The sequence below is a fragment of the Rhamphochromis longiceps genome, linkage group LG9 (genome assembly GCF_057381845.1).
Source record: "Rhamphochromis longiceps isolate RC_006_pf linkage group LG9, R_longiceps_female_GT1.1, whole genome shotgun sequence".
In the NCBI taxonomy this organism is placed as follows: Eukaryota; Metazoa; Chordata; class Actinopteri; order Cichliformes; family Cichlidae; genus Rhamphochromis; species Rhamphochromis longiceps.
Genome location: NC_140565.1, coordinates 20,821,538 through 20,893,626, shown reverse-complemented (window position 1 = coordinate 20,893,626; position 72,089 = coordinate 20,821,538). Strand labels below are relative to the sequence as shown.

Below are 72,089 nucleotides of genomic sequence, written 5' to 3'. Positions count from 1 at the left end.
GTTCTTCTCTTGTTGTTGGTGTCTGAATCTTAACATTTGGTCCAGAACATATTCAGCCTTTGATGCCAGGCTCTGCAGAGATGGGAATGATGCTAAAGTAGTTTCATTGAAATGTGCATTGGTCTTTAAAGATCTTTAGCCTAAAACTATATCAAGTGTCTATTTAATATCTGAGAGTTGAACCCATAAAAGTATCCTACAACTCTGACAGATTGTCTCTGTTTCCACTAATTCAAAAGCACTGACATATTTGTGTTATCTCTGTAAAGCACAGTCTTTTAAGTGTTTATCAGTGTTCTCGCATCAAATAAAGAAAGAAATATTTGAAGTTGCAACCTAGAAAGGAGCTCACATATAATCCTGCAGTGCCACATTGCATCTAAATTAAACAATGAGTGTCAGATGTTATCCTCATTAGCAGAGATTAACCCCTTTTATCCTAATTGGCGGGGGCTACTGCTGTCGAGAAGCTCTCTTTCCCCTAACAAATAGACGTAACAGCTGGGTGGTCTTGTTGAAGTGTTTATGGCTCACATTTCTTTTGCACTTCTCCTCCTACATGTTTACAGAACAGCAGCACTGTTTGCCTTATCCGCTTTGGGTGATAAACAAGTTTACAGAGTAAAAAAGGCAAGCTGTGGTTTGAAGAAGGTACTGCTGCTGCACGGTGTATGTTTGCATATCCCAGGAGCACTTGTTCACAGGGTACTTAAAAATCCTTATTGTTATATAAATGGAATTACATTTTAAAAATCTGAATGTTAATTGGTTTAACACATGTGTTGAGAGAGTGCATGTAAAATGTGAGCCACAAGTGGAGCGTTCCAAATAAGTTGGAACAACCATGGCTTGTGAAACCTTTGCACAGGTACCTAAAGCGCAGAAGTATTCACTAAAAACATTCCTTCTGATGTGTGTGCTAGTTCCATTATTAGGTTAGTTTTTTGGATAAAAGACAGGTAAGTTTGGGGGTGTTAGTGGTTTGATCGACAATAGACTCGTTTCAGTTTATTCAGTAGGCTACCATATTTTTGGGATTATAAGGCACACTTATCGACAGTGCGCCTTATGTACGAATTCTGGTTGTGCTTACTGACCTCGAACCGATTTTATGTGGTACACGGTGCTCAAAAATCTGTCAAAAAATGTTTTAGTACGACTTTGGTAAGCTACGGAGCCGCACCGCTCGATGGATTGTTGTAGCATTATGGCCACTGTAGTCAGGAGCCTCACGGAGTAATCTGGGTCCAAAACTCTGTCCGCTTCAGGTCCCAAAGTCAAACGAGCACTGCGGCATCACTGAGAGTTACAAACTGTCTAAATTATTTTGTCTTTAGTAAAATGATCAGCGTTGCTGCTTTACCAGGTGTAACAATTAAGTTTAACATCCATGCATCCATGAAAACAGAATTTATTAAATTTAACGGAGTTAGAAGTTAGCAGAAAGTTAGCTCGCTAGTTTCCACCTAAACATGATATAGCATGTTCTGACTGAGAGATTTCTGAAAATAAAACCTACAGCTCTGCTATCACTTCCAATATAAATGAAGACAGAAAACTGCACAGCAGTGACTTTTATAGGGTTACTGAAGTTGGACTAGCTGGTATATAATGATGTGCTATGTGATCACTAGAGACACAGGTACGTTAGCATAACATTAGCACAGTGAAGCTGAAGGATGAACGCTAACTTTTTTTCACTCTATAAAAGTTAACATGAGGATTCCCGATGGTTAGGGACAAATGCAATCGCATGGCAGGATGCTGTAAACGGACCAAACTTCAGTCAGGAGAACAACTGAGATAATCCATCCACAATATGAGGTTAGTCATTAATATACTGCAACAATATGGGAATAGAGCAGCTGCGAGAGAATTCAACATTAATGAATCAATGTTACGGGAGTGGAGGAAGCAAGAAGAATGAGTTGAGTTGTTTGACTTATCTGACTGTTTTCTTTTGCTTAATGCGCCTTATAATCCAGTGTGCCTTATGTATGAAAACAGACCCGTTCATCGACAGTGCACCTTATTATCTGAAAAATACGGTAAGTAAATATTAAACTAATGTTTTCTATTCTTTATTTGCATGTCTAGTGTTTGGTAGGTTTCCCACTTGTCCTGTTTCCCACATACAGTGGGGAAAATAAGTACAAAACATATAAACATTTTTTCAGTAAATGTATCTCTAAGGAAGCTATTGAGTTGTTTTTTTCACCAGATGTTGGTAACAAGAGTAATCCACACATGCAAAGAAATCAAAACAAATAATTCTATAAATTAAGTTATGTGCGATAAAGTGGAGTGATACAGTGAATTAGTATTGAACATGTGAAGAAAAGCATGTGCAAAAGGGCAATTCAAGAAACCAGCTGAAATCTTTCTATGTTTAGAAAGCAATCCTGCCCTCTATCAGTGCAAATTAATAACTGCCTTTTTCTATGTCATCAATTAGGTTCACCAGCTTCTGCTGAAAATTTCATGTCAGTAGCTCCATTAGAAATATATATACACCAAGAAAAATGTTTTTTCCCCACTGTGTGAAAGATGGGTATATCAGAAGCTATCTCTTGGCCTCATTTAGGCTCCATTGCAAATGACAGGGGTAATCATGCTACGTGCTTTTCTGTATTTTGACTGTCCTATGCCTTCAGTAGTAGGCCTGCCCTTTGTTTTCTCCTGCAGGTTCTAATTAGCAGCTCTCCCATCTAATAAAGGAAATGACTTCACCTGATTGGGAGCATATGCAAGCTGATTTCCTTCAGAAATGTGTCTCTCTCTTCCTGGAACACTTGTTTTTTATTTGCTTTGGCTTGACTGTGTTGTAGTTATTCCAAGTTTAAGCCACATGTAGCTTTAGATTCGTTTTTGTCACGGCTGCCGAGGCGAGCCGTGTGGTATTGAAGGGAGAAAGGACCCAAAACGCAGGCAGTAGATGATAATGCTGGTGATGTTTTATTTACACAGTGGTGAGAAGGCAAAACAGGCAAGAGGGAAGACAAAACTAAAGATCTAAACTGGAAAAGCTAAATGACAAACCCAAGAGGGTACCAGAATGGGGTGAGAGGCAGCGCGCCACAGACGAGGGACAGGACACCGTGGACCACAGAGTAACACAGACAAACCGGCAACAGGCAGGAGAACACACAGGGCTTAAATACACACACCAGTAATCAGGGGATGAGAGACAGGAGGGCAACACAGCTGGGAGGAATCAGAGCTGACGGGACAGGGGAAACGTAAACTGAACACACTCACATCAGACAGAGGCCTTCATAATAAAACAGGAAACTCAGACACGGGGAACCAAACAAGACACAGAACTAAACAGACAGATTCACAAACAGACGGGGTGACACCATAGACAGACAGAGACACAGACGCAGACTCAGAGGCAGACCGAATATACCACATAGAACTCAAACAATAATAATCATCAATCTAATAAACTAGAAAATGATAATAAACTAAAAGCGCTGGGTCACCGACCCAGGACCATGACAGTTTTCTTTTGTTCACCATTTTTGAATTATGATCAATACATTTTTGCTCTGTAACTCTACTTTTGTTGTTACATCCTAAATAAGCCAGGCATAACAAATGGGGGCTTGTCCAGGATTCAAACCATAATCGCATATACTGAACAAGTATAAGTAAAGGGCAATAGATACAAGTTTGAAAACCCAAAATTCAAATAAATAATAGAAGATTAGTAAAAACGCATAACTTTTCAGGACAATGTGGATACAGTGTTGAAGTAAGCTGTCTCAGTATTGTGAAGGTAATGTATATACACTCAACAAAAATATAAACGCAACACCTTTGTTACTGCTCCCATTCCCCATGGGATGGACGTAGAGACCTAAAATTCATTCCAGATACACAATATAACCATCCCTCCCAAACAGTGGTCACAAATCAGTCCAAATGTGTGGTAGTGGGCACATCTGCCATATTGAGATAATCCATCCCACCTCACAGGTGGGATCACATCAGGATGCTGATCTGATATCATGAGTAGTGCACAGGTGTACCTCAGACTGCCCACAACAAAAGGCCACCCTGGAATGTGCAGTTTTTTGCGCTATTGGGGGTCTGGGGACCCAGAACCGGTCAGTATCTGGTGTGACCACCATTTGCCTCATGCAGTGCAACACATCGTCGCATGGAGTCTATCAGATTGTCAATTGTGGCCTGTGGAATGTTGGTCCACTCCACTTCAATGGCTGTGCGAGGTTGTTGGATATTTGTGGGAACTGGTACACGCTGTCGTATACGCCGGTCAAGCACATCCCGAACATGCTCAATGGGTGACATGTCCGGTGAGTATGCTGGCCATGCAAGAACTGGGACATTCTCAGCTGCCATCTGCCCTGAACAATGTGAACCATGATTCATCCGTGAAGCGCACACCTCTCCAACGTGCCAGACGCCATCGAATGTGAGCATTTGCCCACACAAGTCTGTTACGGCGACGAGCTGGAGTCAGGTCAAGACCCCGATGAGGACGACGGGCATGCAGTTGAGCGTCCCTGAGGCGGTTTCTGACAGTTTGTGCAGAAATTGTTTGGTTGTGCAAACCAATTGTTCCAGCAGCTGTCTGGGTGGCTGGTCTCAGACGATCTTGGAGGTGAACCTGCTGGATGTGGAGGTCCTGGGCTGGTGTGGTTACACGAGGTCTGCGGTTGTGAGGCCGGTTGGATGTGCTGCCATATTCTCTGAAACGCCTGTGGAGACGGCTTATGGTTAAGAAATGAACATTCAATGCACGGGCGACAGATCTGGTTGACATTCCTGCTGTCAGCATGCCAATTGCACGCTCCCTCATTGCTTGTGGCATCTGTGGCATTTTGCTGTGAGACAAAACTGCACATTCCAGGGTGGCCTTTTGTTGTGGGCAGTCTGAGGTACACCTGTGCACTACTCATGATGTCAGATCAGCATCCTGATGTGGCACACCTGTGAGGTGGGATGGATTATCTCAATATGGCAGATGTGCCCACTACCACACATTTGGACTGATTTGTGACCACTGTTTGGGAGGGATGGTTATATTGTGTATCTGGAATGAATTTTAGGTCTCTACGTCCATCCCATGGGGAATGGGAGCAGTAACAAAGGTGTTGCGTTTATATTTTTGTTGAGTGTATTTTAAAATAGGAAGAATAATGATAGAGCAATGAAATAGCTCACACAGAAAACCCAAAAGTAGTAGATACATTCATCTATCCTCGTATCCATTTCAGAGTCGTAGGGGGCTGGAATCTATCCCAGCTGTCATGGAGGGAAATGCAGGCTACTGCGGACGGGTCACCTGTTTGTCACAGAGAGACAGATCACCATTCATACCTATGGGCAATCTGGAATTATCATTTAACCTAACCCCACTAACTCCATTTCTTTGAACTGTGGGAGTACTTAAGTGTCAGAAATCGCAAGCAGAGAAAGGAAGAAGGTACATAATGGATAATTGTTTTCCCCTTATAGATAATTATTTGAAATAAATTATTGACTAAATTATTTAAGCTGAAAAAATGTATGTGTTCTTAGGTATAGATAAAAAAAAAAAGGTTTGAGTACCAAGTATTGATCAAACTGCTGAAAATAGGTGAATCATAAGTTGAAACTGATCAATTCTAAACATACAAGTAAAACATAAGTAAGTAAAATCTGACTTCCCCTAAAACCTGGCCAAACCCACCTTAACATCAGCAGTGGGATTGGAAACATTACTTAGAGAGGTTCTGATTGTGATTTACACTTTTATAATGACGTCCATTTAAATACATTCAAAGGTGTATTATTGACATGATTTGGTTAAATTTAGTTTTTCAGTCCGAGAGGGTTAACATGACTGTGACCGCAGAAACTCACCAAAAAAAAAACGTTATTCAGAAGTGTCCTGTTTAATGCGATTGCAGGGTCCGGTCTTCTGAAGTAGGACTATATGAAATTACTCTCAGATTTAATCAAGGTGAGTCACCCTGGCAGCCATTTCTATCCTTTTAATCTTTGTCTCAGGTTCACTGCTCAGCTGACAGCCTACACTTTGGCCTTTCCCATTAATTTCAGACGCATCATTCATCTTTCATTCCAGGTGCCATGAGTGTTACAGTCTCCCTGTGGAGGCCTTCAATATCAAAAGTGTAAAAAAATATGATGAACTTTTCTCCTTCTCTCTTTATTTTATTAGCTGTGGGCAGCAATGAACTTCACCTTTAAAGCTTACATTTTCCTTATTGTATTTGTGACTACAGTGCAGGTTTTTAAATTAACAGATTTCTTGGTTGCTTAGGGGCATATCAACACACAAAATCATCTAAATCCTCCATGATACACTGTCGAATTCAAACCCTATGTCTTTAGATTTTGGAGTCTCTGTAAGGAAGCACTTATTATTTTCATCCAGACACCTTTTCAGTTTTGCAGTCTGCACTCTTTAGATGTCTACTGTTGCAAAAAATAATGGCTAAGGTTTTACATTCTCATCATGTTCCAGCTGTGATGTGGTGAATCTAAGTCTGGGACTCCAAACCTTAAGGCAAAACCACATTTTCCTCATGCTTATCATACGTTCAACAATTCAGAAGCCCTGAGTCTTTGATGTTCCTTGCTCAGGGATCCAGCTTGGCCATTTCTACACAGAATAATATAGACATACAAGTTTATTTTTATGCCACTTGGATTTGAAGCCTATCAGACAGAGTTGACTAAGGATCCATGTCTGCCATGGATTGATATTATAACTCATGAAGCTGACAAATATTCAGTTTTTTTTAAGGACTTTAAGATGTTCTCTGTAAAGCTGAGCCTCAAAGTTCATTCTTGACTTTTTAGAAACAGCGGATGAGAACCAGTTTCACCACAAAGTCAAATTATCTGTTGCTGGAGCAATCAGAATGGTGATTGAGTTTAGTGAATTGAAATCGTAATTTGCTTGTTCAATTAATTGTTCCCTGATGAGTTTGTGAATTTTTGGGACAGGGGCTACAAAAGGCTGGAAAACTAAGTGGTGCTAAAATGAAACAGCCAGAGGGTTTCTCAGAAGTAAAGATAGAATAGAATAATCTTTTAATTGTCCCACAAGGGGAAATTTGGTTGTAACAGCAGCCAAAAAGACACATATACAAACAAACAGTACACAGGACACAGAACAGAAACATACAAAATTTCTTACATATTTACATTAAGGACAATGGTTACTATAGAGTACTGTACAGTTATTAAATTAAATAAAAATAACTACAGGTAAGAGGCAAACCAGGTTGTGGTGCGAATTGGTTAATTAACTTATTGCAGTTACAGCATTGATGTAAACATCTATGTTTGTTGGGAGCAGTTCTGGTTGTACAGTCTGACAGCTGCAGGGAGGAAGGACCTGCGGAAACGCTCCTTCATGCATCGAGGATGCAGCAGTCTGTCACTGAAGGAGCTCTGCAGTTCAGCAACATTTACATACATGGGGTGGGAGACTCTGTCCATCAGAGATGTTATTTTGGCCAGAGTCCTTCTATCTCCCACCACCTGCACTGGGTGCAGGGTGCATCCCAGAACAGAGCTGGCCTTCCTGATGAGTTTATCCAACCTCTTCCTCTCAGCTGTCGATAAACTGCTGCTCCAACATACCACACTGTAAAAAAATGACAGATGCCACCACAGAGTCATAGAAGGTCTTTAAAAGCGCTCCCTGTACTCCAAATGACCTCAGCCGCCTCAGCAGGTAGAGTCTGCTCTGACCCTTCCTGTAAAGATCATCAGTGTTGTGGCTCCAGTCCAGTTTATTATTCAGGTGAACACCCAGGTACCTATAAGAGTCCACTATCTCAATGTCCACTCCCTGGATGTTCACCGGTGTCAGTGTGGTGGGTCTGCGTCTCCGGAAGTCCACCACCAACTCAAATTCAAATTCAAATTCAAATTTTATTTGTCACACACACACAACCATACACAGTATGACATGGGGGTGAAATGCTTGTAGCTGTACAATGCCCGACCATTAAATGACAGAAGAAAAGTTTTACAATATTTACAATTTACTACAAAAATTTACAAATTAACTTAGGAATTTACAGTAAAGAATGTGCAAATAGCAGAAGAGATTATAAAGATAAGGATTATAAATTATAGGAATTATAGGATTATAGGAAATGTGTGGTGGTGCGTGTGGTGACGTGTGTGAGAGTCCAGTCTTATAGTGACGTGTTTGGGAGAGTCCTGTCCTACACCTGGTTCAGGGCCCGAATAGCCTGGGGGAAGAAGCTCCTCCTCATTCTCTCTGTTTTGGCCTTAAGGGAGCGGAAGCGCTTCCCAGACCTCAACAGTGAGAAGAGTCCATTGTTGGGATGGGAGAGGTCCATCATAATCTTCCTAGCTTTGGACTTGCACCGCTTGGTGTAGATGGACAGCAGGTCAGGGAGCTCTGATTGAATGATGCGTTCTGCCGAGCGCACCACCCTTTGCAGATCTCGTCTGTCCTGCTTGGTGCTGTTCCCAAACCAGGTGCAGATGTTTGACGTCAGGACGCTCTCGATGGTGCAGGAGTAGAAGTTCTTGAGCACCTTCAGTGGCAGATGGAAGTCTCTAAGTCTTCTGAGGAAGAAGAGACGCTGACGGGCTTTCTTAACCAGGGTGTTGATGTGACAGGACCATGACAGGTCCTGAGTGATGTGGACACCCAGGTATCGGAAACTGTCCACTCTCTCCACTGGCGTGCCACTGATGATGAGGGGTTTGTAATTCCTCGCCTGCTTTGTAGTGAAGTCCACAATCAGCTCCTTAGTCTTGCTGATGTTTAGGAGGAGGTTATTCTCCTGGCACCAGGTCTCCAGGTTCCTAATCTCCTCCAGGTAGGCCGTCTCGATGTTGTCGGAGATCAGGCCCACAACAGCAGTGTCGTCAGCAAACTTGACAATGGAGGTGGTGTTGGATGTGGCTACACAGTCATAAGTGTACAGTGAGTACAGCAGGGGGCTTAAAACACAGCCCTGAGGCACTCCAGTGCTGAGTGAGATGGAGGGGGAGACTTGTTTTCCTACCCTCACTGATTGGGGTCTGTCTGTGAGGAAGTTGAGGATCCACTGACACAGTGATGAGCTGAGTCCTAGATCCGTCAACTTGGTGAAAAGCTTAGAGGGAATTATTGTGTTGAATGCTGAACTGTAGTCCACGAACAGCATCCTAACATAATTCCCTCTGCCAGTGTCCAGGTGACTCAGGGATGTGTGGAGCAGGTGAGATATGGCATCGTCTGTGGAACGATTAGTCCGGTAAGCAAACTGAAGTGAGTCGATGGTGGGAGGAAGTGAAGAAGTGATGTGATCTCTCATCAGTCTTTCAAAACACTTCATCACAATTGAAGTCAGTGCTACTGGACGGTAGTCATTGTGGCAAGCGGGCTGTTGTTTCTTTGGAACAGGGACAATAATGGACTGTTTGAAGCACGTGGGAACCACAGCTTGGGCCAGGGAGAGGTTGAAGATCTCCGTGATCAGCGCAGGCTCTAAGGACCCGGCCAGGGATTGCATCTGGTCCTGCTGCCTTCCTGGTGTTCACCCTCCTGAAGGTGTTCCTCACGGCATGCTCTGTGATGACGAATGCATTTTCTTCACTGGTGCACTCCAAGCGCGCGCAGCCGTTTGTTGTTTTAATTGCTGCGGCGTCGAAGCGAGCATAAAACGTGTTCAGCTCATCAGCCAGTGAAGCATCGGCATTCATCATTGAAGAAGCTGGTCGTTTATAGTCCGTTATAGTCCGCAGTCCTTTCCACAGGCTCCTAGAGTTGCACTGTCGTAGCTGTGACTCTAGTTTTTCCCCGTAGCTCCGCTTTGCCTTTCGGACCGCGCTGCGCACGTTGTAGGACGCAGCCTTGTATAGGTCCATATTACCGGAGACAAGCCCTTCATTGTAGGCAGCGGTGCCTCAGAGCGTCGCGGATGTTTTTATCCACCCACGGCTTCTGGTTGGGAAACGTTCGGATGATAGTTCTTTCGGCTGTGTCGTCCGCTAGTTTCCCGATAAATCCCACAACCGCTTCCGTAAACATGTTGATGTCATCAGAGCTGCGCCGAAACATGTCCCAGTCTGCGTCATCCAGTGCGTCCTGCAGCGCGGCCACCGATTGGTCCGTCCAGCGAGCGACCTCCCTCCTGATTGGTGGTTGCTGCTTTAGCCTTTGTTTGTAAGCAGGTATGAGGAAGATGGCGGAATGGTCCGATTTTCCAAATGCCGGCAGGGGTTGAGCCTTGTAACAGTTCTTGAACGGGGTGTAGCAGTGGTCTAATGTCCTCGTGCCCCGGGTGGGGCAGTTGATGTGCTGGTGAAGGTTGTGAAATGTCCGTTTGAGATTCACTCTGTTAAAATCTCCCATAACAATGAGTGCGGCATCTCGGTGAAGTGTTTGTTGATGTGTGAGAGCCTCATGTAGCTCACATAAGGCAGTGTCCGAGTCCGCGTGAGGCGGAATGTAAACAGTGCAGGCAATGACCGCAGTGAATTCCCGAGGGAGATAGAAAGGGCGACACTTAACGATCAAAAGCTCCAGATTGGGCGAGCAAGAGCGTGTGAGTGGGGAGATGTTTGTGCTGTCGCACCATCTGTTGTTCACCATCAAACACACTCCACCACCTCTTTTCTTCCCCGACTCCATTGTCCTGTCCATGCGGTAAACTGAAAAGAACCCCGTCGGCTGCACGGCGTGGTCTGGTATCGCTGGGTTCAGCCAAATCTCGGTGAAGCAGAGGAGGTTGCAGTCCCGAATGTCTCTCTGGAACTTGATTCTGGCTCTGAGGTCATCAAGCTTGTTCTCGATGGATTGAACATTGGCTAGCAGGATACTGGGCATGGGTGCGCGGTGTGCGCGAGCCCGTAGCCTGTTCCTGATGCCGGCTCTTTTACCTCGAGGCCGTCGCTTAGGGTCGCGTCCTTTGTTCTCTCTCAGGATCTCCTTTGGCCAGGTTGGGTCCGGAGTTAAACATGATGAAATGTTCGTATACTGCAAAAAGTGGAGAAGTTAGGGCAGAGCATCCAGCACGGCAGCCGACCTCACCGGCGCCATTTTGTCAATCAAACTCCTTGGTTTTCCCGGCGTTGATCAGCAGGTGGTTCTGCTGACACCAGTCAACAAAGTCCAGAGTCCACTGTCTGTACTCTGAGTCGTCCTCACCTGTGATGAGGCTGACTATGGCAGAGTCGTCAGAGAACTTCTGTAGGTGGCAGCGTGGGGAGTTGATGATCAGAGGAAGTTCAAGATGAACAGAGGTTCAGCAATCTGCAAAAAGAACAAAAGCAACACACAAAAAACAACAATGAAAGTGTCTACAAATTGTGGAACTATTTCAGAATAATAAAAAAAAAAAATTATGAAGACTTAAAATCTCTCGTTATCCACAGCACATAACATCTTTGAAAGATTCAGAAATCTGGAGAAATCTCTGTGCGCAAGGTTGAAAATAATATTGGAAGCCCATTATTATGAGGCCCTGAGATAGCACTGCATTAAAAGCAGGAATGATTCTGTCATTGAAATCACTTTGTAGTAAGGAGAAGGACCATCACTTGTCATTAGCACTCAATTCAAAAGCCTGCATGACTGATATGTATAGTGTGGGTACGTTTCATCAAACTGGCAGCTTCTAAATCTGGAAAGGCACCATCAGTGCTGAAGGTATACTCAAGTTTTGGAGCAACAATTGCTCCCACCCAGCAGTGTTATGTGACGGCTGTGTGCAGGCAGGAGAAGGACCCAAAGTGCAGACTCCGGAGATAGAAAGTAACTCAAAACAGCTTTAATGCTGAACTCAAAAGGGTAACAAAACTAAGCCTACAAAATACACCTACGCAGACAGAACACACAGCAAGATAAGGGTAGATCGCAACACGGACACAGAGAAACACAGGGCTTAAATACACAGAGGGAGCAATCAGGGAATTGGTAACAGGAGGGAAACACAGCTGGGGCAAATCAGGCCTAACGAGACAAGGGGAAGCAAAACCAGATACATTAACATCAGACATGGACCTTAAAAATAAAACAGAAAACATAACACAGACTGAACTAAAGACACAGACTCACATGCAGGCACTGCAACAGAGGGAACAGACCAGGGCAGACAGACACTGACTGGACACGGGGATATAGCAACTAAGGATTACACAGCGACATAAACCATAAGACATAACTCTAACGAAGACACCAAAGAATAGAAATGATAAATAATATAATAAACTCAAAACCCTGGGTCAACGACCCAGGCATCCTAACAAGCAGAAGGCCCTGCATATTTCATAGTGGTAAACTTAGTCTTGTCCCAACTTTCTTGAGATGTGTTATTGCCATCAAATTCAAAATGAAGTAATATTTTTCTTAAAATGCAGCATTTTCTCAGTTTAAACATTTGATATGATTTCTATGTTCTGCTGTGAATAAAACTTGGGTTGCGTTCCATTTTATTCACATTTTTCTCAGCATACTGATGGTTTTGAGCCTCTGAAAACGGGGGGCTGCGAATAAAAACGGCTGTAAAGCCTAAACGGTTATTACAATACTTTTGCTACAGCGTTTGAATTAAAGCTGAACGTCTGCACTTTTCTAAACATCTTTTCATGCATGTAAAGAGCACGCGTTGAGCTCTGTGTGTTTCATTTGCCCTTTTCTGGTGTTGAAGTAAAGCCTTTTAAAAAAATACCCCCCATAATCCCATTACTTTACTCTTTTTGCTTTCATCCACCTCCTGTCCTTTTATAAGAACACAGAGATAGACAGAAATTGGCTCTTCTATCAGTCCCACACTAACCGCTCCTGTGTGAGCTATCTACAAAGCTGCTGCAAATGAACATTAGAAAAGCAATCAGATGAAAAGTCATTATTTCAAAACACAGTCTGCTTTTTAAACAGGTGTTTTAGTTTTTTCTTTAGTTTCTTTTTTTTAATTTGAAGTTGGACGTTTGGTGGATTCACGACATTGCTGCAGGGCTTTTAAATCTAAATCTGATAATGCAAGAAAAACCTATTTTTGGATACAGTTGTGCGTTAAGAGTTAATTAAATTGATTTAGCTGCAAAGAAATTCCACATGAAGGCACAAGAACTTTCAAACAATACAAATACTTGACCCAGACAAGACTTTAAATGCTATGTGAGTAATAATTTCCATTGATGAATTGTGCATTCATTTCATACGTGAGATCAAGCTTCCCGTGATTGTATAAATGTGTGGTGTAATTTCCCAAGCTTGTTTACACCCTGCCTGGTTAGGCATGATTCATGCCCAACCAGGCAAATGTGCTGGTGGTGATAAATCACTGTATGTATACTGAATATGAGCACATGTGTTTCATTCTAATTAACTGGGGTGTGATTTAATCATAGCTGAGCATTTATTTTTTTAAAAGCAAGATGAAAGAGCAGCTCGGCAGCCATAGAGATCAAAAGGAAAAATGACATCCTATACCTCACATTACAGGTGTCAGAGGTTGCAAACTGAACTTTGACCTCAGTGATCGATCTGCTTGTTTCTGTTACTCTATGTTATAGAGCCTGGTTTCAAAATGTAGATGAAAAGAGTCCCTTCATGTGCTGCAACTTGTTTTGACCGACCACTTAGTATCCCACATGATGATATAAGTTTACACAAAATGCACTTTTAGCATTAAATCAGCATTTTGACATCACACTGGTGGAGGTTTACTTTAAACCAGGGGTCTCGAACTCCAGGCCTCGAGGGCCGGTGTCCTGCAGGTTTTAGATGTGTCCTTGATCCAACACAGCTGATTTAAAGGCTAAATTGCCTCCTCAACATGTCTTGAAGTTCTCCAGAGGCCTGCTAATGAACTAATCATTTGAATCAGGTGTGTTGACCCAGAGTGAGATCTAAAATCTGCAGGACACCGGCCCGGCCTGGAGTTCGAGACCCCTGCTTTAAACTAATATATATCCCATTATTATAATGTTAGTGCAACAGTGCTGGAAAAAAAATAAGATATTTTAGCACTGAACATCTCCTTACGAATTTCAGGTGGATATCTTCTGTGTTTCTAAAGTGACAAGGACTCAAAGATACTCAAAAAATGCAAAATTTTGACCCATATGTGCTGTAAGTTTTCATGGTTTATTTAAAGATGCCAAAGTTATTTTACATTAATTAAATAAATAAATAGTGAATCAGCTGGTTGTGAGGGGGTCAGGCGGTGGCACTGATTGAGTTTTCAAAAGAGTGACCTAATGGCCTTTATTTATGATGTAAGGGCAGTTATGCAACATAAGTAATTTACCTGTAACTGATTTATTAGACTACCTGTCATAAAAATAAGAAAACACTATTTTTTTATGTCTGTCAAAAAGTTGTTTAAAAGTAATACTATACAGTTATTTATTAGGCGATTTACCTGAAAAAAATGACAATAAAGTTTCGTGTTTGTGACCAAAGGACCTGTCATGTATACAATATTGAAGGGTTGGTGACATTTTATTTACAGTGATTTCTCTCTCATCAGTGACCTCCTGATATAGGGAGAGGCTGATTACCAGATCAGCCCCAGCCAGCCTCCCCAGCACTGGCCCCTGAACCCACTGCACCACCCCTCCTCTGCATCGGAGACCCAGACCACACTCCACGCAACCATGTAAATAAAAATAAATCTATTCAAATTCATGGATTTGTCCACAGTGGCTTTGTTGCTGTGTGTGCACATGGCAGTCTTCTCAGTCCTGCCTCAAGTGTGTGGAGGTGGCTGCTTGAGGGAAACTACTGGGGAGTTTACGTGGCAGAATATCTTTGGGGGTCATTGAGCCGGGTCAGTTCAGGGCCACTGTGTTCTTTAAAATCACCATGCATTGGTTGGAAGTCATGGTTGGCATGCTAATGTGTGAAATGGTCATAAAGTTCAAGGTGAGAAATCAAAGTTTATTGTAACACTCTCTGTTATATGCAAATCACTGCTATTGCTCCTCATATGACATAGAAAGTCTAACATTTGTCATCAGTTAGTGGGTATATTTTTGTGAATTACAGCCAGTTACTGGAGCCATCCCATACACGGGGTACAATAACTCAGTCCTAGATTTGCACTACCTGTGGAAAGTAGGCAAACCTTCAGTATTTATTACTGACTCTCAGCCACAGATCAGGTTGGATTTGGCAGACAATGTCTCTTTTAATCAGCAGATGTGATCAAAACAGCCTCACAGAGCTCACTTGTTTGCTCAGTCGTTCACCTTTCCAAGCTTCTCCTTATTTGTCACATGAATATTTAACCAGTGCTATGAATACTGAATGATGCTCAAAGGCAAGACACCTGTCTCGCATTTTAAGAGTCACAGGGAATCTGAAAATAACTTCATCCGTCTTCTGTCTTGTCTGCATCCCACACTGTCTTCATGAAATCTCACAGCTGTGACCTTACATTGACAAATTTCGAAGTCTAGACCAAAAGCAGTCCAAACATTTCATCTGACTGCACGATATTCAACAGCAGAGCATAAACATAAACGTACAAAGATGATCACACACAAGCCTCAAGGTTCTTCTTTTTATTTTCTGCATTGAATTTCATGCGGAATCCTCCAAACCGGTTAATCCATTTATTTACATTTGCTACCTTTCCAGTGCATTGGTAATCACATTATATGCAAGCTCAATTTGCCTTCATGGACAGAGCTAATGAAAAATGAGACCCAAAAGCAGCTGATCAGAGGAACAGGGCATGAAGCAGTGTAGTTGTTAATCTTTTATGGCACACAGAGCCTTGTCTTTGTTGAATTTGTTTTTCTTTATGTTGCTGAACTCCGCACGAGGTGCCCCACACTCAAGTCAGTGAATTGTAGAAATTAAAATGAGGGACAACATAAGGATGAACTTTAATAGCTGAAGTTTTATACACAAAAGCAAACTCTGAGGGTCAGTCATATCTATCAAATACTGAAAATCAGTTTGAGGTGCACGAATCTTTACTTTCATTCATATATGTATATTTTTACTTAAAGAAAAATATCTCTGAGGGCCAAATTGTAGTGATTTTTTTAATGCAGCATTTTATTTCATTGATGTTGCAACACAATGTAACAAACACAAAATCAGACACAGTAGCCAATCAGCTGTTTTAATTCGATTAAGAAAATCAAAATCCATAAGACAAACCTCTGCAAAATTCCTGTATTTTTCACGTTTTTGTCATCTTTAATAGGTGTAAATGTTTGTGAGGTGCAGAAATGTACTACTAACCCGGGTATCCAAATTGAGCAACAACATCTTACAAACATAATGAATACATTTTCTACATGAAACGCTAAAAATGAATTTTAAAGCCATTTTCCCACCAGCAATAATTAACTGTTTGTTCTGCTTAGCTCCTAACGCATGGGACCATTACTGTCATCTTTAAGGCAGTGGAAAGATGACGCAGATGTCAAACAACTGAACTCTTCAAGTCTTTACAAATCTTATTGGCATAAATGATTATTTTATGTCAAGAAGTTTATATTGTCAGGATTGTTCAAGATTTGTGAGATTTCAGTGAGTTCTTCCATTGTAAACCACTGGCCCGCCCTTGGTGGAAGATACTCTCTAAATATATGTATAAATATATGTCGCCCACTTATGTAAATCTGATTATTCTTTCTTTGCTTAACTGAATAGCTGAAGCCCCGGGAGGGGAAAAAAGTGTATTGTGTAAGTTTTAAGATATTTTGTTCTTCTCAGGGCACTGTGACCTGTAACGGCACATAATGAAGGGAAAAACTACAGCCATTTAATGGGATAATACTTTTGTGTGGGGTGCAGAGAGGGAGTGTTTTCAACCCATTGGGTTGTCTGCTACAAACACGCTGTTGCCACAAGAATCGAATGTACTCCCTTGTGATGATATTACGCACTCATATTAGCTGAAATTTGTCCTGAAATAGACACATTTTTATTTGCTAAACATGATCAGAATTGCTGGTCAAAGAGGAAATGGGTGTAAAATGTGAATATTTAAATATACAAGGAAAGGAGGGCAGATTTTTGTTCTTATTGCAGGCATTAGCATATTTGCATGAAAAACTTGCTTTAAGTGAGTCTTCCTCAGAGTTATATAAAGAAATAAGTGACTTAACCGCCTAATTTCTCTTTGATATTTGGGCATATTGGTTCCGATGAATGTTAAAAAAAAGAATGACCAAATTTTTTTTTTATACATTATTTATGTTTTTAAGAAAAATGAGGATATTGGTTTAAAATTTTGATAGAACAGTAGCAGTATAATGTCCTCGTAAGTGGATATCAGGCCCATGTAGAGCAAAATTGAGTATTTTAGTCTAAATAACCCAAAACGTGATGTCCACATATGTGGACGCCAGGTCCTAGGAGGTTAAAGCCGAGCCTTTGTTGAGTAGCCAAAAGCCCTTGTGAAAATAAGCCTTACTTTGGTAACAAAAGCATGGTATAGGATATCTTTCACAAAAAAAGCTCATTTTACGTTAAAGGTATAGGAATTTAAAACAATACTGAAGCACAGAGGAACTTTACAAAGGGATACTAGACTTCCACTTTCTCGTGTGTTTCTGAATAATTTATTTCATACAATACACGAGGAGAAAGGTTTTTTGGTAAAGTACGTTTTTTGCTAATATAACACCTTTAAAGTTACACATTAAAATGGCAAAATTAATTAGCACATTGAGCCGTTTTTAAAAGGAAAGCATGGCTTTATGTGTACACAGATGTGACCAAATTGTACAACTGCAGATTTACAATGTAATGCTTTACACCAGTCTTACACAAACCGCACAACAGCAAACCAAACAAATGATCTTAAACCCAGATATGCACAACACATTATCCAGTTAACAAAAAATCAGATTTACATTGCACATAGTTACTCTAAGTGCACTCTTATATATATATATATTATCCCTTTTTAATGTTTGGTAACCAAAACAATCAACCCAAGAGACATATGTGACTGAATTTGAGAAACACTGTCTAATATAATTGCTTTCCCACTTTGTACACATCTATTTACATTCACCATTTTAAGAGGTATACTGGAAAATTCACAAAATTACACTAAAGTTACTGACGACAAAAGACAGACGCAAAAAATGTAGGAGTATTTAAGCACACACTTATAAGCAACGTGAAAAATGACATTTTAATCTCTGATTCTCTTCCGCAATGTGCCTTTTGTCCTAGCTGGCCCTCCCCAAGTGTGGTTCTGTCGGAGGTTTCTTCCTGTTAAAAGGGTTTTTTTCTTCCCACTGTCGCCAAATGGTCACTCGTAGGCAGTCGCTTGATTGTTGGGGATTTCTCTGCATGGTCTATAAGTTGCAATATCAGGCAACTTGAGGTGACTGTTGTTGTGATTTGGTGCTTTTTGGCAAATGTGTCTATTTGCCTTAATCCTGCGACTTAAATTGACTCATGTGTGCACACTAAATATGAAGCTAGAGTCAGTAATGTTTGTGAACTATTTGGAATTCCTAGGGTTCATGCATTATGTGATCTGGTCATCATGTAACTCAGAACTAAAAACGCAGTCTAACTAAATTACACTGTTACACTGAAATGTTGAGGAGCTAATTTAGCCATTTAAATCAGCTGTGTTGGTTCGAGGACACATCTAAAACCTGCAGAGACACCGGCCCTCATGGACTGAGATTGCCCACCCCTGGTCTAGAAGAAGACTGAAAATGTCACCCTTAGATGAGAGCAAATTGGTTAGATGTTCAGGAACAAGGCAGGAACCGCCAAGGATTAAGTGTCACTGTCCACAGTGAAGTGCTGATCAAGAAAGAAGTCGCTGCAAAATTAGCATGTCATTCACCTGCATGATGAGTGTATGTAAACTTCTGACCACAATATGAAAGTGGTTCCAATCTTTTTCCTTTTCTCTAAATGTATAATTATTACTTTCAGCAATCTGAAGGCGATATATTGATATTCAATATTTCCTTGACACATATTACCACATTAGAATTTTTTTATTATTCTTAAACTTAATGATGATCTAAACCTTTAAATCACTGGTGGGTTGAGATGATTTCCTTCCTCCCGTGTAAAGCTGGATCCCCCCGTTGTTCCCTCTAGTATGAACAAGCCTTACTTTCAAACCTACGCGAGGTCAAAAGCACAAAGACAGCATCGTTGTGACAGGGCCAGTCATCCTTGTCACTTTGCTTTGCATACAGGATCTAATATTCTCTGCTGACTTGTCAAGTTCAGACTCCTCCGATGGAGAAGTAAGTCTGAACCTGAAGAATTCAAAAAATATTATGCATAATGGAGATTCAGAAGATTCTGAATCCTGTCATGCTTTAATTTGAAAAAACGACACTTAGTGATTCATTACTATTATTATAACCACAATGTGATGTGTATGGCACAAGCATTCCAAGTTTATTTACACTGCACACTTGACTGTGCATCATTTTTTACAACTCTTCCCAAGTAAATGTAAACATTCAAGGAATGAGCTGCATATGGACATCTCCTCTTCAGAGCTGCTGTACTGCCCAACAGCCAGCAAAGACTAGACCGCAGAAGTCGGTTCAACACACCAAACCCAGGCACTCGTCAGTGATCGACACAAAACCGCCACAGTGCCCTAAATAATGAAAAATATCTACCTAATCATAGGCTCAGAATCGCACACGCCAAGAGGGAAGGCTGTGTTGATAAAAGAAGGCAAAGGGCAACCGGTCTCTCATGAGCATGATAGTGCAGAGAAGGGCATCATTGTGAATCAGCATCACTTGGTCTGAAGCCTAATCTGTTTGGCATTTATGGAAATAAAGTTTCCTGCTCTGTAAGCCTGTCTTTTTTTCTGTCTTCCTACACAGCAAAGGGGGGGAAGTGTAGTATTATGCTTATTTTGGATACTCTAAAGTATGTTTTAAAGCAAATTTTCCAGCACTATTTACATTCAGCACTCAAACACACCCTCACAGTCCAGTTCTGGTATAGTACCTTTGTTAGCCTGTGATGCTGCTGTTAGAAAAATACATCACCTCAATTTCTTCCAAAGCTTTAGCACAAAACTTGACTATTTGGAGCTGCAGGAGTGCACAAGGCTCAGAGTTACACCAGCCCACTCACCTAAGCACACAGGATATTTAAAAAATAAGAGCTGTAGTGATATGACTTGAATTCACCTGTACAGGTGACCTGCGCAAAAATGACTCTCTCCGCAAATGCTTTGTTTGTTAAGCAATGTGCAACTTACCTTCTCATTTAAATGTATTTTTTGGAACAGTTACAAACTGCTTCAAAGCTGATTATGGTCACATCGTGTCCTTATATCTCTTTTTCCAATCCTTTCATCACTTTCCATCTTCTGCACCACACACATGACCCAAGAGTACTTATGGTAAAGCTTATATATGCTGCGATGTTCTGCCTAATGTTTGGCATGAGAGCATTTTGTACAGCATTTTGTGTGTCTGTGTCACTGTGACTCAGATGCTAGACAAGTCATCGTGACAGGATAATGAAGCCCGGCGAGTTTTCGGGCTGCACCGTGTCAACATGGTGATCTGGGTGTTGAAGTTGTTGCTGCTGCCAATAGACGGGTGCTGGTATTTGGTGTCTGAGCCCATGTATCTCTGCAGGTGCCACCTCCTCCACTTCCTCTTGATCTCTCCTTGGACCTGAAACCGATTAGAGCAAAAGGGACAATTACATGTTTATTCAGTAAGTAGAGCTACATGTTCTTTACCAACATAAAACATTACTGGGAATTCACTGATAATGTTTTTGACACCTCTGACCAAAAACAGAGTTTATATGTTAACAAAAGGACAAAATGCTGCCAAATGCTTTCCAAAATACCCGTGTACATGTGGACAGGCCCTGCTGTTACTCCCTACACACCTCTGTCATTCTCCAAGTGTTTTACTTGAATTTATTTCATACAACAAATTTGGACAATTTAGAAGATTTTGAATAATCGACTATAAAAACTGCAGCTCTCTTAAAAGCGGGTGACCTGCATTTTAATTAAACAGAAAAACAAATTGGTTGGCGTGATTTTCAGCAGCAGACGAAGCTCAAGGACGGAGGGGAAAAAATGAAAAGCACCCAGAGAAAATCCACAGAATTAAACGCCGCCAGCGCTGAGGTGGCGCGCCATTAAAAGCAGTACCCGACACTGACATTAGTTTTCATTTAGACCATGTCAGAGGGAGGAAAGTGAACCAAACCTTCTGCTGGAGGATTGAATATTTTTAAATGTGCCTTTTTTGTTGTTTTTTTGCAGATATTTGCTTATGTTGGAACATTATCTACAGTCAGTTGCAGGTTTTGGAAATTTGTTGCTTTTTTGTGTCATGTATTACAGGTTAAGGGGCTGTGCCAGGTGTTTGTGTTATTCTGCACACTGTACACTTCTATTACTGGATTAGACTACATTCATTTTTTCCCCCAAATAGTGCGTGCATCTCCAAGGTCTCCCTTCACTCTCTGAGTATGTGCGTGTGCATATGTTTCCCTGTTTATGCGGCACTGCTCCAGCTCCCACTGGACTCTGGCTGGCACACCTGACACTCATCGACTAATCAACCCGCCCCTCCCACACACAGTCATCCACACACACACTCGCCATCATGTGCTTTCATCGGCAGCAGCAATAAGAACACTTAGGCTTCACATTTATTTCTCTAGGACCTAGAGTCTAGGTCCTTCCTTGTGCTCTACCAGCTTGCGTCTCTTTGTTCGGCCAACTCCTTGTTAAGTAAACCTGGCTGCACACTCTCCACCGGCTTCTCCAGAAAATCCTCAACCCCTCATTTGGACCCACGTATCTTCTTTTTTAAAGACAGTCCTGCCTCGCAATCGAGTCCAGCAGTTTTTTCTTTTGCATGAATTTTACGAGAGTATGACACTTTAAAAACTGTTTTGCATTATTTAGGCAAAAAGAAAATCAATATAGCTTTTTCTTCAGTCATTTTCTTCCACTTCTACCTTGTCAATATTTGTTTTCTTGCTATCGACATGTCTGCCATTCCTTAAGCACCGAGAATTCAACAACTAAACCTAACATATCTTACCAGCAGTGCACAAATCTTCCACACTTAGTAAAGGACACCTGGAAGTTGCATGAGATTAAAATTCAGGCAGCATAGTGTGAAGCCTCGCCATCTAGCCCAGATTCAATCTGGCCCAGCACTGAGAACATAAATAATCTGCCCACAGAGAGCCTGTGCAGACATCACTGAATAGCTCCCTGCCAAAAAGACTGTGTGCTTTTTACAGCCCTCCCACCCTGCAGGCAAAGTGCAGAAAATATGCTGTGGGGAGGTCCAAGAGAGGAGCTGGAACGACAAGCGCCGGTGACTCATACCCGCCGCTCCATCTACCTGTCAGGACTGTGTGTGAATGTAAATGGTGCGCACAGGGAGCGACGGAGAAACTACAGATAAACTACATTTTCTGAGAATGAGAGCACGACTGCAGGCTATCTCTGTGTGGAAGTACTGTGGTGTGTTTATATCAGCAGTGTTTACATCACCTACCTCTCCGTTCAGGAAGCAGTAAAGGACTGCGACCACAAAGCCCTAAAAGGAAAGAAAAACACTGATAAGAAAGCAGGAGCAGAGGATGTAATGGTTAAATTTCTTCTTTGATCATCTCGTCTTATCAATTATTTGTTATTTTTACAGTTTTTCTCAGTTCCAGAGGCATCCTTTTTAAGATCTTAGCACTAAGGATGGTTTCCCCGTGTTTTTAGCAAATCTGAATACCTACTCTGTGGAACTGTTAATATTATCTGAGAGATTCAACAAGACATGATTTTAACTTGTATGATTCACTGGACTTCCCTCGCTCTCCCTATTCTCATGCACCTCACGGTTAATGCTCTCCCTTGCAGTGTAAGAAGCGAGAAACCCCTGTATAATCCACAAACTTTCACTACACTTTTTTTTTTACGTCATCTTTCCCTCCCACCTCCTTACTCCTTTCTCTCTTCAATGTCCAGTCCGATTCCTCGGTGTATCTGAGTGGGCTCTTCCTTGTTTTCAAACTGGTGACACGTTGGTGCGCTAAAGCTCAGTAAATGTGTTTTACAACACTCCTACTAATGGCCCTCAGCTGTTAGCTAACTGGACAGTATGTGACATTAGCTGATCCAAGTCCCGAGAAATTCCACACTCCTTTGTGATGTGCATGCAGTCTGACAATGTCACATTTTAGCACATGCTCGGATCGCTTGGAAACCCGGGCAAGCAGGTACTAAGAAAGTACCTGTACCAGGTACTATGACCTAATGGGAAATGGGTTTGATGATCTGACTACTAGTAGTAGGTACTAATGGAAAAGGGGCTTAAAGGTACAACACACTGAACCTTGTAACAGCTGGGCTTCAACAGCACAAGACCACATTATGTGCCACTCGTGTCAGCTAAGACAAGGAGGCAACAATTCTCACGGGCTCAGGGAAATTGGACAACAGAAGATTGGAAAAACGTGGTAGGCTGGTGTTACCAAAATGAAAGCATGAATCTGGATTACCTTGTATCGAGAGACCAGACTGCTGGTGATGGTGGTGTAATGGTGTTTGGGGATATTTTATTAGCCAAATTCACTGTACCCAAATGGCCGCCACAGTCACCCCATCTCAATTTGGGTTGTAGTGGAACTGGAGATTCACATCATGGATGTGCAGCCAACAAATCTGCAGCAACTGTTTGATGCTGTCATGTCAATATTGCCCAAAATCTCTGAGGAACTCTGTGCCACGGAGAATCAAGTCAGTTCCGAATGCAAAAGGGGGATCAGTCCAGTATTAGCAACGAGTACCTAACAAAGTAGTTGGTGAGCACAACTATTTAACTCATGAAGAAGACTTAATCTCTCTTGGTTATAAAGATTGTAGACACTTGTGTTTGTTTTCCAAATACCTTCTTACAGCTTTAACTGTCTTAATTAAGCCAAAGCAACAGAGGAAAAGCTGTAAAAATTAACATGTGGCAGTCATGACTGTCATAAATGTATTACACAGACAAAACAAATGGGAGTCGAGTTGTAATAAGAAGGGGGAATAAAAGGAGTAAGGAGAGGATTGTGTTGGAAAGGTTTCCATATCTTCCAAGCTGTTGTAATGCAGCTGTGCTGTCTGGCTGCATTCTCCATCATTCCTCATTAAATGATGAACTGAAATAACATCAGAGCTTTAAACAGTGACAGTGCCACTGAGCCAGCCAGCAAAGTGCTTGGAGACCTGATGCAGTTTTCTTTAATAGTAGCACTCGCTAGTTCAGGGCTGAAAGCATGCCAAATCACTATTTTTGGACTTTTTAAAAGTTTAAGTGACCACACTTCTAGAAGACTACATTTATTTTAAGGCACTGGATTTTAGGAATCTACAGGTATTTTTTTAACAATCACTTTTTCCTCAAAAACATTTGATCTCATACCTGAAATGATCCCAGAATCAAGTCAAAAACCAGCCGCAGCTCAGTCTTCACTTGCTCGGGGATAAATGCAAACACTATATAATTGATCCCAAACAGCGGAATCAAAAGCAGCGTTGACTTTGCCAGTCGCCTGAAATGATAAGGCAAAAACAAATTCAAATCCCTCCCTCCAGTCAAACCAGCATCCAATCTGTCTCTGTATACCCCAATAATGAAATGCAGCTCAGGAGTACTTTTCATTTTAAATTTCAGCTCAGCAGACCAGAGACGGAGGGGGGGGGGGAAAAAAACACCATGAAAAGTGTCAGTTGGAAAATAGCTCATGCATTATGACTGGCTTATGAGATGCTCTCCATCATATGAAAAACCACTTAAATACATATAGCACTACATCTCTGTGTAAAGCAGCTGCTGGATGGTGGAAAACCACAGTGTGCTGTGCATGCTAAGATTTTCTTTTCTGAAATCCAAAAGGACTAGTTATCCCTGCATCGCTCTGAGCGTAAAAAAAGTTACATTTGCAGCAATAGTTACAGGAAGAATACTCAGGAGTGCGTGCTACTCTGCTGCTCTGCAAGTTTATTCAAACGAATCTTTGTTTATCCTTACAAAAGCAGCTAATGTTCACAGAATGTCCACCGAGACAGAAGTGGCGGAGCTCTTTCCAAACACCCTCGTTCGTATCAGTGACATTTCATCCTTTATTAGCTGATACACAAAACAAACTTCCAGCATGAAAAAGAAATTTAATTACACTCACGAGTACTGGTTGGAGTCGTGTCTTCCAATATCGGGGCAGTTTATCTTCTGGCGAAGTATCCGAATGATGCAGATGAAAAGAATAAAGTTCATCTGTGGAGAATACATTACAAAAGTCATGTGAGAAAAGCACTGAGGCATTTCACACTGCATCTAATGCATATGGGGAGATGTTTGTGAGATTCAACTCATAAACAGAAGCGTTGGATTGTGGCGCTGGCCTGTGGGAAAATGAGCATTTCTAAACTGATGATTTGGGCTGTGAGTGTGAACTTGCAACACATCAGTCATCATGATGCACTCCCAGCTATCAGTCACTGGCTAAGTACAGAAAAACAGAGTGTACTAACAGTAAGGCCGCTGACACTCATGTTAAATAATGAAGCTGACCCTCCTCTGGGAACAACTGCTAGCAAATAACTAAACAGACCCATTTGGACACTAGTAGGCGTCTGCTATGACACTTTGTCCAGAGCAAGCTTTTAATAGCTGGAAATTATATTAAAAGCTTCTTTTTTTTTCCGCCTTCCATGAGAAGATCAGTACCACTCATGATTTAGCTAACCACAAATATTTAAACACAGAAAACAGCTGGTTCTTTGCAAAAGGTTCAAAAAGCATCCGCTAGATTTTCTATAAATGTGACGCAGAACACAAAAAGACGTAGGCTGTGGACCCCAGCTGCACAAAAATGGCCAAGAAATGACGTAATCAGGAGCAACCGGACAATATTTCCAGTGTTTGTTACTATAGCGATTACTTCCATTAAGAAAGCTGATAAGATGCTAAGTTCACTTCAGGTCACTTCACGAGTGACCAAATAGGTAATGTGACAACACACATATGTTATGCCAGTTACTAGAAATCTCATAACCATGGCGACAACATCATTACTAAACAACAACAACTTAAAGATTAGACGACCTTCAAGTTAAAAAATCATAGAAAATAAATCTGTTTTCTTAATTTAAAAGTGAAAAATGTACATTTTTGGACTTTGGCCTGGTTTTTGCATGCTGTTAGCCAGAGTCTGTTCTTCTTTTCAACTTTTATAATGCTTCTGGTATCGTTAAATTAGCTTAATGCTCGAGTAAAGCTATAGGCAGGCTTCTAAAAAGTGGGCCACTTTTGAGTATTAGCATACTATAGACCAAAACAAGTGTTCAAGTAGTAAAGTTAAACCATTTAAATGAAATTCAAGCACAAAGTTTGTATTAGCAAAAAGAAAAACCTGAGTACTAGCATGTGTTGGGTTGTGTAAATGCTAACTAACACTGTGTGAAGCTACCAGTGTTCACTAACATGCAGCTTTAATTTTATTGTGTTCAAATGGACACATGAGCTTGGCAACGTTTCTCTATTGCATATGTCTCTAAGCATTTATTTTTACTGCAACTGCAACTGCTCATCGCCACAGATCATCGGTCTCTATTTCACTCAACACTCTTTATGGTCTTACTATTTCCCTCCTGCCTGGCAGCTCCATATTCAACATCCTTTGTCCAGTATATCCACTATCCCTCCTCTGCACATGTCCAGACCTAAGCTGTCTCTCTGATGTACTCATTTCCAATCCTGTCCCTCCTGGTCACTCCTAATAAAAATCTCAAGATCTGCCACCTCCAGCTCAGCCTCCTGTCTTTTTGTCATTGCCACATCTCCAAACCATACATCATAGCAGGTCTCACTACCATCTTGTTCCCCACTCTCTGCTTCCCTTTCACTGTTGCTGCTATCCTTCTGTCACAAATCACCCTTGACACAAGTCTTTTCACCCTGCCTGCACTCTCTTCTTCACCTCTCTTGTGCACTGTTGTAAACTTTTATTTGAACAAAAAAATGGTTAGGAAATTACAGACCTGCAAAATAAAACATCAATGAGGGTGCACATTAGTACATTTAGTTAGTACTTTCAAATTTGCATGCTAAATATTAAACTTTTTTCCAGCAGCCTGTTATCTTGACTTTGAAACTGTGACTTAAAAATGAGGCAAGCAGCTGCTTTTAACAGCTTATTTCTGTCTGAATTTCATCAAAGACTTGAATACGAGCACAGAACCACAGTGTAAAAGTCCATATCTGTGGTTTTACTGAGTATGATGGATTAAATTATTGGTTTGACTGGACACTATTTCCTTCTGGAGTCCTTTTGTCGCATAATACTATAACTTGTTTCTACACTATACTGCCAAATATATTTGCTTGTCTGCCTTCACAAGGACATGAACTTAAGTGACATCCCATTCTTAATTCATTGGGTTTAATATGATGTCATCCCACCCTTTTCAGCTATTACAGCTTCCACTCTTCTTGGAAGGCTTTATGTGTTGATGGGAATTTTTGACCATTCTTCCACAAGTGCATCTGTGAGGTCAGACACTGATGTTGGACGAGAAGGCCTGGCTTGTAGTCTCCAGTCTAATTCATCACAAAAGTGTTCTGCTAGGTTGTTATCAGGACTCTATGCAGGCCAGTCAAGATCTTCCACACCAAACTCTCTCATCCGTGTCTTTATGGAGCTTACTTTGGGCACTGGTGCACAGTCATGTTGGAACAGGAAGTGGCATACTGCTATACTGTTCCCACAAAGTTGGGAGCTGTAAATTGTCCAAAATGTCTTGGTATGCTGAAACATTAAGAGTTCCTTTCATTGGAACTAAGGGGCAGATCCAGCTCCTGATTAAACATCCCACACCATAATCCCCCCTCCATCAAATTTTACACTTGGCACAGTGTATAGGACAAGTACCGTTATCCTGTCAACTGCCAAACCCATATTCATCTATCAGATTGCCCAAACAGAGAAGCCTGATTTGTCACTCCAGAGAACACATCTCCACTGCTCTAGAGTTTAGTGGCAGCGTGCTTTACACTACTGCATACAACACTGTTTTGCACTGTGTGATGTAAGGCTTGGATGCAGCAGCTCTGTCATGGAAACCCATTCCATCAAGCTCTTTATGCACTGTTCCTGAGATAATCGGAAGGTCACATGAAGTTTGGATATCTGTAGTTGGCGAGTTCTGTGAACTGAGGTGCACAGTTCACCGCTCTGTGATTTGTACGTGGCCTACCACTTCATGGCTTTGTTATAGTACCACTAACAGTTGACTGTGGAATATTTAGTAATGAGGGGATTTCACAACTGGACTTGTTGCACAGGTGGCATCCTATTACAGTACCACGCTGGAATTCACAAAGCTCCTGAGAGCATCCCATTCTTTCCTAAATGTTTGTACAAGCAGTCTGCATGACTAGATCTTTTATACACTTGTGGCCATGGAAGTGATTGGAACATCTGAATTCAATGATTTGGATAGCAAGAGAATACTTTTACCAGTACATCTGTATATATCTTGGATTGCGTGCAGCTTAACTAGAGATAGGTTTTTGTTGTTTTCTAGTGCTTTTTTCAGTCTTTGTGTCACTCAGAATAGACGAATGAAGACAACTTTTCCACTCTTAGTGCCATTTACTTTGAAAGAGCTAGCTCAAGCTGGCTAGTGCTGATATAAACCATGAAAATGTTTTTAAAGCTCATGAACTTACCAGAATTGATGCCAAAATAGGAGTTTTAATGATCCACCAGAACACATCGGTGTTTTCTATTATATCCCAGCACCTGGTAAGACGTGAAAGAGTTTTAATGTATAAGATGTAGCAAAACAAAGCAACCCCCCCAAAAAAAACAAAAAAAACAAAACAAAAACAAAACAACACAAAAGAGTATTTTCTGCTCGATTCTGGTCTAGCAGTTCCCTAGTCTCTCACCCCACATCATTATAGTTGGCTTTAGCGATGCTCCAAGCTGTGATGAAAATTGCTGGACCGCCTGGGGGCAAAAAAAAGTATACAACCAAATGTTACTGTGGATTCCAGCTGTAAGGTTCTCGACATGTAGTTCATGTACTGCTGACACTCTATAAGGTCTCGCTAATAGAACAAGAAACAAGACTTTCTCACCCCAGCCGATCAGAATATAAGCCCAGAAGTACTTCCTCTCGGAGAAGAAGGAAACGGCCAACAATGCATGCAGATAAAGGCCTTCCACCAGCAGCCAGAAGAAACTGGCCATTATACAGTACTGGAAAAACACAATCACTGCTTTGCAGCCAACCTGGCAATGGACACAAAAGCATGAATCATACAATGATCTAGTTAACAGGGACAACCTTATGTTGAAGATGATACGGTGAAATTTATTCCCAGTTGTGGCCAAAAACTGCATTTAGAAAATGAAAGAATAAATTGGAGTTGTTTGTTTCCTGTTGGTGAAAGCAGGTATATATCTGTGTTCTTTTATATAAATATGAATCCTATGACTGCAGTAGAATGACAATTAGTTTTTCTTGTGCCCTTATTAATAACTTGGAAGCAGAGATTCACTCAAATGCTTCTTTTATTATCAATAAATTCCATGGACATATTGCACTAAAAAAGCGAGTTACTACTTATGAAACTTTTGTAAATAATGGCTTTAAAGGTAGTGCAAATCTGTGTCCTATTCAGCCTGCACTTTATAAGCTCTCTGCCTCATTCAGTGAAAGAAAAGCTGCCAAAGTGCAGAAATGTTCCGAAATATAATGCAGGAAGTGAGCAGGATTAACACTGAAGCACTCATGAAGCATTTACGAAAGATTGGATTTAAAGAATGTTTTCCCAAAGAACAAAATGACCCATAGCTTCTGAGATTAGCCGAAGCTGAGTGTGACTGAAGTGGCAAGTGTGCTGAATTAGTAGATTTATGAGTAGTAGTAGTAGATGCCCTGATAGGGAATAAGCTTCTTCGCTGGGAAACAATACACCTTCACAGCCTGTTTGGGCGTGCTCATTCTGCTTGATATTATGATAGCTGAATAAAATGTTTCTGCGTAAGACATCTGAGTCTGCATTCACAAGATTTCCATAGCACAGGAAAACACAATAAGCTCTCTTCTGGTTGGCTGAACAACGTTTGCGTGAGGGTGGGTGAGCTCATTCAAAATTGAGCTTGCCGATGCTGAATGCTGGGGAGGCAGGCTGCTATTGACATTGTTACACAATGACATGTATAAAAAGGCTGATTTTGTCTGCAGTGTTTCTAAATTCACTCTGCTGGTCAGATCTACAAGCCTGTACAAGCAGCTTTAGAGTGAGCAATGCGGAGATCCTACGCAGAAGACATCACACGGATAAGAAAAATCAATAAACTGTGCTCCTTTAAAAAGACTCCGTAAGAGTGAATACATTGAGCACTTTAGCAGCTGGAGTACAGCAACACAATAGGAAGGGCTGGGCTGAAGGGCATTATGGGTAGAGAAAAGTGGACAGTAAAGAAGACAATAAAGTCACAATAAAGAAAAGAAAATCAGAAAAAGCTGTCAGGTCTTTGTCACGACAATAGAGTTGAAAGAAGAACAAACAAATAATGATGTGTAGTTGGACAGAACCTACCTCTTAAAAATCTAAAATGCAAAATGCAATCACGACATGCTTTCTGTTATAGCCACTTTCTACTGTAGTACATTTTAGATGGAGATATTGTTTAGATGTTGAATTAAAAAAAAATTTTTTTCGATGGGAAATAGGTTTTGAAAGCTAAATAAACATGATAATCTATGGCTATCTGATAATATCTGAATCTGGCTTGAACGTGAGGATTTTTAATGACTAGGAGACTTAAAGAAACTAGCATTCGAGGCTGACATTGTGCTGGTGGCTCTCTGCTAGTCATCAACTCAGTTAATTTAAATCCAAGAACTGGGTCTCTTGACTTTGTTTGCAGCACTTTTAATACCAAAAATATGTTGCAGCCTGTCTAAAAAGTCTCCAGTATGGGTGAGTGATTTCTTTTTTTCTGTTTTCAGTGGCCTTGGCAATCTTTTGTATGCAGTCTATGTTCTACACAGGCAGAATATAGACAAAACGAGCAACCCGTCTGAGTAGACAGAAGTCTTTATGTATGAAATGTCTTGCTTCTAGCTTCTCCAAAAACATGCGCTGTATTGAAAATATTCACATAATCCAGAAATGTCTTGTTCTGTTTTAGTCCTTGTGCATGGAGTTAAAGTTTGGGACAGCTCATTGAAGCAGCTGTTACTGGGCTGACAGGAATTTTGTAACCCATATAAATTGATTCCCACTTGGCATGTTGAGGGGGAAGAAAACGGACCCAGATGGGCTGCCTAAGCCTTGCTGCTTAGTTTAATATGTGCAAATCAGTACAAATTGATTGCTGGAGCTGAGTTTTAAAAAGCCTGCCGTTAGTCGCTAAAGGAGGATAAATTGTGAGATATTATGCCACTGGAAAAACAGGGAATAACAGGAAGCTCAGACACGGATCCATGCTCGTACCTTAAAAAAATGCATTTTTTTAAATATGCTTTGAATTAATCGGGTGTTTAACTATGGCAAACATCCAGCTGTATGAGAAGAGATAATGAATGGAGCATGCAGAACACCTGCACACATACAGATAAACACAGCAGAAGCAATGCTAACAGCTGTAATGGAACTAATGTTGGGGTCACGATGAGCACCGCAGCACCAGACCCGTCTCTATAATGTCTCTTTCAAATGTGCCATGATAGCAGCTGGCTCCCGTCAACCCAGCGAGTCCATTAACGTAGTGCAGCCGACCACAAAGCTCACTAACAAATAGAGTGAGCCTCTGCTCATTGTGTGGCTAAATTCTGTAACATGAACCTCATGTTTATTGGCCACACACCTGACGGGGCTTTGGACTGTGGCTCATTGTGAAGGGGTGATGGTTGAAAGCCAAAGGACAACAATCAAAGACTGTGGGCTGTAAGTCCATGTTTTTATTACTATTTTAATATTAACATACTTGGCTAATATGTGGCTTTTGTTGTGAGATTGAAACTGAAAATTGACACAAGCCGTTTTCAAAACTTTTAAGTTATTCATCAGCTATGATATGAGAACTTAAAATGTCAGTAATTATCAATAATGATCAGTGATGCTACAATACTGTACTAATACTGTACTGAATGTACTGTAATACTGACTGTATTGAAGTCTTGCTGAGTTATCTGAAGTTCTAGGAGAGCAGTCATTAACAAGCAGCATTAACTCACAGAGCCCGAGGAGCAGTTGTCCACCTCCCCGACCTCGTAGAGAACCACATCTTTGATGAAGACAGCGATGGCCTTCAGGATAAATGAAACAAATAGATGCATGTGGATGTAGTTCCTTGTGCAGTGGAGTTTCCTAGGACACACAGAATGAGAGATACAAGAAAACAGATCAAGACAAAGCGACAAGACACGCGGAGAATTCAATAAAGAGGCCCTGCATGCTAATTACACAATGTCCTCAGAGTTAATAGCTTAAAATGACAGCAATTCACAGACAGTTAAATCATAATTAAGTTTCTTAGTTCCCTTTCACTGTGTGGGTGGATCAGTTTTAGAGCACAATAAATGGTTTTTATGGTTCTTCACACACCTTTGAAAATAGGCAGGAGAGGTGGATTTCCAAGAAGTTACAGTAGTAGAAACAAGTAGTCCTAAAACATCAGTTCTTTTAACACTTCTTCTGCTGACTACATTATCAATACTTTAGAGGTAATTGGGGAAAACAGGTTCCTAATAGCTTCGATCACTTTTTTAAGTCAGAAATGGTTGTTGTCTGGGCAGGTAAATATTCGCCTGGAGTACAGCACGTGCCCAGTCAGTTAATGTTCCCTTGGACATCATAACAGTTTCATTTAACCGTACCTCATTCCCAGGAGAGTAAATTGCCATGATACCAATGTTATCCAGATTTTATACTCACATCAAACAGCAACTGCTATTTCATTTAAATCCCTATTTTTCTTCTACTTCTACTTTCTTCTAGTTCTTCTTTATTCAGTTTCGGTCAGCCTTTAGTGTCAGACAGATGGTCTCACATCTGACTCTAGAAACTGTAAACCTGACTTTTAATGTCTGTATGAGCTCAACAACTGTTCATCCAATCTACTTTTAATGTGTTGGGGTTCCTCCATATGTTGCCTTTTAGAAATGCGTGTAGTGAACCATATAGCACTAATACTGCTCATAATACCCGACGGTCATAACGCTCTTTCTGGCTCAAATCTGTGGGTTGTTTTGATTTCACACCTTCACACCTTTTATCTCCCTGACCATGGCCGGCCTTGTGACTTTGGGTGCGTGACGGTGAGCAAAACTCTCAGGTGGACACACTTTGACACCTATTGCTTGTCTTTGCAGAAAGCATGAAAAGTGCCTCTTATCAGCAACTAATTCAATAAGGCACTTTCCGGTGACATGATCGGCAAAAGACTCAAAAAGAAAAATGTGACCAAAAATAAAATTCAGAATAAATGTTACTCCACCACTGCGGCCATGAAGAGAAATGGATGGCAGTACACTGAGAGAAAGCAGCTTCCATGTAAGAAATGAAAATCAGCACACATCATTTCACAGCTCATGCACTTAGGTGTGAATTTTTGCAGCTGCACAGTATATAGAGTATAGAGTTTTTACAGTGTTTGGAGGGGGTGTAGCACACAGGAAGAAGAAGTGCTCGAATGTGGCCCACCCATTTACACATACAGTCTTTGTACACAAAATTTATTTCTTTGCAGCATTCAGCGAGAAAAGTTCACTTTGCGTCTTACTCAGGCAGACAAATTGCATACAGCAGTTTTTCCAAAAAAAGTAATGTGCGGTATTATGCGAGTCACTCTTGAAATGTCCATTCATTATCTTTTAGGGTGAAGATGTTGCAATTTAAAGCTGGCTTCTTATTCTTCCTCAGAACTGTAATTGCACTTGAGGAGGTTACAATCGTTCCCTGGCTTATCAAGCAAAAATGCCGGTCCTTTTTTTATCCCGCAATACTTCAAACATCTAACCTTCAAAGTGCTGCATGCGCCATCAAAAGATAGCAGAGTTTGAGTGACAGTTTATTTCATTTGGAAGCTATTTGTATCTTTCATCTTGGTTTAAGCCTGCTATTATACTCGGGTGTGAAGCTGCAGTGATCAGAGACGATCAAATTCCAGTGAAAAGTGTTTGACGCGTGACACAGAAATGTGCAATTTGTCACAATGTTCATGTCACATCAGCCGGCAGGGATAATGCCACTGTCAGCGTGCTTTGTAGATAATAGCACGTACTGATGTTCTTCACAAAAGTCTCACTTTTTGTTCCGGTCATCGTTTTTCTAAACACCTGACCACATAAAAATAAGTTAATCCAGATGGAATGAAATTCACAGTGAGTGCAATTAAATAGCACATAAGTACTTAATATAAAACAGCTGAGCTATTGTGCATCTACATACCTGAAGATGCAGAGGATCACAATAGCGGTAGAAAGCGAGACGAGCGAGACGCTGTGGCCGATGGTGTAGCCGATCTTCACTTGCCAAAAAAACTTTCCCTGCACAAAGAAACATAAAAACAGAGAACAAATCAAAGAAAAGGAAACAGCCGGTGCGTGTTTACACACTCAAACAGTGACATCACTTGTGTTAGTTGATTTAACCATTCAAAACATTGATTTGTTTCAATTTTTGGCTTAGAGATGTCTTTTATTATTGTTGTTAAGCATTTAGGCTCCACTCCTGTCATTTTTAAGTGTTGTAACTGAAGAGCTCTTGAACCACGGATTTGTGTCTCTCTCTTACCAAATACTGGATCAGTCCAGTCATGCGATATACTGTAACAGCATCCTGAATTTCTGGATCCTTTCAGCTTTCGCTATGTTACTGCCATGCCACTGTATGTTGTGCGCTTGATGGAAATTAAATTAAGATCTCCTGCATCCTCTGGCACACTCACACATATCATGTTTGCAGTAAGATGGACATCAAATTCCTTTTAGAGTACTTCACCGGGCCAGGTCCCTCCTGACTTCCTATGTGGCATACTAATGAGGCCGCCTCTTTGACTCAGAGAGCAAAGTGCCCACCAAGAAAGCTTTTACCACCCTGCAGTGCACATCCACTCTTCACTCTGCTCCACCTTCGTCAACACGGACAAGATTAGCTCTGGCTGCAGTAAAACTGAACTAAATAAGAGCAGCATTTGATTTATTTATTCTGGTCCTACTCCTGGAAGGATTCTGAATAACTTCTAATGACTCATAATGCCTGATAACGGAGGCGGGAGTTATTACTGACCTGTCTGTGTCAATTATGTCAAGTGTGTTTCAAAGACATTCGTATTTTAATTACAATACGAATGTTTTTGTTACAGCATCAAACCAAATTACCTTATAACCATAGATTTACTTTCTAATCCCATCTTTCTCCCAATGTATGACTAGCACAGGGTACAGCTACTCTGGTTATCTTTACAGTTAAAATATACATTTATCAGAACACATTGTTACTCTTTGTTGAATCTGTACACAAACATGTATTCCTCTTAAATAGCACAGGTCTGCAACCAAAAAACTGCTTAGGATTTTTACTGAAACCGGGAAAAACGTTTTAAAAATTCCATCACATCAGGTTTTCTTGCAAAACTCATGTTTTTAGTTTCATTTCCCCTTTTAAACTGAAATCTGGTATCCTATACTTGAGTCAAAAAATCGTATCCACTAATGATTTCTCACATGAATTGAATGTTTCTAAGAGCGAGACTCAAGAGAAATACAAATAGAAAATGCGAGGGATTGAGGGGGTCAGTAGGAGGGGGAGTGTACGGTGGGTTTGGCAGTGTGAGGAGCTCAGATGATCATGTCCCAACAGGTTTATTTTGTTCATAGCAAAAGGTAAGGAATCTCCGAAAAATTATGCATAGTTAATTGTAATAAAATATTTATTTTTTTCATTGCTGTTGTGCTTTTTTTTAAAAAATGTAAACTCCTCCTGTTTTGTAAAAAAGAAAAACTGTGAGGGAAATGGAGATCATTTTTAGATTCAGTACCTAAAAAACATCAAATTTACCCAAAATTATCCCATGCAGCTGGAAAACTTTTTTTTTGCAGAACTGCGTAACCTGCATGCATCAGATTACAATTTTAAGTTAGCGACTATGTAAATACAGTATGTAGAAATAAGTACGCTTTAGCAATGCAGTAATGCTAAGTAATGCTATCTTTAGCGTTGTAAAGACTAGCGGGTTATCTACTTCCACACTTTATATTGAACTAGTCAAAGTATCTCGGGTTCTAACTCAGCACTTCACAGTTATGAATCAGTGAATTTAATGCACCTTCCTCTGTATACTGACAAGCTACCGGTATACTAAGGAACATACTGCATTAAGCTGTTAAGTTAGTTGGGCATGTTGCTGTGTTCCTGCTAACTTTTGCTTTATAAGAAAATTTCTTAAAATGCAGTCTAACAAACAGCTGTTCATTAATTTCCTCATCTTGCTGTTTCCTGACATTTCTGTACATTTCTATATTATATTGACATTTAGTCCAACAATAATAAAAAGCCTGTACATGAAAATATAAACAGTATTCTTTGACAGCTTCATTCTATATATTCTGTAGACTCAGTCACTTGAGACAACTCAATACATAGGAGTGAACAAAAGCGTATATGAGGTACACAGTGGCAACCAATCAATACAGTAATTTCCCCAATACAGCCAATAACACCCACCCACAGAGCAAAGAAAAGAGCTTCTCATTCAATTCTTCCTGACCGCTGGCTCTGGACACCATTTCCCGCTGTGCAGCTCTGGTCATTCACTATGAGACTGTGTCAGTCTACTCACATCATCGCTAGTGCTGTTGAGATTGTATCCACAGCTCACAGCAATGTCAATAGGATGCATCTCGGTCCAGCCATCTTCTGTGCAGGTTTTCGAAAGGTTACCTGGAGACGGAGAAGAACCAAAGAGGTCACAGCCACCCAAGCGTTACATTTCCTCTGCCTGCCACCCATTAGGTTCAAATTGGACACGTTGTGACATTGTCAGTGACACAACAGGTCACTGCAAACAGCAAACAACGGCAAAAAAACCAAACTCTGCAAAGTGCCACAAAAAGTCTTTCCTGCTAATGTGAGCCGCTATTGACTTGTACTTTACCTGAGCCTGCAGAAAGGCACTCTGCTGTTACAGATATTGACTGATCCGTATCTTGCCATTCATCTAACCCCACATAATGATCCAGGCAAGAATGCATGCACCAGATAATACTACCATGCCCACAACATACTGCTTAAAATTTACTCTAACAGCCTATTGTTTAACATCTGATGATAATATGAATAAAAATAATTAAAAATGTTAATCATGATAGGTCTACTATAGATATTATATATAGATTGAGGGTTATGTTTTCTTTCAGATTTTCCTGATTTGTTAATTATGAGTTATAATAATATCAGATTACATTTTAATAATAATAATAATCTTTTTGCAAAAAATTGTTACAAATTGTATATATTACTTGTGTACCATCTGTCAGCTAAAATCAGCTGGTTGTTGGTGTTGGTGACAGTAAGGTTGCAGAGTGCCCTCTGGTGGGTAAACTATGAAACAGCACTCAGGACTCATAATATGGTTGAAGGATGTTTCTATTTCTTCTTGATGTTTTTAATTCTGTTGTAAATGCTGGTACTGATATATTGCCCGATATTGACCACGCTGATATATCAGGTTGGCTCTATTGTAAGATGATATACGTAGGCAAAAAACAATAAATGAATGATTCTGCTGGAACCTTCTGAGTGATTCATACTGCACGTCTCAACATTTTGCACCTCACCAGATTAATTTAATTACAACATAATTCCATAATATATTGACAGAGAGCGTTGACTGGATGGTGTGAGACTTTCTTTCAAAACTGGTATAAATCACTCCTAGAAAAAACACAATTTCTTGAGAAATCCCAGCTACCATAGAGCGAAAAGCAGGGTACACACTGGCCAGGTCGCAGTCTGTCACAGGGTGATATTTTGAGTTTTCTGTTCTTTTCTATTTCTTTTTTTTTCATTATAGCTTTTCTTTTGTTTTTTAAACCTCCTGACTTTGAAATGAAGTATGCAATAAAAGAGAATCACACAAATCTGTGACCGATATTATCTGCTTTCCATAACCTGATTTCTATTGATTTGTATGGAACTGAACTTTCACTTCTAATATTTCTGATTGAGTTTATTTTTTTCTTCTTTTTTGTGGATTTCCTATAGAGACTTCTTTAGATGGTCACAAAAAATATTGAGCCACGTTATTTTAAGGATGTTTAGTTACTATTTCTCTCACTCTGCAGCAGAAACTCTGTCATTTGGTTTATTTGTGAAATTTGTTCATGGTTTATTCATTCATGGGGCATCAACTGTTCATGTAAACAGCTTAACCACTAAAAGACCTTAATTTTAATGTGACCGACAGACAAGCTGCTCTGTGCATATAAACAAAGCCGCTTATAACCAAATGATATCAGGCAGTGAGCTGCTAATGAAAGAATGTGCAGCAGGAGGTTGTTTCTACAGCATAAGAGCGGTCATGTGACTGAATACCTCTTCTGTGACTGCATTTACGCATCATGCTCAGATGCTCGAGTCTTATTTTACCATAAATCAATTTCCCAATTTGCCAAACACACCTTCATGGATGCGTAAGTAAACACACACACACAACATCAGGCTCATTAAATCAACATCTTCCACATTCCTCATCTGTCACCACACAACTTTTCAGACAATTTTTGAAGCGAACGGCACGAGCTAAATCCTCCAGAGAATCCTGAATGAATACACTGACTAAAGCTGACTTGAAGTAATCGTATAGGCACATGGACTCATGTTCATTTATAGTCTGGGTGGAAGGGATTCGGTCTTTCCACAAGATTTACTCCAGGGTATTGCTGAACGGCAAAGCAGAAAATCGCCAAGAAGCAGCGTGACCTGACCTATACTCGAGACCATTTCACAAATAAAACTTTGAAGCATAGAGCCGTTGAACAAATGTTGTGTTTATATGGATCGCTTAGATTACAGAAAGAAATCTATATACCAATGTCCCAAAAGAGTTGGAAAATAGGCTGTCTGTCAGCACCCACTACTTGATAAGAGATGTTTTCGAATATGGTTTAACAAAAAGTGCTAAATATGGTAAAAGAAATTGACAATAATCCAAACAAATCCCACTCTAAAAGAAAAGAGGGGGAGAAAAAGCAAAATTTTAATTCAACCACCTTCAAGTACAGAAACAAAAGCTAGAAAATTGATTTCAAAGGACTCTTCACTTTATTTAGCATGTTAACAGTTTCAGCAGAAACACACCAGTAAAGTCACCCATGATTGCTGTTTGTTTTTTCATTGCATGGACACAATTCACAATAATAATAAGAGGCGATACCGGCGGACTCTGAGAGTCCCATTACGCTGACTAACAGCTTAATCTGTGAATTCTCATGCAGGACTAATGTTTTGTCAGGATGCTGTCAGGCTGCATAAGTGGAGATCTGCTGTCTGGTCACATGGTTGAGCCATTTGCAGAGAAACGGAGAGCCCTCTGAGAGCTGGAGCATAGTCACCACAATGGTCATGTCTCTATGAGGAGCATCTTCAAATGCCATTTATGAATGAACTTATCTCACTCGTCCCTCAAGTATGAAGGATAATATCGAATTTATCATCATTTCTGATGCTAATTTGTTTAATTTCCTTTTTGTCCTCTGTCATTTCCATAAAAAAAAAAAAAAGAGTACATTTACATGAGCGTATTTAATAAAGCTCACACAAAGGCTACAGATGCCCTCGAATCAATTATGACTCAAGTAAGGGCAAAGATTTATTAGATTATTTTCGTCTCTTTGATATTGATTTTTCTTTATTGGGTATTTGTCTTTGCCAAACTGCAAACTCAATAAGCGCTGGGACACAAAGAAATCTCCTACTCATTTGATCTCTAATAGCCACAGTCTAGTAGCTCGCAATTTTCTCTAATCGAATTTTTGACGAGCCAGTAGATTGTTACAAATTTAAGTGCTGGGATATTTCGGACTGCTTCTCAGCACTAATTGATGCATTTTGGCATTTGGTGTTGCTTTTGACGTCAGATTGATATTTAGATGGAAAATGATGCGGCTCAGTCCTGGTTGTCTTTTTTGGTTAAAGTCACGCTAGCTAATCATGATGCCCAGCATGACGCAGCACATCCAGATGCTGACATGCGCAACATCTATAATATTTACCGTATGTAATATGTGACTATTGTAAATAATATTTACAATACGCTTAGAGTTTGAAGATTAAAGAGATTTATTCCAGACATGCAGTTGCGGTCTTTGTATCCCTCGAGAGGACTTTACCTCAAACTATTTCCCTCTCTCTTTATTTGCCTATTTGCATTCACTCTTTGTCGTTGTTATCAGCGGGTAATACCATCAAGCTTTCTATTTCATGTACACATTTTTTCTCTCTAGCTGTTTGTCTTTGTAATAGGTTTCCAGATATTCATATATTCAATGACTGCAGCCACCGACCTCCCTGCCTGTTACATATATACTTTTTACCTAACTCAGAACTTCAGACTTTAAATAAATTCCACAGCTTTTCTGACAAAGCGCTAACGCTGCCACTCAAATGTCAGCTGCAGCTCAGGTGTAAAGCTGTGAGAGCACAAGAAGCTCACAACAAGCAAAGCTTGTGATTTCTCCACCAGGCATGTCAGTAAACAAGCTTTTTTATCACAAGCGCTCAGGGAAATCCCCCCACCATGACAGCAAAGGTAACGTAATTTTTCCATGGTTGCCTTTAGTTTGTGTCCCTGGTATCACTGCCACAAAAGAACACAACACAATTTAGCAAAAAAACATGAACTGGAAAAAAAACTTGCTTTTTGGAAGGAAGGAGGTGGGTTTAAATCCACAACAACAACAACAAAAAACCCACTTTTTCTGGTGGGAGCAGTTTCAATCTGTTCTACTTGAAGCTAGATAATTTTTATTAGTGAACTCCAATACAGAAAAGCTGATTTGGGAAAGAAACGTTTAAAAACTGTCAGCAGAATATTGTCCTTTTTGGGTCTCCCTCCTACTTTTGATGTTGTGGTATCAAAAATGTACTAGAGGTGAGATGAGTTTCCTCCAACTGTCCAAAGAAATCCCTGTTAGGTTAGGTGGTGACTCGGCCATAGATATGAATGACAGTGTGAATTGAAGTCGACCTGTCTGTGTTAGCACTGCAATGGATTTCACTTCGAAAGATATTTATTCCCAAAATGATGACTGAAATCCTGAAATCCCAAAAGGAAATCCTGCAAAATTCACTGCAAAAACTCAGGGAGGCTTGCTAATGATGAAATCAAAATAATAAAAAAAATAGTTTAGTTACAGTTTTATGATGTTATTTGAATGAGAAACTAATAGGTAATATTCTCACTTTAATCCAGTGTGTGTTGGTGAGTGGTGGGAACAAAAACAGCAGAGACCCAGATCTCTAAATGTAACACATGACATAAGTGTAATGCTGAATCCTTGTGTTTTAAGGCTGATAAGAGGAGTACGCTTTGGGTTTAATAAGCTCCCAGAAATTTTACTGAAACACAAAAGTCTGTTACTAAATATGGACAGCGGCTGCGTTTGTCAGTGTGGGCTTTTTGATAAACATGGCTCCTTAATGCACCGACCGAAGATTAAAGAATAGAAAAGACAGCTTTTTAACACAAAATGAGAGAGAGATGAGTTGGATTCGGGTAAAAGCCATTTCTCTTTACTTATGCCTCTTATTACAGGTGAAGCAATCACAAAAGAGTGGCTGTAGCTAAAAGTCAATCGTGGTTTTAATCTGAGAGACAGATAAGACGGTGGGCAAGCAAAAAGAGCGAATTCAAGTGAATAACAGAAAATTGAGGGACGAAACAAAGATTTCCATTAAGAAAACTATATTTGTCACAACACATTGTATAGTACGAAAAACTGATTTTAAAGTAAAGTTTACCCCATTAACTGGTGCACAGCAAATCCAGCATATCCAAATTAACACTGTCGGATTTGATTTCAACACTATTAAAGTGTCTATATGGGTCCACACCAGAGAGTGTTAATTTAACTCTTTTTGGAGAGTTGGTACGTTAACTCTGATTTAGTGTTAAACACCAAATCTGTCTGGAGTTGATAATTTAACACTTGGTGTTAAGAGTTTATATATTAACTCTCAAAGAGTATTTTAGTTTAACTACGTAAGAGTTATCTTCTAATTCATTCTAAAAAGCGGGAATTTTACTGTTCTGAACTTCTAGAAATTTCTTTTGGAAATAAACATTTACTAAAAAGATGCAATGGTTTTTGAAAAACATTTATTCTGAACTGTGCACCACAATTTCAAAACATTATCTGAAAGATGTAACAGTGTACATGTTCTCACTTTCATTAGAATTTTGTTTATCAAAAGGTCTGACATGGTAAATGCAAATAACAGCATTCTCATCACTTATTTCTTCAATACAATATGCATGTCCTTCATTCATCCCTTTGTGGAACTTCAGCGCACTTCTGCTCTCCCCCATATTCCATCTTCACAAGCATATCCTGTGTGGAGATTGAATAAAAATTAGTTGACACTAATTAATGGCACAAATAATCCAGTAAACAATTGCAGCACAGTAAAAAAAAAAAAGGAATCCTCTTTGAGCCATTACTTGTGTAAAGTATTTTCCCAAAAGACAAAGACACAGGCAACAGGTAATACTGAACTAAATGTAAAACCGCAACCTTTTTCATTTTTACCTAAACCGTGTGCACAAAACTCTGGAGGGATCTATGCTAACGTAGAACCCAGTCAGGACATCTGCTACTGCTGTTTGCTCGTTTGTTTGTTTGTTTTTATGGGCGATCGTTTTCAGGCTTCAAGTAGCACCATTATACCAACATTTCACATTCTAGACATTGTTTTAGGCGTATTTGACCAAAAGTTTGACTGAAAATTCACATGCAAGCTTTTTTTCAAGGCTGTGGTATTTGCCCGCAAACGATACCTTTCAGCTAGCTAAAACAGAATATTATGCTATCAGCGAGCAACATGGCTAATGCCTTTCACACAGCTTTGTCTCAACTCCAAAAAGCCACAGAAGTAAAAGCTAATAATAATAATTGAAACAATCTTTGGAAAAAATGACTTACCAAGCATGGCAAACAACTCAAATATGTAGAGCAAAATGTTCTGAAACGGCTTCACTTCAGCTTCGATTGGAGCCGTGCTGGGGGCGGAGTCTGTGAATTTACTCTGTTGGTGTCATAGCCCCTCTAGGAGTTCAGAGTTAAGAGGTCAAGAGTTAATGTTTCCATTGTAACACCTCCAGATTTGACATAGAAACACTCATTTTTAACACTCGATTTTAACTACTATCATTTTACACCTCAGAGTTACATTAAAAGAATGTGACTCTGCTTAGAGTAAAATTAACTCTACTTTTGCAAGAAGACTATTAACACCAAAACATTTAACACTTTTGAATTTGCTGTGTGGGTGAGATTTTTCAGAAGTACTAAACTACAAACACCCAGCACGCCCCTGCGGGCGGTTTATCCTTCAAGCTCGGGTCCTCTACCAGAGGCCTGGGAGCTTGAGGGTCCTGCGCAGTATCTTAGCTGTTCCCAGGACTGCGCTCTTCTGGACAGAGATCTCCGATGTTATTCCCGGGATCTGCTGGAGCCACTCGCCTAGCTTGGGAGTCACCGCACCTAGTGCTCCGATTACCACGGGGACCACCGTTACCTTCACCCTCCACATCCTCTCGAGCTCTTCTCTGAGCCCTTGGTATTTCTCCAGCTTCTCGTGTTCCTTCTTCCTGATATTGCTGTCATTCGGAACCGCTACATCGATCACTACGGCCGTCTTCTTCTGTTTGTCTACCACCACTATGTCCGGTTGGTTAGCCACCACCATTTTGTCCGTCTGTATCTGGAAGTCCCACAGGATCTTAGCTCGGTCATTCTCCACCACCCTTGGGGGCATCTCCCATTTTGACCTCGGGACTTCCAGATTATACTCGGCACATACTCGGCACAAATATATATATATATATATATATATATATATATATATATTATTACTGATGCTAATATTAGGGCTGGGCGATATGGCCTAAAATTCATATCGCGATATAATTTGAAGCATGTGCGGTAACGATATATATCACGATATATTCTTTTCTTCTGTATAATGTATTTTCCACACTATAAAGCACACTTAAAATCCTTTCATTTTCTCAAAAATCGAGAGTGCGCCTTATGTATGAATTCTGGTTGTGCTTACTGACCTTGAACCGATTTGGGCGTGCAGAAATCTGTTAAAAAATGTTTTAGTACTACTTTGGTAAGCCGCACTGCTTGATGGATTGTCAGAGCATCACGGCTGCTGTAGTGAGGAGCTTCGCGGAGTAATCTGGGTCCAAAACTCCGTCCGCTTCAGGTACCAAAGTCAAACGAACACTAAGAGTTAAAAACGGTCTAAATTCTTTCATCTTTAATTAAATCATCAGCGATGCTGCTTTACCAGGTGTAACAATTAAGTTTAACAGCCATGCATCCGTGAAAACAGAAGTTATTAAATTTAACGGAGTTAGAAGTTAACAGGAAGTTAGCTCGCTAGTTTACACCTAAACATTTCATACCATGTTCTGACTGAGAGATTTTTGAAACTAATTAAAACGTACAGCTCTGCTACCACTACCAACATAAATGAAGACCGAAAACTAAACAGCAGTGGCGTTTGTAGGGTTACTGAAGTTGGACTACCTGGTATATAATGTTGTGCTACGTGATTGCTTGCGACACAGCTATGTTAGCATAACATTAGCACAGTGAAGCTGGAGGATGAACGCCAACTTTTTTCCACTTGATAAAAGTTAACGTGAGGGATTCTGGTGGTCAGGGACAAATGCAATCGCATAGCAGGATGCTATACACGGGCCAAACTTCAGTCAGGAGAACAACTGAGATTATTCATCCACAATACAAGGTTAGTCATTAATATACTGCAACAACATGGGAATAGAGCAGCTGCGAGAGAATTCAACATTAATGAATCAATGTTACGGAAGTGGAGGAAGCGCAGTTTTTGGCTTTCCCCATATTTCAAAAGTGCTTCATCTCTTTGCTATGACTGTCGCCCGCCATAATTTGCAGATGATAATGGTTTTAGCCGCCGCAATGCTTTCGACCAAAACAGGCGCAGCTTGATAACATCATCAACATGCGCTATCGCGATAGAGCGATATAGTTTTGTTTTTGTTTTTTTTTTGTTTTTTTAGCGATATAGTCAAAATCTCTATCGTTGGCCAAATTTATATCGTTTCTATCGATATATCGCCCACCCCTAGCTAATATATTACATATTTAAGGAAAACACTATTTAAATTAAAAAAAACAAAACAAAAAGAATACATATATATTAAGGTAAAAAATGAATAAACTGAATTTTTTTACTGGTTGTTCTTTTGCCAACATTTGGCCAACATGCAATACTGCCTGTGGTGATTTTAAACTCACAGGTCCATTTAAACCAATCCAAGATTTTTAGCTTTGAATTCACCCTCTTTCACGTAGGCATCTGTACATGTAGTGCTGAAAATCCATCTACCATCTATGAAGTGTTAAATTTCCCCAGGACTCTAATTTGCTGTTTGACTCTCTGAGGGGCTAATGCAGGTATGAGTGCATCTTCACTTCCAGAGGGGGGAAAAAAAAGAAGAGATCAGCTTGCAGAAAAAGCTCAGGGGAATTTTGACTGGCTTTTTAAAAGGTGATGGATTGGCTTTCATCACACCCAAAAAATATGCAGCGTTGAAAAAGCCACATCTGCTTTTTGGATACAAGCCGGGAAAATATACAGAGAGGTGCTAAGTTTGGAAACTTTGTGAAAAAGTTTAAGAGTAAGAAAAGTAAGAAAAGGCACAGTTTGTGGAGTGAAGTGTTTTCCAGAAATAAATAACACACAAGTTCAACACAATTTAAAGGAGTGATAAATTTTTTTTAAGATGCTGATTCACTTTCCAATAGTTAGGTGCTAAATACAAAGCCTGTCAACTTAGCTTAGCCTTAAAACTGGAAAAGACAAATCAGCTGTTGGGCTAAGTCAAAAAAAACAAGCGTCTCTAAATCCCTGACAAACAGAAGCTGGTGTTTTTCCATTTTGCTTTTGCTACAGGTTAAATAAAGGAATTTTAACCTTTTAATTACTCACCTTTAGAGGTTTTAAATTACATTTTTTAACCACTGCACAAAGCTCAAGTCTCTCTTTGCTTAGCTGTGACGCTCAGGAGTGGGTGTAGATGAAACATAAAGATATTTCGAGGTCACATTTTACTACACAGAGTGCAAAATCTGACAAGAAAAGTGGAGAAGATAAAATAATTCCCGTGTTTTTAATAATTTGTTACCATATTTTGATTCATTTGTGTAGATAAAACAGGTGTACATTATACAAATAATCAGAACAACAGGCCAGGTTTTAACCTAAAGCCAAACCACAGGCGAGTTTAAAAACATCTTAATAAGACAGAAGCAGCCCTCAAAGAACAACGGTGACATTTTGAGATGTTTACAGTCTTCCCTGAGCTATTTTGTCACGCTATTTATATCCTAAAAACAAAATTTTAAAAAACTGTTTAAAGTCTGCTTTACATCCTTTTTGTCTCTAATAATTAACCAATTATTTTATAACCAGATGATGTAGGTTTAAGGCCTCAAACCCAGAAGCTACATCCTTATACATACCATTTTATGACTCTATGTTATGTTAATGGTTAAATCAAATCTATCTGTCTATCTCTCTGTCTGTCTGTCTGTGAGGAACATCAGTTAGTGTAAATGGATTTGTAACAGTAAAAGCCCCATCAGCCATATTTTGCTCCAGTGGAGCTGACAGTGATTGGATATTAGCACATATCAGTCAGGGTAACATTAACTTGCTGGGTCACAGAGCCAGGAGCAGGGAGAAAGCCTGCAGGTGTTACAAAGAAGTAATGGCTATCTATCAGCACCAATTTAAAAATGGCTCTCAGCGAGGAATGGAAACGACTGAGAGGTTTGTGTCAGGAAATGTTATTTGATCCCGTGCTTCACTGTTCACCTGCCATGCTTAATTTAATATCCAAATATTTCATCAGAGGCAGATAAAAAAGAACTGTAAAGAACGTCAGTGAATTAATATACTTCTCAAACTATTAAAAGCTGCATGTCCAATAACTGAAGCCAGAGAGGTTACACAGAGGAGGAACACGTCTGAATATGAGATGGTAAAAATGGGTCTAAAGATTTTAAGGGCACAGTTAAATGTAATCAGAAGCAATTGGGAATATGAATCCATGTGTTACGAGATTATAGCAAAAACTATCTTTATAGTGAACCAGTGTGTCCCCGCAGCTTGACAAAACAGTATTATATTACACCTTTAGTGCTACAATAAAGTTGATTAAAATAAATAAATTAAATAAACTCTTTTCATTTACCGAAACTACTCTAAGATCCTTCTTCATGTTTTGTGCCAAATGCATGCGCGAGCACATGAAACTGACTGTGTTCAAGCTGCACATTGTGTTTGTTTCTGAGTGATAAAAGTTGCATATCTATTTAAGATGTAGATACAAACGTGGTGCAGGGACTCTGCTAGACATCCCAGGTGATGAAACGTCACCGTTAGGCTGTAGAGCCATCGTGTGGCTTCCTGTTTCCTGTTGGGGTAAACATTTATTAGCACTCACAAGTAGAGCAGGGCGATATGGCCAAAAATATTTATCACGATATATATTTGAAAATTTGCGATAACGATATAACCGACGATATAATTGATGCGAGACAAAATACAACTCCACAACATTACTAGCGCAAAAAGACAACCTTCCATTTATTTTCACTTAAACAAGAAGCTGGTTTTTATGTACATTAAAGCTTTATAAAAATGTAACAGTGCAAATGCAAATTCCTTGCTGAAAGTTTAACCAAAAGGCATTTCCAGTAGAAATGGGCTGACATATCCTGAGCATAACCATGTATAATATCCACTGAAGTTAAAAAGAGGTGCTTTGCAACATTATACTGCAGTGTGCAGTACGTATTTTTCGGACCATAAGGTGCACAGGATTATAAGGCACATTAAGCGAAACAAAGCAGTCAGATAAATCAAACTTTATTAAACTCATTCTTCTTGCTTCCTCCACTTCTGTACCATTGATTCATTAATGTTGAATTCTCTGGCAGCTGCTCTATTCCCATGTTGTTGCAGTATATTAATGACTAACCTCGTATTGTGGATGGATTATCTCAGTTGTTCTCCTGACTGAAGTTTGGTCCGTTTACAGCATCCTGCCATGCGATTGCATTTGTCTCTAACCATGAGGAACCTTCACGTTAACTTTTATAAGTGGAAAAGTGTTAGTGTTGGTCCTCCAGCTTCACTGTTTATGTTATGCTAACATAGCTGTGTCGCTAGCGATCACGTAGCACATCATTATATACCAGCTAGCCCAACTTCAGTAACCCTACAAACGTCACTGCTGTTTAGTTTCCTGTCTTCATTTATGTTGGAAGTGATAGCAGAGCTGTACGTGTGATTTTTTTTCAGAAATCTCTCAGTCAGAACATGCAATATCATGCTTAGGTAACTAGCGAAACTAGCGAGCTAACTTCCGCTAGCTTCCTGCTAACTTCTAACTCCGTTAAATGTAATAACTTTTGTTTTCATGGATGCCTGGAAGTTAAACTTTATAGTTACACCTGGTAAAGCAGCAATGCTGATCGTTTTATTAAAGATGAAAGAATTTAGACAGTTTTTAACTCTAAGTGATGCTGCAGTGTTGTTTGACCTGAAGCATACAGAGTTTAGGACCCAGATTACTCCCAGATTTAAGAGCATCTTAGTCCGACAAATATGACAATAACAACGGCCGCTTGCATGTTCTGCAAAAAAATGTGCTTTGTTGTGTATCTGACGGACAAACACCAAACCAGTTCCACATCACGGAAGTTGCACCATTTTTACAAACCAATTCTGGTTCATCTGTTTCACTCAACAATCGGCCATGTGTGTATGAAAACAAAGGCACTGCGCATGCGCGTTTTACTCCCATTCTATCGCGATATTTCATTTTCCTATCGTTGCCTAACAATATAATATGGCCCAGCCCTACTCACAAGTCAATTTTTTGCAGAACTTTATAATAATAGCACACTATTGAGCAAGATTAAGGTATTAGTAAGGTATTATATATCATTTATACAGCATTACTCCTCCTTAGTAGGCCATTTATAAATACAGATATGTTATTAGGACTATGATTATTACAAGCAGTGATGTAGCAACATTGACAGCTGTATATGGTATAATAGTAACAGATGGATAAGCATATCTGTATTTATAAATGGCATGATAAGGAGGAGTAATGATATCTAAATGATGAAGTGCTTGCTATTACCTTACTAGTCTTATACCTAATAATGATACCTATATCTAACACACAGATTATTATAAAGTGCTGCCCAACTTTTCTATTCATGTTTCTAGCTTGTTTACTGTACATGCAAATGCAATGAAAACAGAAAAATGCAGTCACCTGCTGCAGGTTTTTCACAACCTAAACAGCTTGAATGCCAGTAATAATGCTTGAATTGACAAACTAGAGTTTAGCGATCCGTCTCAATACAGCCCAGGGTCACAGTCAAACGCATCAGTCCAACACGCTGACACTAACCTTCAACAGCACAAGATTAACGCAAGCAAATTCACAGTAGCAGGTCCCCGATCCCTGTCAGTAGGCTGCGCAACATAATATCGCCTAATATTTACAATCTATGTTGATCTGAGAAAGGTGGGAGTCACGGAAAATTTTCACTGAAGACTTCAGTAAAGTTTCAAGTTAATCATCTTTTGGGAAGATGATCAGTGTCGTTCAATCGTATTTTCCTCATCACCTAAGTATGAAGTGTAACCACCACATTCTGCCTAACCCACAAAAACCAAGAGAAATCATTTTATTTACATGCACCATGCATCCACATCTATCACCTTAATAACTACTCTTTAAGCTGGTGCTAACACCTGATTAATCATCACGTTCCCTCTACATTCGAAGACTCTCACAGCACGTGAGACAAATGAATGGTTTAAACTCAAGTGAGAGATAATGCTTTGCTTGATTTCACTCATTACTGCAAAACGAATCAAAACAATCACAGCAAGATTAATTTATTGCATTACCTGTTAATCACAGCATGCTTTTGAAGACTATATGACGTCTGAGTGACTGACACCCAACTCGCCAGGAGCAGAGAAAGGAGGACGACTCTCCTCCTTTTTTAAACTTCTCTCTCCATTTTCATGAAATATTACTTCCTGTTCACTGACAGTTTATTTTACACTCCCATGAAATACTGAGTTAATTTCATGACTTCATAACTGCTGTAGTCATTACTGTTGATGGTTGGGAAACTACATCCTTTTATATTTTTTCATATAATAATATTAAAACCATTATTTAGTAATAAAAGAGAACCAATATGAGCATCAGCAGGATAAGGAGTACTGTGCCATGGTTCTGGTTTCTTGTTGAATATTTCCTTTTTTGGGATTTAACTGATTTCCTTTCTTGTGTTGTTAAAAGTCTCATCTTTTTCCTCCTCTTCACCTTTTGTCAGTGTGTTAGTTCCTTCATTTTCCTTCGTTAATACCTCTTTGGGAATTGCTTTGATGATGCAGAAATATAATCTCATGTCTGTCAGGAAAGCTGGACTGGACTGAAAATGAGTGAAAAATCAGCCAAAGAAAAACTTTGAAACCACTTTAAACCACTTTATAAAATTACAAGAAAGTCTGACCCATTGGAAACAAATGATAAAGAAATGAGCCTTGAGACTATCGTGCAGTTAGGTCAATTGGGTCATTTTAATTCATTGCTAGGTGTTTGCTAGGTAACATGAAAACATCATTATATCTGATATACTACTGACAATGTATGAGTTCACACACACACACACACACACACACACACACACACACACACACACACACACACACACACACACACACACAGATTTTGTGTATTACAGTAACATTTACAGCATAGTAGATATACTGTAACGACACACCACTACAACCTCAGCACCTAAGGCCCCCAGAAACTCAAAGATCATTTGTTCATTCCTCACAAGTCATATGGTAATTAAAAGGAGTCATTTTACTAATATCATAAAGGTATACAATTTAACAGGCAATTCTCTTAGTTTAAACTTCAAACGTATTACCAACCTGTTGTAATGCCCATTCTTTCTAGCTTACAGGCACCCCAGAAAATATTTAGTGAATTAGTACAACACCTGAGCTTGTAAAGCTCAACCAGGGTCACATCCAGACCCTTGATGATAACTTTAGCCAACAAATGCATTGGTTGAAAAGGTTAATTAGAGATGATAGTTTATAATACTGCACATATGTTGACTACCAAGTCACTGCTCTACATTTACCCACAAGTCCTGGCAGTACATACAAATAAAAAGTATACAAGATGCCTTTTTTTTAAAAATAGGAAACAAATAAAAACATTGTCAACAATATTTTATATACTCCTGGTACTTTAATTAAAAACATTTTTTGTATTTTGTTATTCGAAATAACATCTGGAAAGCATAAATGTACTTGGTGTAGCAAAAATGAAAACCGTCAGAGGCAGTCCATCCATCCAACGTTTGTTAACGTGAAATACTGATTTCTGTTTATCAATTATCTAGCAATAGCATGCATATAACCAGGGGTTAAAGTGGACTGGCACTTCCATTGATGAGTGATTAAATCCAGTAGGCAGATTAATGCATATTACTATTAAACGAGTTGATTTTTCATGTGCCTGGTGTTACATCCAGTGACAGCATGGAGACGTTTGCTCAGTGATGAGAAAATAATGTTGTCGCTGCTTTCACCATTTTCTGGTGGTACTTTAGCGGACAGCTAGTGGTACTGAAGAGAAGCGTGCATAAACGGAATAACGTTTTTTTTAAAGTGGCAGAAAATGTCAAATGCAACTTTTCAAACAGCACAACAAATACCAGCAAACACACAAATTGTTTGTGTGCTACTTGTTACAAAATGAGCTAAATTACAGCTGCTATATTTCACAGGGAGAAGAAAGAAAAATGTTAATGTGCGGCATTGATAGATGGAGAAAGATGTAAGAAAGACAGGAAAACAGAGGAAGATGAGAGATTATTTTCAAAGGTAAGGACTTCCCTGCAAGTTATGAACTGGAAATTTAAGGATATTTGCAAGTAATATCCTTAATCATTTTAGAGTTTTTAACTCAGATATTGGATCTACGTGATGTATTGCTGGATTACATTTTTGTGAAATATCTTGGGAAACCAACTGAATCAGTGTTATTCAAAGGTGGGTTAGTTTGGAGTACTGCATCAAAGTTTACAGCAATGCACTATGTTAGACTGGCTGCATCTAGGGTATTGTTACTAGGGTACATCAAGGTAGCGGACATTAACACTGTGTAATTATGTCTTCCAACAAACTGCCACATTGAAATGAACTTCTAATTAATTGCCTTGAGACAACTGCTGTTGTGATTTGGTATTATATATATATAAAACTGGATTGAACTGAATTAATCAAGCCATTAAAAGTGCATAAGGTACCAGTTTGATGCCACCATGTTGCCCCGCTATCTTGAGTTCTGCCTAACCTAGTTATGTATGTAGCTAAAGACCGGCTCAATATGTAGCATCTCAAAGGCGGAGGAAAAGAGAACTTGTGTTTTTATACATCTTAAATAGGGTCCTCCACAGTACAACAACGTTAGATCCACTTCAAAAACAGTTTCACTAATGTTAACTAACAGCAGCTAACATAGGCTAACAGCAGCTAACATAGGCTAACAGCAGCTAACAGCAGCACTTACTGACAGTAAAAGTTCAGCTCAACAACTCACTTCAGTTTTGCTGTTATCAAACAGAAGAGAGCTTCACTGACTCATATATGACTTCTTTCACAAAGTTTTCAGCCTCTTGCAGAGTAAACAGACGTTGACTGACAGCTTTGAACTTAGTTCATGTGAACTTAGCTGTGAACTTAGCTAGGATTATGCACTTGAACTGGGAGGCTTACAAAACAAAACTCACTCGACTGTAATCTGCAATCTACTTATATCTAGTATTGAGATTTTACACATTGCAGCTTTAAGGTGTTTATGCCATTGTTTATGTTTTATACTAGCTTTATATGGTCTATGAGTTAGAATACAGCTCATAAAACAACAACGTATAAGGAGTGAAAAGAAAAGATTTCTGCTCAAACTGATGACTTTATTTAGTTTAGTTACATGTAAATTTCCACCTAATTTTGTTACACAACTACAGTGTAAAATGTTGATTTGTACACGTTCAGTTTATACCAAGCACATTTTCCTTACAGATTAGGTATTCAAATAAATAAACCTTTGCTTTTATACATTTCTGTTTCATTTTACTCTGAATTATTGCTTTTTGTATATTGAGAGTGAAAATTTCATTTATTTTTTTCAGAGTGTATCTTTTTGAATTTAGTTAAATCCACAAAGAGCAGTAAATAGTAAAATAGTAGTGAATAGTGAGGAGCAGCACAGGTCAGCTGATCACAGCCTTACCCGGCCTTGACGTAATTCTTTTCTCCGGTCTGTCAAATCCTACTTTAACCCCTAAAATACACAAAACAAAACATCCGTTTCTCTTTCGAAAACAAAGACATCAATGCAGCACAGACGCTGAAGTGATTCACTATAGTCTGTCCATTCAAGCAGACCATCTGTGACAATATCTATCTTCTTTCTCTTTTCCTCAACTGAAAGAAGAAAGAGAGTAAGAAATGAGATTTCTTTGTTTAGTCACAGATGTGAAGCTTCGGCTGTAAAGGCATTGAGAGTAAATCTGAAGGACACGAGTTTAAAAAGAAAGTAAAGCTAACAAAAAAAAAAAAAAAAATCCAAGACAGGCAATATGTAATTGCAAAAAGATAAATGACCGTTCAGCTTTTTTTCTTATGTAGAGCCATTGACAAGATCAAACATTCTTGGTGAAGTAAAAAGTGTTAATTTACTGTAAGAAGGGAGCTGGGGTGGAAAGAAACTTGGCTCAATTGCAAAAGTGTGATTTATATATAACCTTTTTGGACTTTGTAGATGATATTAAAAAAGTTTTATTGCTTATTTTTCTTGTCTTAGTTCATTGAAACAGCAGCAGCCCCTTCCTCTCCTTTGTGTTAGGATGCCTGGGTTTTTGAGTTTATTATATTATTTATAATTTCTAGTCTTTGGGTTTTTGTTAGAGTCATGTCTTATGGTTTGTCTCTGTGAAATCCTTAGTTGCTGTCTCCCCTGTCCGCTATATCCCCGTGTCCAGTCAGTGTCTGTGTCTGCCCTGGTCACACGTCTCTGTTCCCTCTGCCTGCATGTGAGTGTGTGTCTTTTGTTCAGTCTGTGTTATGTGTTTCCTGTTTTACTTTGAAGGTCTCTGTCTTATCTCAGTGTGTTCAGATTACGCTTCTTTGTCTCGTTAGTCCTGATTTGCCCCAGCTGTGTTTCCCTCCTGTTGTCCATTCCCTGATTGCTCCCTCTGTGTATTTAAGCCCTGTGTTTCAGTTTGTCATTGTTGCGATCTGCCTTTATCTTGCTGTGTGTTTAGTCTGTGTAGGTGTATTTTGTATTCTTAGTTTTTGTTACCCTTTTGAGTTCAGCATTAAAGCTGTTTTGAGTTACTTTCTGTCTCCGGAGTCTGCACACAGCTGTCACATAACGCTTTGTGTCTGTACGTCGTCCAGAATAAAGGTTAAGCAGGGGTCTGAGCAGTTTTCTTCCAGACTGTGATCGAGTCTGTCCAGACTTTACATCTAGTCCTCGGCTTTGTCCATTCATTACATCTACAGTAACCTCAGTGAAGTTTTAACGTTAACATCAAGCGCTTTTTCAAATTCTATATGCACCATACATACACATTGCAGGTTCAACACAGAACACTAGTATTATGTGGAGACACTTCAATCAGAACAATGTCCTTCCACACAGCACGATGACGTAGTTGTTTAACAGTGCAGTTCACTGTGCAGCAAGCTCAGCATAGCTATAGGCTTTCTGTGCATTAGGTTGACAACACATCAGCTTAAAACCTCAATCAGACATGACGGGTATTATGACAGTGCTTATCAGCTCTCTCTGCTTCAGGCTGTGTGCACGCTCACATAAAAGGTGTCATTTGGCTCTCCTTCTGCACAAAATGGACCAATTGAAGGCTGCCTATTTTTGTCAAAGACACTATCAGAAAAACCGGTGATAGGGACAGATAAAGAATGGGATGTGAAAATATAATCGCAAAAGGCAACACAGATCCTGCAAATGAGTCAAGAGAGGTAATATATTTAGAGATGTAATATATTTATTTTAACCCTCGTGTGCTTGACATTTATTTCTTAACCGTCACTCTTTGACAGCTGCTACCTTATAGTTCTGACAACATATTTATATTTATACATGAGTGCATATCCTCGTGAGAGAGAGAGATGTTGAAAGCAATGTAATTTGTGGTCACATCCAAGTTAAATTTAATTATTCTTTAATTTAGTTTTCTCATCTTTACTCTTTTACCTGCAGTTCCAGCAGCATAAAATAGACTTGGTGGTAAATTACAATCAAATGTAAAAGAATTTATGCATTTATACATCTGCATAACCAACTGAATGCAGGTAAATTCTGTACAGTAAAACTTCACTCCACGACTTCCTTTGAGGTATTAAGCACAACTTAATAAGTTGCAAAATCGATTCCTTCAGAAAACCCTCACAGCACGTGATCAGGAATCAGGGAAAATGTGGTAGAAAAAGACAAATTTGAACAGAGTCTGAAATGAGATTTGCAGATTAGATTTTTTTAAGCTTTTCTCAGTGAAAGCCAAAATGAGACCTTTTATTTTTTTAATAACTTTCAGAATGTGATCCGTGATTTTACCACAGCCACACTCGATTACTGCAGTTCTTTATATGCCAGAGCGTGCCAGGCACGTTTATGACGATTGCAGTTAGTCCAAAATGCTGATACTCGTAAATGAAAAGATGAACCTATTAAACTTACCTTGGTATCGTTAAACTGGCTACCTGTACAGCTTAGGATTCATTTTAAAACCCTTGTAATTGCTTGCATCGGCTTGCCCCTGAGATGTTTGATATTTATGGTTTTATTCCGCTTATCAGAGGCTTGAGTCAGCTGAACACTTCCAAGCACCAAACCTCTACAGCTAATCGGTAAGCTTCACTAACAGTAGTCATCAGTTTAGCTCAGTGGGTGAGCAGACGACAGTATGCCGCATGTCTAGAGGCCTGGCTTTGATTCAACCTGCATGTCCTCCCGTTCTCTCTCTCTCTCTCCCCACTATCCTGTCTGTGTTCCCCGCTCCACTATTACATAAATAGGACTGTTTTAACATTAAAGTTGATAATCATGTGCTTTGGTTGATTTTAGGCTGACACGGTTAAATTCTTTTTGCATTTTAATAAAATGGATACATGCAAAACCTTTTGATATTTTATGGATTTGTCGTGTCAAAAATGATGAAATGAAGCTTTTTATGGGCCTCATGAATCAATATCCAATCCAATCTCCCCTGAGATGTTTGCTGCAGGCTTTCTGTTGGGCATCCAGTGACTGTCCTTGATATTTTAAAAGTCCATTTGTGTGCAAGGAGAAAATTTTATCTTCAGTGTCTACCCAAAGGCTCAACTGTATGCAAATAACCTTTTAAATATGAAAATACTCACAGTTATAAAAGAATAAATAAATGTGTTAGCCCGTGACAGCACTGCTGAGCGAAGTCCTGCTATGGCATCTTTAGGCTTTTTGGCCACAAAGCAGTTATTTCCTTCATAAAGAAAATTACATACATTTAAATGACGGTTAGTTTTCTTCTTCTTGAGCTTATTTTACGGAAGAGCACATAGAGAACATCTGTTATTCCTTCTTTTGTGCACTTGCACTGAATGTAATCGATTTACCTTTCTGATGGTCACTGAAGTAGCTGAAATAAGGCGGGCAGGTTATTGTAACCACCTCTCCGACCCGAGCTGAAGGCCAGCAGGCGATGATGTCCCACATGCCTTGGCACCCTGCCAGGTGAACATAATAACATCAACATGGCATCGCTCATATTGTAAGAGACACACGTGCAAGCACCAACACCACGATGACAAAATGAAATCATGTCCAACACTAAAGCCAAATTGAATAAGTAATTAATGGCAAGCAGCAGCTGCGTGTTATCACTCAGTTTCACTTTAGGGACTTAGTTACAGGTTTAGAGTTTTGTAAATGTCATAATATGGGTTAAAGAAAAACTCATTCATGGTGGTTTCATCTTCTATGCCTCCAGTCTTCAAGCAACAGATGAATTTTTATTTTTAAACATATTGATTTGTCACAATCAATATTTAATCAGCTTGACATTTATCTGAGATAATGGACTGCCTGAGAGTCTCAGTGGAAAGTTTATCAGAGACACTAATATGGAGTTAGGCCCCTACCTTAATAATAATTATTCTACAGATGAAACAATTTTGGGGGGAAAGATGGAGATTTTCATCCACAGTTGCTGCAGGTTTGCTGAGATCTGGTGACTGTGGATGCCGTTTGAGTCCAGTGAACTCACTGTCATATATAAGAAATGATACTGAGTTTAAGATGATTCGAGCTTTGTGAGATGGTGATACGTGGTAAAATGGACCCATGCTTTCATGTCGTTTACATCAAATTCTGACTCTACAGGGTGGGCCATTTATATGGATACACCGCAATAAAATGGGAATGGTTGGTGATATTAAAGTCCTGTTTGTGGCACATTAGTATATGTGAGGGGGCAAACTCCTCAAGATGGGTGGTGACCATGGTGGCCATTTAGAAGTCGGCCATCTTGGATACAACTTTTGTTTTTTCAATAGGAAGAGGGCCATGTGACACACCAAACTTATTGGTAATGTCACAAGAAAAACAATGGTGACCCCCTTAGACTTTTATCTTTGGGGTCATCTGAAGGCAATTGTCTATGATGTGAAGATACGAGATGTGCAGCACCTGAAACTACGGATACTGGATGCCTGTGCTGGCATTTCTCCTGCGGTGTTGCTGTCAGTGTGTGAAGAGTGAGAGAAGAGGGTTGCATTGACAATCCAACACAATGGGCAGCACATTGAACACATTTTATAAGTGGTCAGAAACTTGTAAATAACTCATGAAAGAATAAAGTTACGTTGAAACCAAGCACACCATTGTTTTTCTTTGATCTATTATTATTTTGAACATATTTTTAATTGTTTTTATTTTAAGTATTTTAAATTCTTAATTCATTTTTATTATTTTATTTATAATTAGTTATTATTTTTTTATTAATCTAATAAAATCTAATAAAAAATACATATTTCTAAATAATAATTTTGAAAAACAAAAGTGAAAACCTAGCAGTCTGAAAGTGTTATTCAGCTGCACCTTTCAAATACATGACTTACTTGACAACACCCGAGTTAACCCCAGGAAATGATGACGTGAGCAATGCAAAGCAAACAAACAGCTTCATTATGACATATTGTGCAATCACCATATTGTCCTTTAATAAAATGTTTATACTTGATTAATGCTACAAGCTAAAATCTACTTTCGATCAAAATGTTTTAATGTCCAAAATATTATAAGAAAACCAAGGAACTGCTGAAGGATCCCTTGATGTATTATGTTGCACCGCCATAGTCTGTAAGCTTATGGTTCCCCACAAACACTCATGTTAACTCAGTTACTCAGGATGTGACCCCTGACTGCCACTTCAACTATGTTCTGGTTGAGGAAGTAGATAAGAAAGTAGAAAAATAAGGGCCATTACAGCAATAAAGAACGCTGTTTCCACTGTTACCTTAACGCAGCATGCCGTATGTACAGCACGTGTAGTGATTTTTTATTAAAATGAAAGGAAATGGAGATAGTGCCAACAACGTTTAACATCAATATTTCACTGCGTTCCTAAAGTCACAGGAAGGACGGCCAAGCAGATATCTCAGTGGGCCAAAAAGAGAAGCATACATTACATTTTGAATCTAAATTGGTGTCTGAGTTAAAAGGCATTGGTGTAGTTTTAGCTACTTTAACAGGATAAAAGTGTACTACTGTTATGCATGTGGCTTACTGCTGTGCCTCCTTGTTTGTGTCTCCTGCTGTTTGTCTGTCATTGTGTTACATGTTTCTATTTCAGTCTCTTCCTGTTTTATTTTGAAAGTTATTTTCCCTCTCGTGTCTGAATGTGGCTGTTATGTCCTGAAGAAATGTATTTCTGAAATATACATTCACACACTGTCTGACCTCACCTTACTATATATTTACCAACTATGCCTCCCTTTTTCTTTAAGTAGCCTTTTGCACACCCTAAAGAGCTGGAGAGACTACATATGTTTTCCATAATGACCTGAAGTGACGTTCCCAGAGGTGCTATTTTCACAGCGCTCTTTCTCCAGCTGGATCTCGTTCACCACGTCGCACATCTGCACTGACAGCACCTACGGATGAAACAGAAAGCACATTTAAGTTTCAGGAGTGAAAAAATGCCTCTATTGTCCTGCAACAGAAAGAACTTCTATTTAGCAAGGCGCACACAAGAACACCAGAAAATATGAGTTTGCAGTTATATTAGTAAACATTTTCTCGTCACCGTCACCAGCTTTTCATGCTATATTTTATTAGACTGAACTAATGACTAATAATACGCTAAGTAGAAAGAAATGTTCTCAAACTGAGCCTTTTTTCCAGGGAAATAGATTTTCTTGTGCAAATAAATTAGGGAGAGGAGAAGGGAGCCACTGAGTAATCTGCTGTGACTGTTCATCTGTGTCAACACACGCTGAAAAATGCAGGATGACGGCTGCTAGTGGAGAGCCGGTGGGTCAATGAAAATGTGTAAGACGAGCAGTGAGGAGCTTGAGAAGGTCACTGGAGATGAGGAGAGAAAAGTCGGCGTGAAGCAGAGCGTATTCATGAACTCCTAGTGAAGAGCTTCAGTGTGCACCTTGCTAACCAAGCGGCAACGCTCAAAGCAGCAAAGGTCACAGTGAGGAGGGCTAAAGCACAAAGATGCATTTACGCTTGTTCGACTCATCCTCTCTATAAGTGGTTCTTCATGAGTCCCGGCCACCAGCTGTCAAACATCAAATGATCCTCATCAATCATCCAGAAATGTCCTACTTAGTGCAGGGTTGAGTTCCCAAATGATATTACGCTGCTGTAAACAGCAGTCAGCGATGCAATGCGCACCCCGGGTGAGAGAAACACCTCAAACCATCACAAATGAAAAAGGACACGTCTCATGTTAGTAGTTTAATGAGGCATGGGATAGTCAGAGGTTCATCTGTTAAACAAGGGATCCTCTCGCAGCACGAACACTGATATATCAGTGTTACATTATCATACGCTGATATGAGCCCAATATTCGTCTTAACTGCCACAGGTCAAACACCAAATGAGGTGACATTTACACATGCTATTAATGTCCCGCTTTATCAGCTGTCATAAAACAGTGATGAGAGGACCTACAAGCAGAACACAGAGGCAGGTGGGAGACACAAAACAAAAACAGAAGCACAAAAGCACAGTCACACTAGATTAAAAATAGAACACTAACCCGCGTGATTAGTGAAAATTGACGGCTTTCCAGTGACCTAATTGAACTACAAGGAGATGGGGTGATTAACTGGTCGCTCATAGGTTAAGCATGCAATACCCTCAACCTCTAGATGATCACTTTCGATGTCAAGGTGATTGCTCAAGACACCTGGTGGGAAGCAACCTGTCTCCAAACAATCATCGTCTGACTTGGACTGACTGCAATCACTCTTCATTAGTGAAGCTTTGCAAACAATTGCCATCTAATTTATAAACATAGATTTCTATGACATTACAATCAGTCTGAGTGTGTCTGCTGTGATCAGTGCAACTTGTCTGCAACGTGTTTCTTTGCGATAGGAGACTTGACCTAACTGGTTGCCAGTGTTATATTCCTGTTTAAAACTGAGGTTACTCAGTAAGCAGTATCAAAAACAAGCAGTATCACATGCACTCAGGACCATAACATCAACAGGGAGCCCCCCAGTGCTACCCCTGTGTCCTAGTAGACACGCCTACAGTTATTGCATTCACAAAATGTTCAGAAAACCTGACCTCTCACCTTGACCTTGAGGTCGAGGTCACTGAGATTCGAGTTCGGCTGAGATTTTTAGCAGGTATATCTATGAAATCGAGTTGTCCAGCTGCCCGACAGGGTAACAACAATACCCCATCAGCCTTTTTTAGTAGTAAAAATCTATTCAAGTTTAACGTTTAAGCGACACCTACTTTTACTTTTAGTTAAAGTTCAAATAGTAGAATCCAAGTGGGATCCAGCTTTGGGAACAACAAATTAGTGCAGCCTCAATGCTTCTGGCAGCAACAGAGTTAGTTCAAAAACAACTCCCCACTCATTATATTAGACTTAGATTAAAATATTATGAAGAGCAGTAAATTATTCTTGAATGAGATCAGGAAGGCTGGAGTGCTTTATTTCACAACTCTGTTTTTATTCATGCATAAATAACGCTTACAGGAGCACTTACAGGATTTTTTTTTTTTAGATTCGGGTGGCACAGGGGGATCCAGCAATGAGTAAGGGGGTGGGGGGTTGTTTCTACCAGATGTTGACCAGCTGACCATTCGCTGAGTTACAATGATGGTAACGAGCACAGACCTCCTGCCTCCATACATTAGGAGAGCAGTAATTAATAGCAGGTGCCCTGATGCACAAGATCTAACAGCGATTTAACCGGATAAGAAATAATCTGTTTTCAACAGTAAATATATTAAATTTTAACAGAGTGGTAGGACTAGCGAGACCTCTTTATCCCCTGTGTAGCTTCCACCCATTGTTGCATTTTGTTCCAGGGGCCTCCCTTCGGCCCCACCTTTGACACTTTGATGAAAACTATATATAACTGATGAGGATGTCTGTGAATCTAGGAACCCACCTTTGTTGTCACAGCTTTGCTAACCTAACATAAAGATAATTAAAAGATGCCCCCAGTGACTGACCTGCAAACAATGATTGATCAAACACAAGAAAAGCTGTCAGAAGAAGCTACTTCTGGTTGCTCCCATATGCTGTGGAATCACCACAGTGGGTTTGATTTTGTTTGACATGGTAGTTTGTACACCAGTTACCCTTCCAGTCATTCCCCAAGATCAAACTGTTTAACGGTCGGCAATCAGAAGAATGACATTTAAAAAATTACTTGGGATTGCTTTTTGTTCTGCCAGGGCTATGGTTCCAGACTGAGTCCTTCCTTCTTGGATATTGATAATTCAAACATTGTAAAGTATAATAAGATGGCTTTCCTTTAAAAAGTTAGCAAAATAAACAATTTTAATGATGAAGTTCAGTGCACGGTACGAACCATGTAAAATCTCGCTGTAATTTGCCTGTCTACACTGCACTGCCTTCCCTGAGTGTTACTCATTGCCTCGCTTGCTCTCTTGAAGGTCATCCTGACACTCTCATAATCCACACAGCTTTGGGATGAGAGTCTTTGCCTGTGACTGATTACAGCAGAAAGTCCAACATATCCTCAGGAAATGGTAGCAGCACTGCTTGAAAAGAAAGAAAACTGCTAACTCTCATGTTGGGCAGACCTTTCAGTAACCCTGTTTTTCATTAGAATGATGTTGATTGTAAGACAATGTAAAAATGAAGCACTTTAGAGATGATCTGGGTCCAGAAACCTCTCTGAGTGGAAAATGCTATCCTCATAGTGAGTTTACATTGCAGACTACAAGTTCCTCCAGTCCGTGACAGAAAGTTTTATTATGTGCACGAGTGATTTAACATCTCCACTGCAATTATAATGTCAAGTACAGTGACGGTTACATTAGTCACTAAAAGCTCCTTTAAAAAAAATCATTACACCATTGAGAATATTTGTTTGCTATCAGTATAGTGTTATTAAATGTGTGCAAAATGGTGTAGTAATGATATCACTGTAATAGGGTTCACCAATGCACTAAATGTACTGATAAAAACATTATATTTACTTTGGCAGATGCAGATTAAAGCTGATTTGCATCTGTAGTCGCCAAATGTTGGACAACCCCACAGCAGTCTGATTACCCAGCGTCAAATATTCACTCACTGGCCACTTTAGTTATACCTTACTTGTATTGTGTTGGGCTACTTCATGGCTGACTGAACTATGTGACAGAAACATCAGAGATTAGGTTCACAGTGACATGATAGTGTCATGCAGTTGCTGCAGATTTGAGCAATTTTAGCACCACGAACTAACCGTTTGAGCCACTGTTTTGAGTTTGTAGCTGACAGGAGTAGACCTTGGTGTGGTCTTCTGTTCCCAGAGCCCATCTGCTTCAAGGTTTACCATGTTGTGCATTCAGATATGCTCTTCTGCATACCTTAGTTTTAACATGTGATAATTTAAGTTACTGTTGCCTTCCTATCAGCTCAAATTCTCCTCAACTTGGCATTTTCACCCATAGAACTGGGTGTTTGATGTTTGATAGTTGTACAGATCTCTGTAAACCCTAGAGATGGTTGTGTGAGAGAATTCGAGTAGATCAGCAGTTTCTGCAATACTCAGACCGACACCAACAACCATGCCAAAGTGACTTAAATCACCTTTCTTGCACATTCTGATACTCAGCTTGAACCTCAGCAGGTCATTCTGAGCATCCCTACAAGCCTAAATGGTTTGAGTTGCTGCCTTGTGATTGGTTATTTAGTGTGTTAAGCAGCTAACCTACTGCAGAATTTAGCAGCGAAACAAATAGTAAATTGTCTGGTACTTATAGAGTGCCTTTCTACTCTGAGTCTGCAGAAGATGTTTTTACCAAAAGATTCATTCACCCATTCATACAGCACTGTATTCTATGCCTTTAAGCACTTCAGTCACATGGATCTCACACTGTCTAATGGATCCATCAAGAGTCAAGTGAAATTCAGTGTCTTGCCCAAGGGCACTTTGAAATTTTGGAGGACCTGAAGATCAAGCCACCAACCTTCTGTATAGAAAGTGACCAGCTCTACCTCCGGAGTCCCAGCTGTCCTATCAGGTACTTCATCGTGGGGACCAAAAATAGAGAGCAAAAAGCAGTTTTATGTCCTAATGTCTTAGAAAAATCCCTCCGAGTAATTAACTATGTGTGAAAATCTAAATTTCTTTGACTTGTAATCTACTGTCAGGTGTTTTCTGATTACTTGGCGTCTGGTGTCTTTTGTATGGCCACTGTTTCAGGACTTCGGGTCGATGTCTGTCAACTGTGATTGGTCAATAGAAATCAGACTACGAAATAAAATGTAAAAAACAGGACAATAAATTGTGTCCCTTTCATACAGACTCTATTAACATGCAAATATTTGCTTATAGAGATTAATGTACTTATATTTTGTATTTCACGTTTGTTCTGCTGCCCCCTACTGGCAGGGTTTAACCAAAGGACTTAAAGCAAGAGACTCAATAAGTTTAAATAATTAAACTTTATCTGTTTGTGTTTTCAACTCTAGTGATTATGCATGCTGACTCCCCACAGTATAACAGGGCCATCCTGAATCTCATTAACACTCTCATTATCTTTACAATGACAAATCTGCATTTAAATTCTTTTTTTTATGTTTATTTGAATAAATTGCATTTTCTAAAAACAATAATAATAATAATAAAAAGATCTGGGTAACAGCCAACAATTTTAAAAATGTCAATGATAATTAAAGTTGCTTCGTGTCTTGCAGCTTTTGCAAAATGTAACTCATTTTGAATGTGACGTTTCCCAAAAGCCACTAATGCTGCATAAACAGAAGAAAAACTGAAACAAAGTCCCTCATCAGGGAAGAAAACAGACATAGCAGTGGAATGTGAGCATGGCTTTCTACTGTAGGCTGCTGGGATCAAGCTTTCTCTATTGCATGGAGGTAGTTTATTAGTTCACATAATCCTGTATATTGTGAATAGAGCCAGAGCACACAAAGAGGTAGACCAATGATAAAACAGTCATCAGAGTTCACAGCAAGGGATTCATACAGCTGGAGTGATACAGGAGGGGAGGAGATGCGACAGTGATCTATAACTGGGCTCAAAAAGGAGGAGACAAAAACTAAGTGCTTGCCGCTTGAGATACTGGAAACCTACTAATACCAAGCACTTAGACAGCCACCTATGGAGATGACTGTATTGAGGAATGAATCAAAATGTCAGCGCCAAACTACGCAAAATTGTACAGATGATAAGTGGACCTCATCAAAGACTTAGCTACAAGCACATATACACACAGAACACGTATGCACGTTGTCTCAGGGTGGAAAACGTTGAATAAATACCTGCAGGATTTAAAGTTTTGGTTGCGTAGACCTCATCGTGAGCAGTGCAAGGAAGTATTTAGTGATTGTTGTTATTCAAAGTGGCTCCCAGTCTGGCATTGTTTGAGATAACAATCAAATTCTAAAAAGGAGGAAGAGCTGACAGAAGAATGAAAGGTGAAACTCGTGTCTGACATTGTGGACTAATATGTTTTTCCCAATTCTACACTTCACTGAACAAAACAAAAACGAGCAGCATCTACATAATGGTTGCCTGTTGTTAAAAATCTGACAAAAAACGAAGGCTTGAACACCGTGCAAGCCAAACAAACAAAAGCACAGGACACGTCTGACACGACTTGAGCAGTATTTTGAATTGCTCTCAGTTACTGAGAACAATGTGCTTATGCATGGTCTTCAAAGAGCTTGAGTGATTATCATGTTGTTTCTGAATGATCAAACATCAGGCTGTGGATTTATGTGGTTCCAATTATGCAGTGCCGTTTCCAGTTGCCAGTACAAGTGCCAAAATTAGCTGACGGAGTAGCTGCTGCCACATATCTGTAACCAATAACCCAAAGCAGCTCTGCTTTAACACAACTTGTTGCTCTATGATCAGTTCAGAGTGAGCTTTCATCAATTGTGCGGTATTTGTGAAATACAATCTTTGATAAATAAAGCTAAAATTTTGGAATATTTCACATCAGTCTTTCACAGCGCAGTTTTCTCCATGTACATCCTAATGGGCCAAACGTCTGTTTGTCTGTTTGTTTGTTTGTTGGTCCACAAACTCCTCCAACACAATCAGGAGCTGAACAACCAAACTTGACACACAGGTACCTCTCCGGCCACAGAAGGTTCTTATCAATATTACATATATGATGTAATCCTGTTGCCTAGCAACCACCTACCAATGGGCTCAAATGAATAACTTTTAATGTCCGTGCACCTATAACATCCCGAAAAATCATTGTTTTATTTTACATCCAGCACAGCAACATCTAATTTATATGCACAAAACTATGACATGACATATTATGATGCCACTGTGTTGCCATAAGAGGCTACATAATGGACAACACAATAGTAGACTACAGCCAGATTTATATAATAGAGCAGGCTTTGAGTGTTGCAGGGATTAATTTTTATACAATAGGCCTCATATTTATCTTTTACTTATTTATATAAATAAGATTTACAACCCCTGTTTTTTCAATGTGATTAAGTATTACAGTTTGCCAACAGCATGAAGAGACCAAACAATACCGTAATATCTGCACGTGCTAGTATTTAAAAAAGATCATATTACATGCACGTTTAGAAATATAGGCCTGCTTTGAACTGCATTCTTGTGGCCTTCTGCTTCCTTAGACAACTGTTTTTGTTTGCACACCGTTATTTCTGAAGCATTCTTTATGCTTATCCTTTGAAAGTAATCCTATAATGCTACAGATATTTTCATTTCTATTTTTACGCAGTCAAAGTTTGGAAATGCTGACTTACTGTGTGACTGCAGAGAGAGTGGAAACATCTCTAAACTTTAAGAGCCCGTGGTGGAAGAAGTATTCAGTGCCTTCACTTGCTTACTTTAAGAAGCAATATGATACTACTGTTGAAATACTCCACGAGTAAAAGTGTTTTACTATCTTCCATGATGTTTTAGGGGTAATATAACTGATTCATTAATGCGTTTGCTGAATTTTACTGCTGCAGAAATTTAAGGTTGAGCTATTTTGAACTTCATAAACTGTCGGACGGTTTAATCTGCACCATGTGTTTGTAGGATCAGAGCCCTGTGAGAACTATGCATCTCAAAGTCCTGTTTTCTGCATTTTCTAGCTTTATTTTACATTTATAACCTGCTAATATTTAAAAAGAATTGTCAGCCAACAAAGGAACACTATATCCTTCAGCCTGATTTAATTTTAAAATCTCCAAATTTGGCGATTTGCGGTTTGCCTCGACGTGAGAGGAGGAATATGATAGTTTTAATATGCCACTAAAGCTTATGGACAAATACATAATATTAATATTTGTCTCTGAGATGGAGTAGAGATTTAAATTATCATAAAATTCAAAACAGCACCTGAGTAAATGTACTTAGTTACATTCAGCCACTGGTACAGACACATAAGGATATTAAGGCAGAGAATATATTTGCTTTTTTTTACACACTTGAACCAAAACAGAAAAGTCATTTTCACGCATCGGAACGGAAACGGTTTGAAGAAATAAAATACGTTTGTGCTGCACCTCCCACACCACCCCACAGCGTAAATGGGTTTCTGTGATTATTTGGAAGAAAAGTTCCTTAAGGTTTTTCTCGACTGGTTTCATATTCAGAGAGAGACGAGGAAGAGAAATCATTATTGCCCCCATCCTCACCTCCCACCACCACCTCTCATCCCTGTCCCTGCTCTTCTCCTTCTCCCATCTGCATTCGGTTAAATCAATAACAGCAACATCCAGCCACTAACATACCCTTTTTAACCACTTTCTTCACTTCACTCAGCACCACAACTCCTTATTGGACATATTCATATTGATGAAACATGTCACGGTGTGTTATTATAAAGCAGCCATCTAAGGACTTAGGGGGAAAAAAAGAGACAAATATACGGCATATGAGCCAATAAAGTATGTCAACTAATCACACATCTGGCTAAGCTAAAACGTCAGGCTGAGCCTGATATCAAAGAGTCATGAGAGGTGAGCGGGGAGAAATTCTCACACAGGCAAATACAGTAGATGTTCACAGTGTAATCTGCCTGATAAGAGCTTCTGTGGAAAGCATTGAGGAAGCCGTGCTTCAGGGACAGATGACTCAGATCAGCACAAAATTATAACTATTAGTAGATATTTGTCTATTTCTTTTCTCTCCCACATGTCTGAAAATTGTAACAAAAAGCCTCTTCAGTTCGCTGAAACTACAGGTTCCTGACAGAGATTAGATGAATAACGAGCAAACCTCTGCCCTCAGTTACTGAAATGCAGTGAGAGCCCTCTTCACATTCCAAATATTCTCAAATATTGACTGTTGTGAACCGGTGCTATTGTGTAGTAAAAAAAATAAAACTGAAGTGAAATTGACATAACATTTCTGAAAAATGAGGCAAAACCTGACGGCGCTTCGGTTTGTTGCTCACAAAAGGACCGAAAGGTACAACCGAGCAGACCAGCAGAGACTCATGCCTCACTCCTGCTTACGTCTACAGTGAGTGTAATTTTAAGGAGATGCGGGAAAGCCTATGCATCCATCACTCACAGTGCAGGCTTAGAAAAACTCCCTGCAGAAACACTGAGTGCCACTAAAAGGTGACTTATTGCCAGGTGGCAATGCTCAAAGGCTTTCTATGTAATTATATAAACCTAGAGAGACTACAACTATTTACTAGAGTAGTAAAAATAGAGCCTAGGTAAATTACTCCACTCATCCACCTGGGAGAATGGATGAAAATAGTGGGGAGCCCTGTATGAGGTGTCCACTTGTATACAATAAATCAAACAGGCGGAGGAACAAAGTAAAAAGCAGCCAGGCTGGTGGATTTCACACACAAAGGTTTCTGATCTGAACCACTATCATGTGCGATCTTTAAGAATTTAGAGGACTTTTTATTTTACTACACTGACGGTTTTTTTTTTTTTTTAAAAGCCAACTGTTCACGTTGCCAGCTACTGAAATTACCCAACCACACATATATTGCTGGGTGAAAGCAGCCTAGTTTATCTTTCTAAAGCCAGATGTCTTACGAGGAGATGAACAGGAAATATCATAGAGCAGGAAAAGTAAAATAGAAGTAAAAGGGTTTTTGTTTTATTACATTAAACACACTCGAAAATGTTTTTTAAGAGTCCAACAGCGGATTTAATCTAATATGCCTGTAGTAAAAGTATAAATTAATGGTTTCAGTATGAAGAGAGACAGAGACTTACTTTTGGCAGGTATCCGCACAACACCAGAAGGAGCAGCTGTGCAGAATCCATCCTGTCCTTAGATTTTTTTTTATTCTCTTTGGGTAAAAAAAACAACCTCCTTTGGAGACTGGTTTAGGTGTTTGAGGAGAAGTGAGTGCGTATGTTTACGCGTGTTTAGGTGTGTGAGGTAAACCGCCTACGCTCCATCGGATTGCGCTTTTCTGTGTGCGCTCCTCCGGCAGGAGAGCTGCGTCTGCTTCCCTGTACCCGCCCCCTCTCCCATTCACAACTCCACGCCGCCTGTCACGTCCCTGAAGACTGCTGACAAGTCTGTCAGGCTGGTTAATTGTGAACACAATGCATGCTTTTGTAGACAAACACGCCGATTCTCCACAGCGGGGCTAGTGGCAACACACACTGCGGAATAAACCCTGCAAGTGTGGGTTGGTGTTTTCCTGCAGATTTTCTGAAGTATTGTGTTGCATGTGTTAGAACCATAGATGATTGCATTATTCAAAGAGTCAAAACATTGATTATGGAGAGACTGAGAATATTACAATCCGAAATAAACATGACATACAATTTTATATGTTTCTCCCAGAAACATGAAATATTTACCAAGCTGACTCACTAAATATTTGTCGTGCGTATTGTTTTCGTGCTTAGTGTTTTCTTCTTCGAGTGCGTCACTACTTTGCATTTCACTACCATCAAATGTATATCAAGAGGGGGCTGTGAAACTAACTGCAAGGAAGCATGGATGGATGGATGCTTGTATACAGTACGACACAGAGAAAGTCACGGCGAAGACATCCATTGGTTTGTAGATTAGAGGTTCTGACGCCTGGTTTAAGCACTTTCATCTTTTGCAGCTGGATGTTTGGACAGGAGCAGTGAAGTGTTGAGTTATAAGCTAAGAAAAGCTAGCTTGGTTATCAGAGCCCATCCATCTGTATTGCTGTAGCATTCAGACAACACCTGCTAACTCTGCTAACTTTTAAATAAAATATTGCTAGACTTTCACTTTGTGTAGCTAGCACTGTTGATTTACAGCAATAAGGTCCTGGGCTGGAACCGCTATGCATGTTGGGTAAGTTTGTGAGTTTGATTTTTAAGGTAATTAGCATTTAGCTTTTAAATATAGAAATAACATGTGCTTACTTGTCTATTAACTGTCTGTTGGTGTGAATGGTTTGCTGTCCCTGTCATGGTAGTTATGAAATTATTTTATAACTCAGTAAAGAAATATTAAGAGCATCAATTTGTCCTTCACTTTATGAGAAACATAAAATGGTCACATCTTGTTAATTCTTTTTATAACTTTTGCTAAAATTACGGGATACTGCACTTAAATGTAAACCAGGAGGAATTTGTTTCGGTGTCACAGTGTAATAAAATAGTGACACAGAAATAAAATATAGAATAGTATATGCAATACATACATAGCCATATAAATATTAGTATAAGTGCACACAATAGGAATATATACCAACTGCCTACAGATATTATTAGGATACAAATCAGAATTTGAAAAATATGTAAATGTTATGAGCAAGAAGGGAGCAAATGCAATATGTAGGTGGATCATGATGTGCAAAATGCTTATATTCAGTCCAGTGTGCAAAGCTATTATAGCCTGTATAGGTAAGTGCCTTATTGTAACACATTAATCGAGTAGTGATCGAAGTAAGGGGGCGTAGTAAAGTAGTCCGACAGCCTGGGGAAAGACAGAAGATATAAATAAGTAAAGCTTTCAGACAAATGTAGGTTGCGCTATATTAACAATATTTTTTATCGCTGAGATAGAGCAGTGATGATATTCAATGATATGAAATGGAAATGTATCTTAAACTTTTACTGAAGCTCAGTATGAGTCATCTGAGTTAAACTGCACCACTTGTCATTTTTGATTAAAAATATATATAACATTGTCAATGTAGGCCCCTTTATATTATTCAAATTATATTGTAATGACACCAGTCGCATAAATGACATTAGCTAGCTGTTGTTTACAAGCTAACGTTTTACATTTGGCTAACAGTCTTGTTTTTATGTGACTATAGTCTCTCAGCCTCAGACAGATCACAGACATCTTAATTTCCTCTAGTAAAAGTAAAAACAAATGAGGCAAAATGAAGATTTTCTCCTATATCTAAGTTGAGCAATGATAAGGTCTGTAGCTGCTAGGCAACAGAAGCGGCGCATCGTAGGCTAGACCATCCCATTTAACCGCTCACTTCGGCTCCTCGTGATAGGCCACGTCCTTCGAAGGATGCTTAGGGCACACTTAATGTGATAGCTCTGTGATGGATTGGACCTGTCCAGGGTGTACCCTGCAAGTAACTGCCAATGATAGTTGAGACAGGCTCCAGTCCGCCCTCCTGATTTAGATGAAAAAAAATGGATGGATGGAATTTCACTCACACAAAAATCAGTGCAGACTTCTTGAATGTACTCTGTTAACAATTAACTACAAGAAGACGTATCGTTTGCTGGGTAATTGCACTGAAAACGCTCCAAAAACAGAGATGAAATGCTTGAATTAGGTGATGTTAGACCTAGCAAATGTCTAGCAGCCTGTGTTAACATCAGCCTACCAAATAAAGTGACCATGTAACTTTAAGCCACTAAGCCTGGACATTTTAGCTGGGAGCTAGGAACAGGGAACCCAGCTTCCCTGTTCCCTGCGTGGGGATCGCACTTATATCTCTGAACTTAGGCAAGACTGAATCAAACTCC

At 39.6% G+C, this 72,089-nt stretch overlaps 1 protein-coding gene across 1 annotated transcript; it reads right to left on the bottom strand.

Moving 5' to 3' along the window:
* Window positions 1-17,681: 17,681 nt before the first annotated feature.
* Window positions 17,682-69,568, bottom strand: vipr1b (vasoactive intestinal peptide receptor 1b). Its single transcript, XM_085418780.1, has 13 exons — window positions 69,369-69,568; window positions 59,520-59,610; window positions 57,073-57,183; window positions 36,827-36,927; window positions 34,435-34,532; window positions 32,220-32,352; window positions 29,107-29,260; window positions 28,915-28,975; window positions 28,693-28,765; window positions 25,145-25,236; window positions 24,385-24,514; window positions 22,483-22,524; window positions 17,682-20,619 (listed from the first exon to the last, which is right to left on the bottom strand). Exons 1-13 carry the CDS (start codon window positions 69,417-69,419, stop codon window positions 20,428-20,430), a joined length of 1,329 nt encoding a protein of 442 aa, XP_085274906.1. The 5' UTR covers window positions 69,420-69,568; the 3' UTR covers window positions 17,682-20,427.
* Window positions 69,569-72,089: the final 2,521 nt, after the last annotated feature.

Excerpts from the sequence above, each read along its gene's own strand:
- vipr1b (XM_085418780.1), bottom strand. The coding sequence starts at position 69,419 with ATGGATTCTGCACAGCTGCTCCTTCTGGTGTTGTGCGGATACCTGCCA. Across the intron at positions 59,611-69,368 it reads TGTGCGGATACCTGCCAAAA|GTGCTGTCAGTGCAGATGTG; the intron begins GTAAGTCTCTGT and ends TTTCATCCGTAG. Across the intron at positions 32,353-34,434 it reads GTGATCCTCTGCATCTTCAG|GAAACTCCACTGCACAAGGA; the intron begins GTATGTAGATGC and ends TGTGTGTCCTAG.